This window comes from Heteronotia binoei, chromosome 8 (assembly GCF_032191835.1).
Source record: "Heteronotia binoei isolate CCM8104 ecotype False Entrance Well chromosome 8, APGP_CSIRO_Hbin_v1, whole genome shotgun sequence".
NCBI lineage: Eukaryota > Metazoa > Chordata > Lepidosauria > Squamata > Gekkonidae > Heteronotia > Heteronotia binoei.
In genome coordinates this window covers 84833990-84906078 of record NC_083230.1, presented here as the reverse complement: position 1 = coordinate 84906078, position 72089 = coordinate 84833990, and the positions used below count along the sequence as shown (strand labels likewise).

Genomic DNA, 72089 nt, shown 5'->3' with positions numbered 1-72089 from the left:
AAACACAATGGGAAAGCTCTACATGATGGGATTAAGTCCTTGACAGTAATCATCTTTAGGGTTTGTAGAGTCTTTCGGGATCAAGTGCCGTGTTCTACTGGAGAAAGTTTTCCTTCCAGACGTAAATCTCAATAGCTTCTCTGTTCAGGCGGGTATGATAATGTGAGACCGTAGAAAGGACTTCTCACATTATCATACCCGCCTGAACAGAGAAGCTATTGAGATTTACAAACACCAGCACAATTTTAACAGAAAGGAAGAAGGCATTTTCATCCACCAATCTTGGTACCCAGCTCTGCAAAACACCCTACAGACTATAAATTGCAGAAAGTCTCAGAACAACCAGGAAATTCCACAGAACAATCAGCACAGTCAACAACGATCTTCCTTATCTTCAAACCCCTTCCAACCCTCCCAGCAATTAACACAGAACAATGGTCACATTCAACAGCCAGTTTCCTTATCACTACCCTTCCAGGAAGCCCCACCAAACAATGGGCACATCCACAAACCAATTGCCCTTTCATCACACCCCCTCCAGCCTAGAAATAGCAGCTCTCCAGCAGCCCTGGCCCCACTCAATGCACAGCAGCCAAGAAGGTCTGAGCGCCTGCTCCGGCTGTAACGCCACTGAGGATGTTCGCAGCTGAGAACGAAACGTCTGGAAGGAAAACTTTCTCCAGTAGAACACGGCACTTGATCCCGAAAGACTCTACAAACCCTAATGATATTACCAGCTGTAAAAAACTGAAATCTTTAGTAATCATCTTTCTAGGTATTTTCATTGTGCCAGACACTTGCCTAGATGAACAGCAGGAACAGTCTTTCGTTGGGTATAAAAACGTGGTGGTGAGTCCATTGTTGACTGTTGGCTTCTTCATTTACATCTCCATAGGCTGGCCAAAGTATGTGAGGCTCTCGTCTTGACCTTATGGTGTTTGGCAGGATCAAAAGTTGTTGTTTTAGGACATCACAGGAACATGGCTTCTGTGTGCCGCTACTTGTATCTGTCTTCGAGTGACAGGAATGCAGTTGCGGTCTGCAGGGCTGGGCTGCTCTCTGAGGAAGCCCTATCTGGAATCCTTTTTGACAGGAGAAGCTCAAACAGTCATTTTAAATAGCAGGAGAAGGCACAGGAACTGTTTGGGGCCTGGCTGGAAAGTATTGCTGCTTGGTTCACACAGGATCTATGTCCTATTGGGTTGGCACAAATGCCCAATACTTAAAGTTCAACAAGACTGATCATTTTTGTACTATAAGTCCACAATGCCTAGAGTCCTTGTGGTTCTGACACCAAGGCCAGAGTGAACAAAGTCCATAAATGGTGGGAGAGGGGGTTCAGGGCAAACAGAGCCCTCAACCAATGGAGGGAAGGGAGACTTGGCTTTCTTTCTCTCCTGTGTGAAGCAGGAAGCAGAGAGACCAGTTGAGAGAGCTAAGCAAAAGCAATCTGTGATATGGCAGCAGCAGCCCTGGAGAAGAAAGCAGGGGAGAGTCACTTACTTGCAGGCCAGATATGAGCCCTGCAAGGACCAGTTCCATCCTGCAGGACATACGTTTTTTTTTTTCGTTTTTTTTGGGAGGTATATTTGAAGTTTTTATTCAAAGCTTTTAAATAACATATCAACAACAACAACACCCCCCATCTCGGGGTCTAAGACATAGCTTTACATGCACCATCACATTCTATATTGTTAGACAACTTTTACAGAAAAGAAAAACATTTCAAAGAGTGCAAATATATCAGATAATTGGGAATCCTTGAGTTGTGACCAGTTCAGTGTTAATAGATTGTAAAATTCACGTATTTTGCCGGCATTTTCCCGAACATAGTGTCGGCGTTGTTCACGTGCCCAAGGAAGTCAAACCACTTTTATAGAAACCAATCTCCCTCCTTATTATTGTCTATCATAGCAATAGCCGTCGTCAGTTTATCCTGTATCAAGATATCCCACACCTTTTTACACCTGGAGTGGTGGGCTATCGGGTTGTTTCCAGTATGAGGCTATAGTTATTTTGCCTGCTAGCAGGAGCAATGCAACTAGTTCCTGCTTTAAGGTTGTAAGCTTCTGATCCGGCCAGAGATTTAACAAGACTACTGCCGGTGTGCAAGGGATACTAATCCCTATTATTTTGGATATTATTTCCAGGATAGACTTCCAGAAGTTATATATCTTCGGACACTCCCACCAACAGTGAATATATGTACCTGGTAGCCCACACCCCTTCCAGCATAGAGAGTCAGCCTTCACCCTGGCCTTGAAGAGTGTCTGAGGGGTCGCGTACCACCTTGCAAATAACTTATAGTTTTGGAGTCGAAAATAGAGTGATTTGGATTTAAATAAAGGCGAAGTCCAAAGCCGATTCCATTGGTCATCACTGATTGCGACTGAACAGTCTTTTTGCCAGTTATTTTGCTGGGTGGATGGGCTTTTCCATATTTTTTGGTTTAAGAGAGTATAGATCATAGAGATAACTCCTTTTATGGAGGTGTTACCTTTACTGATTAACTTCTCTACTGGGTTCAGTGGTCTGTTGTGCATTACTATGGGTATTACTTGGTGTAGTGCATGGTGGATTTGTGCGTACTGGTACCATGGGATAGTGATCTTAAATCTATTTTCCAGTTGGGAGTGAGAGCACAGTTTTCCATTTATTGTGATGTCGGTTAGTTTGAAAATGTTATTCTCCCTCCAGACTCTGAATTGGGACTTGTCTTTACCCGGGGGGAACCAGGATTGACCAAGAAACGCCATAACCGGGGATGACGCTGGTGCTATGGTGTTCCTCCATTGGTCCCAAAGTTGTATAGTAAATTTCAGAAATGGGTTTGAAATTGTATACTCCCTTCTGTCTGCTCTCGGGGACCAGATAAACTCGTGTAGATGTAGGCTGGGTAGATTTGCCTTTTCAATTTGGACCCACGCTGGTTGGGGGTGTGGCGAGGCATATAGGACAATGACTCTCAGTTGTGCAGCCAGAAAGTACTTATCCACTAATGGGGCAGCCAGTCCTCCCAGATTATATGGTCTGGTCAATAATGATAGCGCAATTCTAGGTTTCCGGTGGTTCCATAGGAAGGCTGACCACTGTGGTTGCCATTTGGAGAGTTCCTTTTTGGGGACTGGAATAGGTAGGTTTTGAAATAAGAATAGTAGACGTGGTAGCAGGAAAGACTTAAGGAGGTCTATTTTTTCTAATAGGGAGAAGTTGAGTTTAGCCCATCCAGATAGGGAAGCGGTCATAGAGCTGGATAGGGGGCCGTAGTTGGCTTGGAATAGCTCTTTAAGTTTCAATGGGATTTGGATGCCCAGATGTCTCCATGACTTAGATACCCATTTGAAAGGTTGGGAAGATTTGATTATTACTTGGAGGTGTGCGGGGATGTTGATAGGATATATTTCTGATTTAGTGTAGTTTATAGAGAACCCAGAGTGTTTGCCAAATTCATCCAGGCTTGTTTTGAGGTGACGCAACGCGGTACAGGGGTTGGTTAGGTAGAACACCATGTCGTCTGCGAAAAGGCTTGTTTTGTATTCGAACTCATCGACTTGGATGCCTGAGATTTCTGGGGAGGTTCTGGTAAGGTGGGCGAAAGGTTCTACCGAGAGAGCAAATAATAAAGGGGATAGGGGGCAGCCCTGCCTGGTACCTCTACATAGATAAAGTTCCTCGGATCTAAAGGAGTTGGTAAGTATCTGCGTCGATGGGGCACTGTATATTGCAGATATAGCTTTGCGGAAGCTTGGGCCAAAGTTCATGAATTGTAGTAGGGTCTTTAGGTAGTCGACCTCCACTTTGTCAAAGGCCTTCTCCGCGTCTAACGAGAGAATCAGAGAGGGGACTGGGGACAGCTTTGCCCTGTGTATCAAATTTAAGGTTTTGCGGATGTTATCCGTGATGGAGCGGCCTGGCATGAAGCCAGCTTGGTCAGGGTGGATGTAATGTGTGATGATTTTTTTTAGGCGCTCCGCCAGCATAGAGGAAAAGATTTTAAAATCATGATTTAAGATTGAGATGGGTCGATAGGATGCGGGGTTGAGCTTGTCCTTGCCTTGTTTGGGAATGAGAATCGTTCGTGACTCCAACCAGCTGGAGGGGAGCTGACCATCCCTCAGGACTGTGTTACAGGTCTCAAGGAGAGGGTTTAGTAACGAAGATTTAAATAGCTTATAGAATTCCGATGGGAAGCCGTCCCTGCCAGTGGCTTTGTTGTTTTTAATTTTGGAGAGGGCCTCAGTTAACTCTGTCAGATTGAACGGCCTGTCTAGGAAGTCTGCATGCTCTGTTGAGAGGGTTGAGTTGAATTTGATTGATCTTAGGTAGTTTTCAATGTTCTGACAGTTGGGTTTCCCAGATTCATACAGCTTTTTATAATATTCAAGAAAGGCTCTTGAGATTTCCTTAGAGGATGAGTGCAGGATTCCCTTAGCATCTCGAATAGCATGGATCGAGTTAGTAGGATTTTTTTGGGCGATACGGAATTTCAGATATCTGATTGATTTGGAAGTTTTTGTTACATACCTATGCTTGAGGTATAGGGATGATTTCTGTATGGAGGAAGCCTCTAGAAGTTCTAGTTGCTTTCTAGCTTGGTCTAATCTTCTTAGGGTTTTTTTCCCTCCATAGTTTTGGTGTCTACGTTGGAGTTCTGCGATGTGTAGGTTTAAGTCTGCTATGGTTTTTTTGCGCGCTTTATTACAGGCAGCTGCTATAGATATAAGGTTGCCTCTCATAACCGCTTTAAAGGCGTCCCATATGACTGCTTGGGGGGTCCCGCAGTCGGAGTTAAGCTCGAAATATGTCTGTATTTGTTGGTCTATCTTTTGGCATGTCTGTTCGTTGGACAGTAGGAGCTTGTTTAGAGACCAATTAGGTCCCTTTCCATCAGTAGCCTGAGTTGATAATTTGCATTCCACCAGAGAGTGGTCAGAGATATTTCTGACATTATAGTCTGCGTATGTGATGCTGTTGATTAGAGACTGGGATACGAGTATAAAGTCAATTCTTGAGTAGGAGTTGTGCACTGGTGAGAAGAAAGAGTAGTCTCTAACTTTGGGGTGTAGATTACGCCACGTGTCTAGTAGGTTAAAGTTGTTGAGGATTGTGCCCAGTTTTGAGGTAGAGGTCTGGTCCCTTACTGTTCTATGATGGTTTGATTTATCTAGCAGGGAGTCAGCTACCATGTTTAGGTCTCCCCCAATTAGCACATTGCCTTCTTGGAAGTTTTGCAATTCTAAGAGTGTTTTTTCAAGTGTCCAGAGTTAGGGGCGTAGATTGAGGCTATTGTAGTAGGTGTCCCGTCTAATGTGCCTTTGATGAACAGGAATCTACCCAGTGGGTCATGTTTGGTTTGAGAGCAGACAAAGGGAGTGTTTTTAGAGATAAGAATAGCTACCCCTCTTGCTTTGGAGGTACCAGGAGCCTGGAATGTTTGAACAAACCACCATGATTTGAGGACGCTGATATGTTTCTCCTTGATGTGCGTTTCCTGCAAGCACACAATATTGAGTTTTTTCCCTTCCAGATAGTTAGAAATACGTTTGCGTTTTATGGGGTTTTGGAATCCTCTGCAATTCCAGGAGGCTATTTTAATGTGATCAGCCATGTAGCAAAACTGGACTTACCCGGGACCAGGTGTCCAGGTATCAAACAGTTAATAATCAACAACTACACTTTAACTAACTCTATACCCCCCCCCTTTGATTCTGTTGGGGTGAGGTGTATATTACTAAGTTGGAGGTTGTCTATCTATACTCACCCCCCCTTCCCTAGGGTCAAGGTCTCTGCTCCCTAAACTTGGAGGCAGTCGGGTAGGGGGTTCTCTAAAAAGGTCACTATACCACTTTTCGTGGCTAGTGCAAATAATCACCACCTCCCCCTTTTCAGGGGGGGAGTTTCTCCACTCCCTAAGCTAGGAAGCCAAGGGAGGAATACACAATGTACTCCCTTAACGTGAAACTGTTTCACTTTTGTGGGGGAGCTATAATCAAAGTTGAATAGGTTCACACAGTCTACCTTGCACCTCTATCGCCACCCCCCTTTAACTAAACATAAGAGTTCCTAACCAGGCTTCTCAAGTATTGTAGTAAGATCTGGGACCATAAGTCTTGTGGTACTGCATCCCATATGGTCTTCCAGTAGAGGATGGGCAATTAGATTTGGTAGGAATCTCCAAAGGTGCAGAGCAGACCAGTTTAATGTTTGGCATATTAGATGGTGTGTTTTCATAGAGCCAATATAGCTGCATATCATTCATCCACCCCTACTCACATTTCCCGTGGCCGTTGCTGTATTGGGCTGGTCAACTCATGGCTCCCTCCTCTCCGTTGCAAGTCAAGGGTTAGTTTGTTGGTGCCGTCAGTTCTATAGGATTGTCGCTGGCTGGGCCCCCCCGACCTCCCCAGAGCACGCGCCCGCCCCCCAGTCGCGCGCCCCCTCGCCCGCAGCACCCCCCAGGCCCACGCCCCCCACCCCCCCACGACCAGCCCCCACCGAGCACACCCGCCCCCCCACCACACCCCCCCGCACCCAGCCCACCCCCCCCGCCGCCCCGCCCCGCCCCAGCCAGCCCCCCCCCCGCCGACGCGCGCCACCCAGGCCCCTCCCCCGCCCAACTGGGAGAGAGGAGAACAAGCACCCGCAACAGCCCCCAGCCGGTTTCCGACCTGAGGCCATCCCGGGCGCCCCCCCCCTGCAAGCGGGGCCCGGACGGCGCGCGCCGGCGGCAGAAGCGACCAACCCGAGCGGGGCCACCGGGCGGGGGAGGGCATGCGGGCGCGGCACGGACGCGAGGGAGCGCAACGGGGAGGCAAGGGAACCGAGCGAGCGCGTCCAGCAGGGGGCCAGCCACGGGGAGGGGGGGAGGAAGGGAGCCAAGGAGGGAGCGGCCGCCCGGTAAGGCATCGCCGGTGGAGACGGAGGCCCCGAGTAACAAGGGGCGGAACCAGCGGGCGCGCGGGGGAGCGCCCCAACACGATCTGGCAAGCCCCGCCAACGACAAAGCGACCATGATAGCCTTTGTTTGGGCCCCGGCTCCTCAAGATCGACACCAGACGCACATACACACCCACATTCCTCATTCACTCCCCTTCCCTCCACTGACCTCCGCAGTCGCGATCCCATTCTTTCTCATCACCAATCACACATCTCTTTCACTCTACACCATTGAAGCAGGGGTAAGCTTCAATTTGGATTTCGATATAATGCCAGAGGGGGCTTTTGACCATATTTGGAGCTGTACGACCTTACATAGGCGCCGCTGGGACGTCTTTGCTGAGTGCTAAATGGGGCACTTGCGATCATGGCGCCCGGAGGGGACAGGCGACGCAGACGAGTTCCATGCAGGAGGCGATTTAAAACTATTCAGTGTCCAGTAGGTAGGTTTTCTCCGGTATCGTCTTCTTTCGCTAAGGCTTCTTCTTCTTCAGCTGGAGACAGTTTGAGGGCCAGTGAGTTCAGCATCTCTTTTCCGGTCTCGATGTTATGCGCCTTAAGTAGAGCGCCATTTTTGAAAACTGTAATGTCGGATGAGGGGCTCCATCTGAAGCGTATATTCGCGTCGTGCAGTTTTGTGATGAAGGGCTTGAGTTTCCTCCGTTTCGCCAAGGCTTCAGGGGGTAGATCCAGGAGAGCCATAACCGTTTTGCCTTTAAAGGAGAGTGCTCCGTGAAGCCTCACCTCTCTCAAGATCATGTCCCTGATTGATGGGGAGACAAAAGTCACTAGTATGTCTCGTGGCCTCCCGTGCTTTGTAGTCACCATTGCACCCAGTCTCTGGGCCTTCGCGATCGCGATTGAGTTTCCCTCCTCCCTTTTTAATGCCTTTGCCAGCCATTTATACATGAATATGGATAGTTCAGAGTCTCGTTCCTCCCCCTCTTCCATTCCTCTAAATTTGAGGTTTGCGGCTCTATGGCGATTTTCCAGTATTGCGATCCTGTTTTCAAGTTGGGACTCGTGCTTTTTGATTGCTTTGATGTCCTCTTTTAGCCCCAACGCGGCTTCAGCCGATTGCTCCGCCAGCTTGGCGGTGACTGTTAGTTCTTCCGAGAGTTCTTGCACTCGGGACTGGATGGGTTTTAAAAAGTTCTCCATAGATTCCGTGAAGAACCGATGTATGTCGGTTTTTAGGCCCTCCAGATCCCGTCTACACAAGGGGGCTTCCTCATCTCCTTGATCCGATCCCGGGGAAGGGGGGTTGCTGGTGGCCATCTTTGATGCCGATCTAGTGAGGGGGAAACTGACCTTTTCCGAAGTTTCTGCCTTAAAGAAGTCAGCAACTGATTTTTCTCCTTTGGAAGTCGATTTCTTCTTGTTTTTTGTTTGTTGTCCCATTGGGAGGGCTATAGCTTTGAAGTCTGGTGCTGCTAGAAGTCCGACATCAAGGGGGTAGCTCGGGAGCTACCTCAGAACGCGTCCGCCATGAGCCAGCGACGCTCCACCCCCCTCAGGACATACGTTTGACATCTTGAAATTAGATAATTGACTAACAAGGTCAGTTTTATCTACTATCGCTAATAGCAGCTCTACACAGTTTCAGATAGAGAGCTTTCACATCACCTGCTACCTGATCCTTTTAACTGGAGAAGCCAGGGATTGAATGTGGTGCTGTGTCACTAAGCCACAGTGCCACCCAATAGAGGGCTGACAAGCATTTAGCAAGCCATCATACATGGCTGGTGGTCTGCATTTCATTTGATGGGTTTGCAGAATGTGTTGGCCTCCGGAACTGTGTTAGAAAATGCATTTCTATCCATATGGTTTTAAATACCCACTCACAAGCTGTCTTGAATCATTTAAGAAAATTAGGAAGGGAAGAAATATTGCTAGACAATCAATTAATCATCAGTACTTAAAAGCTCTCAGGTCATTGATATGAAATGACCTTATGCACACTGTTGGCCTTTCCAACAATGATATGGAGAGTATTCACTTGAAAAACAGTTTGAGGAAGGCAAAGGTCAATTTGGGCTCACCTAAGACATTTTGGTGCCTGAGGAAGCAAATCCAAACAACGCCCTTTTAATTAATTAGTGAAGAATATAACCCACTGAGAAGACCTTCTACAAAAGCCCCAGTGAATGAATGGAAGCTATTACCCATCTCCTATTTATTTATGTGGGGCTTGCACAAGAGAGCTTCTCAACACCACAGCCACCCACCATCACAGGGCAGGGGTATCGCGTCTCACATGATGGCCTCTACTCCTGGCAGACTCTCCTCCACCACCCTCTCATAAGGAACACCTTTGGCCACAAGGACCTGAACACACTTTTGAGCAGGACTGAAGGAATCTTTCCAGCACTTCAGAGTGGACATCTCAGTCTGGACAACATGTCCCAGGGCAGACTAGGTTTGCCAAGTCCAATTCAAGAAATATCTGGGGATTTTCAGGGTGGAGCCAGAAGCAAGGTGGCACCAAGCATAATTGAACTCCAAAGGGAGTTCTGGCCATCACATTTCAAGGAACCGCACACCTTTTAAATGCCTTCACCTCAACCTGCACATAAATACCTTCTCAGCCTCGGTCCAGTTCAGCTGGCAATGGCCATCCCCTCCACCAGATGTTGCAGCTGCCATGCCACTGACACACAGGGGAATGTAGAGGCAGGCCGACCTACCGTGGGAAGATACCTATCCCCTCACTCTGCCCTGCCCCCATACTGCTACCATGGCCATGGCCATGACCCACCTGGAGGTGGCTGTGAGCAGTGGGAAATAAGCTGCTCACAGCAGGAATAGCTTGTGCCCAAGGAGGGAAAATGAAGTCAGACTGTGGCTCTGGCTTCCTGCCACCTTCATGAACGCTGTCCACTTTTCCACAGGGCCAGACCAGCTAGAGCAGCTTGGTGCCTTTTCCTGTCCTTACCTCCAATGTTTGGGGTTTGCCACATTCATTTGCCACCAGCACTTTATGTCTGGGTGGCACAACAATGGTAGGGAAGGCACCATGCTTGCTGGTACCAGGCTTACATCAGCACCGTCTGTCTTTCAGACAGCACCTGCCTTGATCAGTTTCACCTAGACGAAGCCAGCATCCAGGCCCTGTGTGAGAAGCTCAGGCCTGCCCTCCATGGCCAAGCTCCTCTTTCTCATCCCATCCCCATCTTGCAGAAAATCCTTTTCTCCTTGAGGTTCCTGGCCACTGGATCATTCAAGGGGGGGTCATTGCAAGGATGCTTGAAGTGTCACAGTTTTTGTTGGGACACACTAGCAGGGGGGCAACCACCTCCCTCAGGAGTGCTCCATAACCACCCATGGCATTGTTCCCTCAGAACCCTGGTGTCCTGGGATGCCTCCCCCCTTTTCCCTCAAGGAGACTTGGCCGACCCAGCAATCATGCCTGTGTGCTTTTGTGACTGTGGCTGGGGGCATGGCAACCTGTCCCCTTGCCTTACCCTCCTGCCTATCTGTGTCCATTTCTGTGGCTGCAGTCTTGCCAGGATGAGGTCCTGCCCCAGTTATGTCCACCAGGTCCTTGTTGCTCCCTCAACACACTCTTGTCACTCCCTCCCCCACAGGCCCCCAACAGACACTGAGACCTTAAATGAGCACAATGATTCAACTTCCTTAAAGGGATCCAGGGGCTATGGAGTGGCTGTGTTGGGATCACAACCCCTGCAACCAACAGCCCGCTTGGTCCTTTGCCCTGGGGGTGCCTCCTCAGTGGCAGCGAGGAGGGAATGACCAAGTTGTTGGATGCATCTGGGCATCTACAAGGCACAGAGTCTGCTGCAGCATGAGTGCTTGATGGTTTTGGCAGTGCGGTTGGATTGTATCCTCTCCCCATTGCATAAACACCTGCATATGGGCCACAACAAACACAGGAGCAGCTAGCAACATTCGATCATGGCAGAACAAAGGGCCATTGGCAGTCTCACAGAGGGCTTCATGCGGTGAAACAGGTGCCCCCATCTGGTGCTCTGATGCTGCAAGAAGGCCCTCTGGGTAGCGGTTTCTGCACCTCCTCACCTGCATCAGCATCCTGTCAGCACCTCTGTGTAATGGAAGAGGGACACTAGCACCTTCAGGGGATACTTCTCCTGAATGCGTAAGAGTGTGGTCATCATGTGGAATCAGTCAGCACACTGCTTGCCAGCTGCCACAGGAGTGTTGCCACCTGGATAGGTGAGCAGCCTACTGCACAGACCTCCCCTGACAGCTGCCTTGTATGAGCCCCAACACACCTAACTGCCTGGTGTGCAGTATCCATGTGCATTTGGGGGCCTGCTACTCACCCACACAGCTGCCAGGTTCAGGAGGGGGTGACACTGGGTCCAGTGTGGCTCAATTCCACCATGGTAGGCCCAGGGGAGGCATGGGGGTGGGGGACTGGGAATCTTGCTTACCTGTTCACATGTGGTGCCCAGAGCATTTTTTTTGTAGCATGAACTTCTTTGCATATTAGGCCACACACCCCTGATGTAGCCAATCCTCCAAGAGCTTTCAGGGCTCTTAGTACAGGGTCTACTGTAAGTTCTTGGAGGATTGGCTACATCAGGGGTTTATGGCCAAATATGTAGAGGAATTCCTGCTACAAAAAAAGCCCTGCCCCCAGGTGCTCGCCTGGTGGTGCTCTGTGCCCTGAAAGTGTTGTGCGGTGTCCATGTTGGAATTCAAGTTATTTACACTTCAGCCATTATAAGGTTAACAGATGTTGTTTACTGGAAAACAGGATATGATGTATTGTAGCTTATATTCAATTAGAAACTGATCTAGAAGGAAATAGTTTGACATGTAACCTCTGAATTTTGACATGTAACCTCTGAATTGATCTTGTGTGTAAGAATGCTTTTATCTTGTATGCAGGCTGAACAGCAAAGTATCCTGTCTCTGTGCTCTCTGGGAAGAAGAAAGCCAAGGACAATAGTTTGTGGAGTAGCCACGTAGCCTCAAGAATGTAGTAAGTAATGTAGAATGCATTGTTTTATTTTCTTTTATCCCAAGTACCTTTCCCTTGATGTTTTATACTAGTAAACTTTATTTCTTTTGATAGGCGTAAGTCTTGTCTCCTTTATGCATGCACATCACCTCTGATTTAAAAACAAATATCCCAACAGCCCACCACCAGGGTGCCATGTGCACTCACTCTAAGTTTGCATGGCAGGGAGCTGTCAGATAGATTCCTTGCTGTGCATCCTGCCTCTGGAATTCTGAGGTGGCTTCCTGGAACCATTTGTAGGGGGAGCTGATTATTGAGTCCTAAGAAGGTCAGTGGCTGGAGCAGGGGAGTGTGCTAACTGGGCTCTGATCGTTGGTATCCCAAGCTGCTTGGGGTCCCATGGGCATAGCTGCACCCGGGAGGGGGGGTGTTTGAGCTTGAATTCACCATGGCTGTCAATGGGCTACACCACCATTTTTTCTGGCGCAATTCTGCACCTGCTCAGGGAGGTGCTCCCAAGCTGAAAACACTTTGTAAGCTGCTTGATTGCTGCCATGCCCCTATGGAACACCCACATCTATGCCGGTGGCAGGGTTTGTGGTGTCACTCCACCAGCATACAGTTGTGGCACTCAGAGGCACTCAGAAGCACAGCACCACTAGTGCCCTGCACCAGCATAAACTGTCCTCACTCCAGCCTAACTCTAAGTTATGCTAGCATAGGGGTCTGTTGGCTCCCTATCCTGATCTCCCCACCCCCCCACCAGGAATGCTCTGCTAATTTCTGCCACTAGAATTGTCACTCATTTTTTAGACATCCAGGTGGGATCAAATCATAAATCTCAAAGATATCTCAGTGACTTCTCTACTACAGCTTTAAATACTGGAGTTTTTTTTCCAAGCTGAATGGAGAAGTTCTCCAGCCCAACAGATACCTCACCACCACAAAATCTGAGCTTATTAGGGTTGCCAATCCCCAGGTGGGAGCAGAGGATCCTCTGTTTGGAGGCCCCCCCCCCACTTCGAGGTCATTAGAAAGCGGGCGGAGGGGAATGTTTGCTGGCCACACCATTATTCCCTATGGAGACCGATTCCCATAGGCTATAATGGAGAATTGATCCTCAGGTATCTGGGGCTCTGGGGGGGCCTCTTTTTTGAGATAAAGGCATCAAATTTTCAGCATAGCATCCAGTGCCTCCCCCAAAATACCCTCCAAGTTTCAAAAAGATTGGACGAGGGGATCCAATTCTATGAGCCCTAAAAGATGGTGCCTCTATCCTTTATTATTTCCAATGGAGGGAATGCATTTAAAAGGTGTGTAGTTCCTTTAAATCTGATGACGAGAATTCCCTTTGGAGTTCAATTATGCTTGTCACAACCTTGCTCCTGGCTCCACTCCCAAAGTCCCCAGATATTCCTTGAATTAGGCTTGGCAACCCTAGAATTCATCCTCCCCTTCATAATCTTTCCCAAGTACTTTCATTCCTGCTTTCCTTTTGATTTTGTCCATCCTTCCTCAAACATCATTTCATATCCCTTTAAAAAAAGAAAAAAGTTTTATCCCCAATATTTCTTTCATTTCCTTTCCCTTATCACTGCTGTTCTTCCTCTTTTCTCTCCTCCCCCCCTCTTCCTCTTTATGTGCTCTCACTTCCTCATTCTCCTCCTCCCCCAGCTGCTACTCCAGGACAATAGAGCAGATGGCAAGCGGCTTGTTTTGTATGTTCCTCCAGAAAGTCAGTTCAGCTCTTGAATCTGCCACTGTTTCTAAAAACAGACACTATCTAATGCTAAACTGAGCATTAAGACAAGCAGAAGGAGATTTCAGCTCCCCATCACCACCTGCACAGACCAGGAAGTCTCCTCCCCTTCCCTCTGTCTTTCCTGATCAATTCTCTCTGTCCTCTTCTAAAGGCCTTGAAGACTGGGGGACAGGCCCAATCACCAGTGAAACAAGATGTGCCAGTCTCTGGCAGAATGGATGGGAAATTACACAGTGGCGAACTCTGTCCCTCAGCTACCAGATATCCAGGGGACTAGTGCTAAAACAAAATCAAATGTAACTGATTAAATCTAAATGTACAACTCAGTAAGCCTGAACCAGGGTCAAATGTTGTGGGCCAGGTTTACTTTAGATACAATGGTGTATCATTTGTATAATCCTTGTGCCACAACAAAACTCATTGTGTCACCAGAATCTAAGTGAGAACATGAAGGAGAAAAAAAATCCCAGTGTTTTGAACCTGTTAACTTGATATTTTCAAGTTTGGGAATCTCAGCTCCAAGGAATTCTCTTTTGACTGTGCCAAGCACTAAATTTGGCAGAAATATAAGTAAAGACCATTTTGTGTTCCCCATCCAAAGCATAAAGGGTGAAAATGATAGTCCCACACAGTTCTGAGACTCAGACTGGACAGTCTAGAGAAAGAGGTAAATTTGGTAACACACTCTATCAAGTACACATTGCCTCAGAAGAAGAGGCTAGGCTTGCAAGAAGACATATCACACAGGGAAGCTGTATAGGTAGAACAGGACATTCAGTACACTGAGCTCCTTTGACATGCTTTGAAATGAGGTGGGAGTCAATTTTTGGTCAAGGAAATCCATTGGAAAACAGCATTTAAAAGTGAAATGAAAGGATAGGACTGATAGGCCTTGGAGGCATGATGGGTAATGGCTCCCAGGCATCTTTGACTGCCTGATCTCCTAATCCCTCCCTGGGATGGGTTTACGTTTTCCTGTTCTGCACAGCTTGCTGTGGGATTGGCCAATCCATCTTTGTGCCTGGTGATTATGGCTCTCCTCACGGGAGCTGCTGCGGCAATAACTGAGCTAAGCTGATGGGTGTCGATACAGCATGAGGCGTACGTGCTTTATCGAGCACAGCCGCTTCTTCCCTGCTGTGAGAGGCACGACCATTGCTGAGAAAGGGAATGTAAATAATGACAGCTCCAGCACAGGCAATTGCTCCCCAGAGCAAGAGAACCACCTCATAAATCAGGCAAAGCACAGGCACGTGTGAGTAACCCAGTCCAAGAAACCAAGGACTCAAACAAGATGTGCCAAGTGAGGATGGAACCATGTTCCCATTCTCTTCTCTGTCTGGCAGGGCCTCTGGCTTCTCAATACCCTCTTTTCTTCTGTCTTTCTATGTGAGAGATAGACCTGCCTTTGCATGATAGTGATGGAAGAAGCCATTGCTGGTGGAATTTTCCATTCAGTACTAAAAGAGAAGAATAGGTCTTTAATACCCCCCTTTTCTCTTCCTTAAGGAGTTTTGGAGTGGCTTACAATCACCTTCCCTTCCTCTCCTCACAACAGGCTGAGAGAGTCCTGAGAGAACTGTGACTGGCACAAGGTCACCCAGATGGCTTGATGAGGAGGAGGAGTGAGGAATCAAACCCAGTTCTTCATATTAGAGTCTGCCACCCTTAACCACTACACTACATTGGCTCTCTAACTGTGAAGGTGTCTATTAGCTCTACTAAGCATCCAACAAAGGACTGTAAAGTATCCAACACAGTGTTTCCTCTAAACTGTGCTAGTGTGAGCTAGCTCACAGTTTTTTAGCCTCCAGCTCATACATTTTTGTTTTAGCTCAGGAAAAATGGCCGCAAAGCAAACTAGTTTATGCAGTAGCTCACAACTTTAATGCCAGTAGCTCACAAGGTAGAATTTTCGCTCACAAGACTCCACAGCTTAGAGGGAATATTGATCCAACAGTGTCTGAAACTGGCAACCTGGTCCTGCCAAACCTTGCAAGTTCTGCTTGATGCATGCAATGCTGATTTCACCATGTAGCGACCTACAGGGATACATAAGACAGCTCTTTGTAGAAAGCATACTTTTGTTCATGTCTTACATAGCAAGGAGGCAAAGATGCAAGATGTGGCTGGAAGCAATAGCTTACAGGGACCTGTGGTCCAAAACTCCATTGCCAGGAGCAAAACTAGTCAAGGAACTGTGGAAATCGAGCTAGTGGTGGAAGCTCCATCAAGACCAAACAAAAGTCCAGGGTGAAGCAAGACAGCTGGGAGAAAGTCTGTCCAGCTCAAAAGCAGAAGCAGATGTGAGCAGTATATTTTTACTACAGTACAGAAAAGTAAAGCTTGAGCCTTGAATATATTTATGGGGTCTATGACAGAAATGTACACTGTTCTCCCACAGTCCATAGAGATGTTCCAGTGCCAGCAGAAATAGGGGCAACTTGGATGGAGTCATGGAACAAGACTTTCAACTTAATTTGTCCAGAGAGAGTTCTAAATAACAAGCATCTAGCTGAAGAGGCACAAAATTATGTTTTACCACATTCAGTTTAAATATTTGACTAACTGGCTTGACCTTGTTAAATCCCGGAAAGCAATTTAAACATCAGAGATCAGCAAATCAACAGATCTCGGGTTAGTAATTAATAATACAAAATTTCAAATACTGAAATAAATTAGTTTTTTGGTGGAGGCCTCCCCCACCCCTTCTTAGGTCATGGTTCTGCTGTACAGAGAGGAAGAGAGAAGGATTGTAACAACAACTTTAAAGGGCCCTGTCTATTTATAATTATGTTCCAGTTTTGATAACATAAATTTGACTTAAAGGCACCACAGCTTAAAAGTATAGGATGGAGGACGAGGAGGAGGAGGAAGAAGAGGAGGAGGTTTTATATCCTGCCCTTCACTACCCAAAGGAGTCTTGAAGCAGCTTACAATCACCTTCCCTTCCTCTCCCCACAACAGACAGCCTGTGAGGAAGGTGGGGCTGAGAGAGTTCTGAGACAACTGTGACTAGCCCAAGATCATCCAGCTGGCTTTATGTGGAGGAGTGGGGAATCAAACCCAGTTCTCCAGATTAGAATCTGCCACTCTTTAACCACTACACCAAACTGGACAGCTGCGCTGAGAAAAAGATAGATTAGGTTGCAGCCCAGAATATCAAAGCCACACTCCAGATCAACAAGTCTGGCATGACCCCTAACCCAGCTTGTCTGTTAATCATCCATCATTGTGGATAATAGTGGAGAAGACTGCCTGGAAGCAATGTTGTGCCCAGGGAAATGGCACCTTCCCCCAGTGAGTCTACCCTCTTTGAAGCAGAACTACCTCTCATGTCTTGCAAATATCAAAGGTGGGGCTACCTGAGGCCTTCCCAGAGTGATGTAGCTGTGGCTCAGTGGAAAAGCATCTGCTTGGTATGCAGAAAGTCCTGATTTAATCCCCAGTATCTCCAGTTGAACAGGTAGTAAGTAATGTGAAAGATCTGTACCTAAAACCAGCTGCCAGTCAAAGTAGATAATACTGACCCTTCAGAGGTCTGACTCATTAGAAGATAGCTTTGTGTTCAACTGTAAAGTCTAAGGTTTTTCCTTTTTCTTGGTTTTCAAGTAGACTCGAGGAGGGGGAGAAACTGTACCATTGATTACCAAGACATTGGGGAATGATCAGCCCAGGTCACCCAGTGAGCTTCATGGCTAAATAAGGATTCAAACCTAGCTCCCTTCATCTGAGTCCAGTACGCAAACCATTAAACCATTTATGCACAGGCTCACTGGTACTTGGTTTTCCATCTGACAAGAAGACTCATTCCACATGCTTCTCCTCCAAAGAGATTTCAGATCTCCAAAGAGATTTCAGATCTCACATTTGTTTCTTTAGGATATTTTTACATAACGCCCCCCCCCCTCCTTTTCCCAGGTATCTAAGAATTCAGGGCAGGTCCTCAGTTGGTGTAGTGGTTAAGTGTGCGGACTCTTATCTGGGAGAATCGGGTATGATTCCCCACTCCTCCACCTGCACCTACTGGAATGGCTTTGGGTCAGCCATAGCTTTGAAAGGGCAGCTGCTGTGAGAGTCCTCTCAGCCCCACCCACCTCACAGGGTGTCTGTTATGGGGGAGGAAGATAAAGGAGATTGTGACTGCTCTGAGACTCTGAGATTCGGAGTGAAGGGCGGGATATAAATCCAATAGCATCTTCTTCTTCTCAGGGCTGGCCCTAGACTGTCTGGCACCCTATACAAGGCTAACTTATGGCCCCCTCTCTACACTGATAACATCACTGAGTCATCTGGGGGGCACCCAGTTTGGTGCCCCTCAGAAGGCCAGCACCCTAGGCAGTCACCTAGTTTGCCTAAGAACATAAGAGAAGCCATGTTGGATCAGGCCAATGGCCCATCCAGTCCAACACTCTGTGTCACACACATATACACACACACACACACATATATATACACACACTGTGGCTAATAGCCACTGATGGACCTCTGCTCCATATTTTTATCTAACCCTCTCTTGAAGCTGGCTATGCTTGTAGCCACCGCCACCTCCTGTGGCAGTGAATTCCTCATGTTAATCACCCTTTGGGTGAAAAAGTACTTCCTTTTATCCGTTTTAACCTGACTGCTCAGCAATTTCATCGAATGCCCACAAGTTCTTGTATTGTGAGAAAGGGAGAAAAGGACTTCTTTCTCTACTTTCTCTATCCCATGCATAATCTTGTAAACCTCTATCATGTCACCATTTCTCCAAGCTAAAGAGCCCCAAGCGTTTTAACCTTTCTTCATAGGGAAAGTGTTCCAACCCTTTAATCATTCTAGTTGCCCTTCTCTGGACTTTTTCCAATGCTATAATATCCTTTTTGAGATGCGGTGACCAGAATTGCACACAGTATTCCAAATGAGACCGCACCATCGATTTATACAGGGGCATTATGATACTGGCTGATTTGTTTTCAATTCCCTTCCTAATAATTCCCAGCATGGCGTTGGCCTTTTTTATTGCAGTCGCACACTGTCTTGACATTTTCAGTGAGTTATCTACCACGACCCCAAGATCTCTCTCTTGGTCAGTCTCTGCCAGTTCACACCCCATCAACTTATATTTGTAGCTGGGATTCTTGGCCCCAATGTGCATTACTTTGCACTTGGCCACATTGAATCTCATCTGCCATGTTGACGCCCACTCATCCAGCTTCAACAGATCCTTTTGGAGTGCTTCACAATCCTCTCTGGTTCTCACCACCCTGAACAATTTAGTGTCATCTGCAAACTTGGCCACTTCACTGCTTACTCCCAACTCCAAATCATTTATGAACAAGTTAAAGAGCATGGGACCCAGTACCGAGCCCTGTGGCACCCCAATGCTTACTGTCCTCCACTGCCTAGTTGCAGGACTAGCTCTGCAGGTCCTTGCTCTCTAGCATCATATCTGCCAGGACCAGGAACATAATAGCACTTCCCTCAAAGTTAGAATCTTGATCACGAGTTGGGCTAGCAGCAAACTATTTTGGTATATCTGCATCGAACATATTCCTTGTCCCTGCCTCTTAGGTGCTGGCAAAGATCTGCTGGTGCAACAGCACTTAATTCCTTGTTTGGCTGGAGAATTATTTCAGCTCATATATTATATTAATAGAAAGATTCATAATAGAGAGCCATGTTGTGCTCAGGATTCTATAGGCATAGAATCAGAGCTGAGAAGCCGCCTGGTCTATGGAGCTCTAACTTAAAACTAATTTGATCTTATCCATCCAGTGTTCTACATCATCTTTATAGCGGCATTTTAAGAACCTGAAAAATGTGCAATCCCTGTTTAATTTTCCTTCTTGCCAGCCAAGTAATTTTCTAGGCCCAGATTTTTCAGCTGTACCTCATACATTGCATGCAGTTTATACCCTCTTTGGAAGCCTTGCTGGAATAAAAAAAAATCATTTGTTATTGTTACTTCCTCTCTTTTGGATGATCCAGTTCCTGTTAAAGCATTCCAAAATGGCTTTGGTCTCTTTCCCCACATTTTAAAATCATATTCTGCTTATGATCTCCAATGTTCCTACATCCTGTCTGACAGAACAAAGCTAAGCCAATTTTCCCCATTTCAGCTTTCCAAGTGGTTGATCATGTTGTGGTATACTTTGCGTCCTTCATTTTAAGGGAAAGAGATACAATTATTCTATTTTCAGGGGAATTTTAAAGGAGTATATAGGATGCATTGGTCTATGTGTACGCCTTTGGGTAACAAGAACTAGCCTTCTTAAAATTCAAGAGCAACAAACAGTTGACATACAAAAGACAAGCATACTATCCAAAGACAGATCCTCTCACAGACTCTAAATTATTCCATGAAAGACTACAGTTCTGATCTGCCACCCTTCAAAAGCAAAGAAAGGCAAAAAAACCAAAACAACCCACCAGTGACTTCCTCATAATCCATTGACTCAGAAATTTTCACTTTACACCAAGGACTTCAAACACACATTGTTTCAGACTTCACTAGAGCAGGAGATTTGTTTCCCAAGGCTTTGATCAACACACCAATTCACATATCTTGGAGGGAAAGACAGCAGTATGTTGCCAGGCCTTGATCCCTATCAGAAAGATTCTGGGATGAAAGAATGGATTTCCTAAGGATAGGATGCAAGGTTTAGGGCCATTTAGGATGTCACAGAAAGGGTGGCTACAAAATCCCACTTCTTTAGAAACTGGAAGCAAATGCCAAGTTTCAGACTTTTATCAAGCTTTTTTACACAGCCAATATCCCTTTTTTCCAGTTTTCAAAAAGGCAGTTTAATGCCACAAGCAGAAACCCCTGCCCATCTGTAGCCTCTTCCCAACAATGCTAACAGGATATAATCCACCAAGATGTTCTCTTGCATATACTTAATCACTTTGTGTGTTAAACCAAATGTCGCACATTATCAGTTACTACAAGCCTCATTGGAATGAACAGGAGCTGTGCCAGAGCATCACTGGCCCAACTCTTATTCTTACCAATGCAACTAGCACAGCAGAACTTAATGGTACCCCCAAATTCATCACCTGCAGTGGCTGCCTCACCTTGCCTGATGGCAGGACCATTTTGGCAAGGAAGCAATGCTCATGTGGAAAATACACAACATGAGCACTTTGTTCATTTTGTTTGAATTTCAAGCTCCACTACACATTGCGGATCTGGGGCAGGTGATGATACTTAGAATCCGAAGCAATGTTTTTATACTGGCTTTATGCTGCTAAAACCTTCCAAATTAACTTCACCTGACAAAATACTATGGCATCTGTGCATCTCCAGGGCAAGGGTGTTACACAGCTGTGGGGCAACTACAAAGATTCACCTTACAATCCAGCACACTGAAGCCATTTTTAAAAGCTAGCTATTCCTGGCTGATCCTATAAGCCAGGCATGTCCAGCTTCGAACAGGTCGTGATCTATTTTTTCCGGACAAAAGTGTTGGTGATCTACCACCATGAAAATTAAGTTTCAAATTAGTTTCAAAGTAGATTTGAACCTAACAAAGTTGGGTTTCACCGCGCCCCCCCCCCCCCCCCCAATTTACAACGCACCTTCTGTCATTTACTGGTAAGCAAAATAAGCAAAATAAGCAAAAACAAAACAGAGAGACGAAGATCCAGAAAGAACTGCAAACAGTTTTTCTTAAATTTTTATTGTTATAACTTTCTTTAACTGTCTTAATAATTTTCTTTAACTTTTATTGAGTAATTCATGTTAAATGTAGGTCAAGTATTGATCCAGGCAGATCTTGCGTAATCTTTAAAACTTTGCTCTTGCTAATTAGTTAGATGTCTGAGCCTGCATTTCATCCACCAGCTTTTTGAAGTTGGGTGACTATTGCGTGAGGGCCAGTCTCAAGGAATCCTGGAGATGTTCATCCGTCATGTTGGAATGCTGTGTACTCTGTCATTTTCAGATGGGAAACGCAGATTCACACAAATAAGTTGAACCAAAACAGGAGTGTACAGCTTCACTGTATCTTCTCAAGCTGGGAAATTTGTCTCTAGGCACTAGCTTCCAAAATGATTCTTGCTCAGCACGGGTCTTGAGAAAAATGTCATTTTTAAGGGTTACTATTTCATTTTCAAGAGATGCCTTGTTCAATGAGCAATTTTAACTGATAGCAGCTGCAGTTTCCTTAACGTCCATATCTGCTTTGAATGGATATGACAATTTTCAATTCTTTGGAAGTCACAGAATCTTTTTTCGAATTCCTGGATAACAGAGCAGATTTCTCTCACATACTTCTCGTTCTGAAAAACAAAATTTAGATATTGTCCCAGATGGTCCTGTGTATTAGGAAAATGATCAAAAGTGTTGTTTGAAAGGTCAGTCATCATTAGCTCAAATTTGCTCTTGTAGGATGAAATTGTACTCATCATCTTGCCAATGCATTTGTTTTTACCTTGTAGTTCAAGGTTCATATCATTTAGTTCGCCTGTAAAGTCAGCAAGAAATGCCAGATCACATAACCACTCCTCATCTTCCAACTCTGCTTTGTCTAGGGTGGCCACCCGGGAAAGTCCCGTTTTTTGCCGCAAATTCCCGCCTCCCGGGCTGGCTATACCGGGACCATTAGAGATCCCGGTTTAGCCAGCCAGAGGAGCCGGCGGGCCGCGTGGGCGGGGAAGGTGGCGAGTGAGGGAGCGTCCCTGCGCGTGCGCACAGCGATTGGCGGCGGTGTGGCGGGATCTGCGCATGCACGGGGCCAGGAGCGTGGGCGGCGTAGGGCCCGCCACACCGCCGCCAATCGCCGTGCGCACGTGCAGGGACGCTCCCTCCCTCACTCACTCGCCGCCTTCCCGGCCCGCCGGCTCCTCTCGCTGGCGTAGGGCCCCGGCGGCGGAGGGGGAGGCGGCGGAGAGGCCGGCGCTGGAGGCCTGCGGAGGGAGGCGGCGGCAGCAGCGGTGGCCGGAGCGGCGGCGGCATGGCGGGAGGCCCCGGGTCGGTGGGCTCGGCCGCCTCCTCCTCAGCCGCCGCCAGCCCCGCCAGCAGCACCAGCCGCCGCTGCGCCTCCTAGCCAGCCCGCCCGTCCGGAGGGGAGGCCACGCCCTGGGAGAAGGTAAGCCGGCGCCCGGCAGGCAGGGAGGGAGGGAGGGGGCCGAAAGCGGGGGGGGCGGCTGGCGGGAGGGGACGGCCGGCCTTCCTTCCTTCCTTCCCTCCCTCCTCCCTTCCTTCCCTCCTTCCTTCCTTCCTTCCTCCCTCCCTCCTTCCCTCCCTCCTTCCCTCCCTCCCTCCTCCTTCCTTCCTTTCTTCCTTCCTTCCCTCCCTCCCTCCTTCCTTCCTCCCTTTCTTCCTTCCTCCCTCCTTCCCTCCTTCCTTCCTTCCTTCCTTCCCTCCCTCCCTCCTTCCTTCCCTCCTTCCCTCCCTCCCTCCTCCCTTCCTTCCCTCCCTCCCTCCTTCCTTCCTTCCTTCCTTTCTTCCTTCCTCCCTTTTTCCCTCCTTCCTTCCTTCCTTCCTTCCTTCCTTCCTTCCTTCCTTCCTTCCTTCCTTCCTTCCCTCCCTCCCTCCCTCCCTCCTTCCTTCCCTCCCTCCCTCCCTCCCTCCTCCCTTCCTTCCCTCCCTCCTTCCTTCCTCCCTTTCTTCCTTCCTCCCTCCTTCTCTCCTTCTCTCCTTCCTTCCTTCCTTCCTTCCTTCCTTCCTTCCTTCCTTCCGTGGCTCTCAAATATCCGATGTTCATGTCTTGCAGCTCTCAAACATCTGACCTTTATTCTGTGTTGCTCTTTTGTTAAGCAACTCTGGCCACCCCTGGAGTATTTTTTTTAAATTTTTATTTATTCGAGATTTATATCCCGCCCTGAGCCACTTGTGGGAAGGGCGGGATATAAATCTCGAATAAATAAAATAAAAAAAATTGATCAAACATGAAAATTAAACAATTTTAAGTATAAAAACAATTAAATATTTAAGCAATTAAAACCTTAAAAACCAATAACATTTCAATTACATATAAACAGATGGCTGGCCAAGTTACATCAAGTTTTCATCCTAGCTAAGCGTATGCTAGCCGGAAGAGGGTCGTCTTACAGGCCCTGCGGAACTGAACAAGGTCCCGCAGGGCCCTCACCTCCTCCGGCAGCTGATTCCACCATGTGGGGGCCATAACGGAGAAAGCCCTTTCTCTGGTGGATTTCAAGCGGGCTTCTTTTGGCCCGGGGATAGTGAGGAGATTTTGTGTTCCTGACCTCAGTGCTCTCTGGGGAACATGTGGGGAGAGACGGTCCTTCAGGTAGGCAGGTCCCAGGCCATATAGGGCTTTAAAGGTAATAACCAGCACCTTGTACTGGACTCGGTATATCACTGGAAGCCAGTGCAGAGTCCGAAGACCCGGCCGAATGTGTAGACAATACTGACTTTGGTGGACCCAAGCACTGATTCAGTGTAAGGGAGCTTTGTGTTTGTGTCTTCTGGTGCAATTTTGTTCTCAAATCCTGTATTTACTTCATCAGTATATGGGATAAGGCACTTTCTCAACTGTGCTGCATAATGCAGCCTATTTATTTTGTCCTGTTTGCTCTGTTGGCTCTATCTGCGCCACCTTCATCACTTTCGGGGTGTGGATCCCCCAGTGGGGTGGGCTCCCGACTCCCTCCACTGGCTGTTTCTGATAGCCCTGCGCCCCCTCTTTCATTTGATATGTGTCCCATGCGGGTGCCACCCTCCTGCCGGGAGATGCCGCAAAATGAGCCCCCTTGAGGCTTATGGCGGCAGGGCTCGAGGGAAGCGAGCTAGACTGCTGTTCTTTTGAGGGGTTATAGAGTGTTTCGAGCCCGTCCCTGTGGCATCGGTCCCATCATTGTGGGGCCCAGGGGGCCGGCGCAGCGGCCCGCTGAAGCAGCCTGTCGGTCACTTCCGGGTTCCTGTCCTGCATCTCGACCTGTGTTATTAGACGACTAGAGAGACAGTGTTATTAGACGACTAGAGAGACGGTGGAGGGATACTCGGGACGAAGCGACGAGAACATCCTACAGAACGCTTATGAGGTCTTATGAGATGGCAGTCAAGGCTGCAAAGAAAGAATACTTCGCAGCCAAGATTGCATCTGCAAAATCGCGCCCAGCACAATTGTTTAGGGTAATTGGAGATCTCATAACATTGCCACAAGGCAAACCAAACATTAGAGAATCAGAGATAGGCTGTGAGGCATTTGCGAAATATTTTGCAGATAAAATCTCGTCGCTCCGCCAAGACCTGCCTATCACATTAGATACAGTAAGTGAAACTGAGGCTCCGCGCCTGTCTTCAGATTTAGTACTGGACCACTTCGACCCACTCAGCCTGGAGGAAGTTGATGGAATTCTCTCTGTTGCTCGCCCAACAACATGTGATTTGGACCCTTGCCCCTCTTGGCTGATTAAATCTTGCCAGAGGGAGCTTAGATATCCTTTACGGGACATCATAAATAGATCCCTCCTAGAGGGGCATTTTCCAACGTCTCTAAAAGAGGCCTTGGTCCGCCCCCTCTTGAAAAAATCTACAGCAGACCCGGCCGAATTGGCAAACTACCGACCGGTGTCCAATTTACCATTTTTAGGTAAAATTATCGAGAGGGCAGTGGCGTTGCAGCTACAGAGATTTCTAGATGACGCTTCTGTCCTAGACCCGTGCCAGTCTGGCTTCCGACCGGGCCACGGGACGGAGACGGTCCTGGTCGCCTTGGTGGATGACCTCCAGCGGCAACTGGACCGAGGCGGTGCGGCAATACTGATGTTACTAGACCTGTCGGCTGCATTTGATACAGTTGACCATCAGTTGCTGATCCACCGCCTCGCCAACATAGGGGTTGAGGGGCTGGCCCTACAATGGCTTTCCTCCTTCCTCATGGGTCGGGGACAGAGGGTGGCGATTGGGGGTGAGCGATCCCAGAGGCGCACACTTGATTGTGGGGTGCCCCAGGGAGCAGTTCTCTCCCCGATGTTATTCAACATCTATATGCGCCCCCTCGCCCAGATTGCCCGGAGATTTGGGCTGGGTTGCCATCAATATGCAGATGACACCCAGCTCTATCTACTAATGGACGGACGGAGGGCCTCTGCCCCGGGGAACCTGGATCAGGCTTCGCGGGCTGTTGCAACGTGGCTTAGACTGAGTGGGCTGAAGTTAAATCCAGCGAAGACAGAGGTTCTCCATGTGGGTCGTGGCACTCTGGGAAAGGAAATATCCCTCCCGGCCTTTGACGGGGCACCACTGAAGACGGCGCGGCGGGTAAAGAGCCTAGGTGTTTTACTGGAGCCTTCATTATCAATGGAGGCCCAGATAACAGCCACTGCCAAGTCAGCATTCTTCCACCTGAGGCGGGCGAGGCAGTTGGCCCCTTTCCTAGAGCGTCGGGACCTAGCAATGGTGATCCATGTGACGGTCACCTCAAGACTGGACTACTGTAACGCTCTCTACATGGGGCTGCCTCTGTACCGGACCCGGGAGCTGCAGCTAGTGCAGAATGCGGCGGCCAGGCTGTTACTTGGTCTCCCAAGATGGGAGCATATACGGCCAGGGCTGCGTGGACTGCACTGGCTGCCGATCGTATACCGGATCCAGTACAAAGTGCTGGTCATAACCTTTAAAGCCCTATATGGCCAAGGACCAACCTACCTGAGGGACCGTCTCTCCCCATATGAGCCCCAGAGAGCACTGAGGTCAATGGGAAAAAACAGACTGAATATCCCTGGGCCAAAAGAAGTTAAACTTCAAAGCACCTGCACTCGGGCCTTTTCCGCTGCGGCCCCACAACTCTGGAACCAGCTCCCAGAGGAGATGCGGGCCCTGTGGAACTTAGACCAGTTCCGCAGGGCCTGCAAGACCGTCCTCTTTAAACAAGCATTCACCAATGACTAAATTAATGTTTACCGCCAGATTAATAATGTTTACCGCCAGTATCAGATCTAGGAATGTTTTAATCATTGATTGGTTTTAATGTGAATTTAATATGAATTTATTGTTTTATTATTGTGTTGTTCACCTTAAATGTTGTTAGCCGCCCTGAGCCTGCTTCGGCGGGGGAGGGCGGGATACAAATAAAATTTTACATTACATTACATTACATTTGTCACAAAAGAATGGAAAGAGCTGAATATTTCCTGACCAGTAGTTGTCCCTTTTAAAGAAATCATTCCAAGTAGTTCTTCTTTAACACTGAAGTCTTCAAAAACCATCCGGATAAAGACTAGTAACTGGGCTATGTCTCTTATGTCTGCAGATTCATCCAGTTGGAGTGAGAAAACAACACAAACTGAAACATCCTCCAACAATTGTTCAGTTGCATCTCCACACATCTTTTCTATTCTCCGCATGATGGTGTTTCTTGACAATTGTATATCTTGAACAGCAGCTATGATCTCTTTTTTATTCTTAAATCCTTCAAAAAGATTGTCTGCTGTTTCAAGAAAACAATCTTTTACAAATTCTCCTTCATTGAAAGGTTTGCATTTCTTTGTGATCAGGTTGCTGACCTTGAAGGATGCCATGGTTGCATTGACCGAATGTGACCCTGGCTTCGCCATCAACTGTTGCTGTGCAGCCAATTTAGCTTTAAGTTCTTTGAGCTTCAGTTTATGAATTTCACTTTTGGGTGGAAAATTATTATCAAACTTATTGCTATGCAGAGCCTTATAATGACACTCCAGAGTACCCTTTTTGGGCAAGGATACAGTGGCATTACAAAGTAGACAACACTTGTCTTTCACCATGATGAAGAAGTAGTCCATTTCCCATTCATCATGAAAATGGTAGGTTTTGCTCTTCTTTGGAACACTCAACATTGTTATACTGGGGTGGCTGGGGTGCTAAGTTAACACTGGCTGAATCAGGTCCAAAACTGTCACTGTCCCAAAGTATTAAAGATCAACAGGAACAGAAGACCTCTGGATGATGATGATGATGATATTGGATTTATATCCCGCCCTCCACTCTGCACCTCTGCCAGAGCTATGGCTGACCCAAGGCCATGCTAGCAGGTGCAAGTGGAGGAGTGGGAATCAAACCCGATTCTCCCAGATAAGAGTCCACACACTTAACCACTACACCAAACTGGCTTTCGAATAAATGTATAAACTAATAAATGTATAAATACAAATACAAAATGTATAAACACAATGCAAATATAAATATATAAGCATATTAAAATACATGTATGTGTGCCAAAACCACATGTGCAGTTCTAAAAGTAAAAATAAGAATTCATCATACTCGCACCAATAATCAAATACCACCACACCAAACAATCATCAAAAAAACCCAAACACCTGTGCAACAAACCATGAGACCAAGTGGGGCTAGTGATCTACCTGTTGGACATATCTGCTACAAACTGTACTGCAAGCTGGGATGACAGTCAAGCCATAAAGGGTTTTGTAGGCCAAGCTACCATTCAGTTTCAGAGACTAAAGCCAACTGCCCTCTCAGGGGTAAAAAGACAGACAAAAGGCACAGACTTTACTTCTTACGTTTCAGGCTAATGAGAGTTTCTTAAGCTTTTCTCAATGATTTAAATCTTTATGTTGAGAGGCTTTTGTTCCAGTGTTTTCCCCAAACACTTCAGCACACTTTCTTTGAGTATTCTTGAACCCTATTGGTTTCCAGAAGTTTGGTACACTCTTTCCCATAGTCAAACCCCTCTTGAAACACTGGTACATGTCTTGAGTTTTTAGCTGACTTTTAAGGTTTCTACAGGCAGTTTCTAACCACACCAGACCAGGGATCTCTGCACTCTTCAGACCTAACTCCCTTTTTGACTGGGTAGGGGAATTTTCCTCTCACTAGAAGATCAATCACCTTTCTTTGTAGGGTTGCCAGCCTCCAGGTGGGGCCTGGAGATCTCCTGCTTTTACAATTGATCTCCAGCCAGCAGAGATCAGCTCCCATGGAGAAGATGACTGCTTTGAAGAGTGGACTTATGGCACTGTACCATGCTGATGCCTGGGCCTTTTTCTGTAGCAGGAATTCCTTTGCATATTACGGCTGTTAGTACAGGGCTTACTGTAAGCTCCAGGAGGACTGGTTACACAGGGGTGTGTGGCCTAATATGCAAATAATTTCCTGCTACAAAAAAAGCTCTGCTGAGGCTCCTCCCCTCCCCTCCCTTCCCCAGACCCCACCCTCTCCCAGCTCCAGCTCCAAAGACTAGTCTCTAGGTATTTTCCAACACAGACCTGGCAGCCATATTTCTTTGGCCTGAATGGGTATCTTTGCCTACTTCCCAAACTTCCTTGACAACTTTCCCCCAGTTCGCCCATCTGTGTTAAACTGCTCTCAGTCAGGACTGAATTCCAAAACTGTCAGTACTTGACTCTTCTCAGCTAGGGCTGAAATCAACTCAATCAAGGCAGAAATCTGACTGACTGTTTCCCCATATAGATCTCAAATCTTTCTCTGCTCAGCTGATGCTAACCAATCAAATTGCTTGGAGCAGCCTCACACTCAAGGCTCTCTGTTTCTGTGAAGAATTAACCCTTCACAGTCTTTTCTTCTGTTTGTACAGCACTTTGATGCTTTTTAAAAGTGCAGTCTGTCACACATAGCTTCTATTAGCATTTTTTAAAACATAATATGAGAATCCACTCATGGCTCTCTCCTCATCTTGTCTGTTCCCAGCCTTAATCACTTCTTGCACATAACCCAGAAATATAGATGCTCTTGAGGAATGATCACATGCTGCCTGAAGCCCTCATTTTATGGCACTCTGAGGTAAAACAGTATCATCTAGATATTTTTTTTAAAGTATTGTTTCTAAGAGTGACAGCTCTTCAGGGAAGATGAAACATAAACTCTTATCTACAAAGCACCTGTTCCATTAAGGACATACTCTGTGTCATTTGAAATACAATGAAAACTTATATTGGGAGTGGTTCTATTGTACTTTGGAGGGTAAATTTCAATGCAAAGACTGATAATTGAGGCCCATTTCTCAAGTTACTTTTACAAGATATAGATGTTTACTCCCACCCATATACACACCATTATCATGTTGTTACCCCAAGAAGCATAACACCCCTCTGTGCCTAATGGATCCAGGAGTTATATACAAAATGTGATTTGAAGAGGATGCCTGATGAAAGAGAGGGGCTGTACCCCTCACCTCATTTTTCTGCCCCTTCCCCCAAGCTGCTTTTGGTCCTACTTTGCACAGGGAATCAAATCAGCTGGTTGGTTTCGAATGGGGAAATGGGCAAGGAAAGGATTTAATATTCTCTTTGTACCCTTACCTATTGAATTCAATTCATTTATTTGCAGAGCTTGTTTTGTATCATGAACACCTTTGCATATTTGGCCACATACCCCTGATGTAGCCAATCCTCCAAGAGCTTACAGGGCTCTTAGTACAGGTCCTACTGTAAGCTCCAGGATTGGCTACATCAGGGGTATGTGGCCTAATATGCAAAGGAGTTCCTGATACAAAAAAAGCCCTGTTTATTTGCATATTTTAGCCCAAGGAAATGAAAATCAGGGAGCATCACAGAGGACCAAGGGACCAGATCACAGAGTCCTTCAGCAGCTGCAGAGGGATGGGACGATGCCTCAGGCTGCTGTAATCTTAACCATATAAGCACCCACATGTGGAAGAAATGCAGACTCAGGACCTGCATGTGATACATCCATCACATGCAGGCTGGGCAAAGATTATCAGTCTGTCACATTTTTTTTCCACCCTTCCCACAAGGATCTCAGAGCAGCACATGTGGTTCTCTCCTGCTCTGTTGGTGATGACCTCTTACTTGCTTCTGTTCCCTTGTGAACTGAACATTACCAAGGACATTTGGGTTTTGTGTGTCTGGAAGGAAAGTTACTTGCTCTGGTTGGTTATGAAGAGCATCTGCACCTTCTCCTTTTGTTCCAGTGAGTAGTGAAGTGGCCAAGTTTGCAGATGACACTAAATTGTTCAGGATGGGGAGAACCAGAGAGGATTGTGAGGAACTCCAAAGGGATCTGTTGAGGCTGGGTGAGTGGGCGTCAACGTGGCAGATGCGGTTCAATGTGGCCAAGTGCAAAATAATGCACATTGGGGCAAAGAATCCCAGCTACAAATACAAGTCGATGGGGTGTGAACTGGCAGAGACTGACTAAGAGAGAGATCTTGGGGTCGTGGTAGATAACTCACTGAAAATGTCAAGACAGTGTGCGACTGCAATAAAAAGGCCAACGCCATGCTGGGAATTATTAGGAAGGGAATTGAAAACAAATCAGCCAGTATCATAATGCCCCTGTATAAATCGATGGTGCAGTCTCATTTGGAGTACTGTGTGCAGTTCTGGTCGCCGCACCTCAAAAAGGATATTATAGCATTGGAGAAAGTCCAGAAAAGGGCAACTAGAATGATTAAAGGGCTGAAACACTTTCCCTATGAAGAAAGGTTGAAACATTTGGGGCTCTTTAGCTTGGAGAAACGTCGACTGCGGGTGAAATTGCTGAGCAGACAGGTTAAAACGGATAAAAGGAAGTACTTCTTCACCCAAAGGGTGATTAACATGTGGAATTCACTGCCACAGGAGGTGGTGGCGGCCACAAGCATAGCCACCTTCAAGAGAGGGTTAGATAAAAATATGGAGCAGAGGTCCATCAGTGGCTATTAGCCACAGTGTGTATGTGTGTGTGTATATATATATATAATTTTTGGGGGGCTACTGTGTGACACAGAGTGTTGGACTGGATGGGCCATTGGGGCTACTGTGTGACATGTGTATGTGTGTGTGTATATATATATATAATTTTTTGGGGGCTACTGTGTGACACAGAGTGTTGGACTGGATGGGCCATTTTGGGGCTACTGTGTGACACAGAGTGTTGGACTGGATGGGCCATTGGCCTGATCTAACATGGCTTCTCTTATGTTCTTATGTTCCTCTGTGCACGAATCTGCCTCCTATTGAGAGGCCCATGGTGTATCTAGAACAATATTGTCTACTCTAACTGGCAGCAGTTACCCAGATTCTCAAGCAGAAGTCTTTCCCATCACCTGCTCTTGGCTTCTTTTAACTGGAGATGTGAAGGAATGAATTTAGGACCTTCTGCCTGCCAAGCTGATGCTCTACCATTGAGCTATAGGCCCTTCCAAATTAGGAATGCTGTGGCACAGGATGACATTTTGCCAAAATCTCCAGGCAACTGGTCTTGCAACTATTGTACCACTCTCTGTTGTCAATTCTATGGCTCAGTTGCAGATGACCCACTGACATGAAGGAACCTGCACCATTGTACACAATTAATGTTAAAACAGTTCAGGGATTTGGGTCTGTGCTGGAACTTTTTAGTGGGCACTGGAATCCCCAGGTCTACAGGATATTGCAGGTATACCACCACCATCACTCTCTTCCCCTTTTTTTAATCTCTTCACAAACACCTAATTTAAACATAATTCTGACAGAAGTCCTTATTGGTGTAAGTGTGCCTGCTCCCCACATCTCTTTCAATCTGGGCACTCAGCCACTATGCATGCTACATGAGAACATCAGAGATCTGTTGCACTGACCTGCTAACACTGCATACAGCATTGCCCTGCATGCATTAACCACCCGATTTAAACAAGATGTCAGAGTTGTGCAGAGTTGTTTGGGGAAATTATTTTGTCCCACCAGTGTCATGGCCTAAGAGTCCTGAAGGATAGAAATCCTCCCATGGTGAAGTGATAAATGCTCTCAAAAGACAAGGGATATGGCTTCAGACAGGGAAGGCAAGCTCATGGCAACCATTCTCTTCACCAGTTGGGTGGAGGGCACTAGCAGACAAAGATGACTTTGGACAATGACCAAGCACCATCTTTTCTTCTTAGAAACAAGATCCAAGACCAAAAAGAAGTTAATTTAGCTAACACAGGACAATAGGGAGAGGGGAAACAAGAGAAGGCCTTACCAACTGGAGATTAAGGAAATCTGTGCATCACCAAGTGTCCAAAAGAAGGAAATAAAACAAGAACCCCTGCTCCCAGAGACAGAAGAACACATCTGATTCTATTTATCTGTATCACAGCAACAGATAATCTGTTTTCCTTCCATCCACAAACTGTTAAGTAGCCACCCAACAAGTTACATCGAACAAAGTGGCAGATTGAGGGGATACAATCCTTGAATGTACTCCTCCAGATTTCAGGTGAGGTGAGGAGTTGCAGTTTTTTAATCAGCTCGCACATGATAAATCCCCACATGCAGAAAATTAGTCTACTTGGGAAGAAAAGTCTAATACAGCCCTCTTCCTGATGTTCTCTTCATGCAAAGAGGGTTAAAAAAACCTTTGGGGAACACACACAAATGATTTCTACATTAAGTTCTGCATTCTATCGGTCGTCTCCCAGGCTGGATTTCAGAAATAAGACCACAGGTGGCATTTAAAAACCACATGTTATCAATCCATCAATCTTCTTGCCACTGAACATGGCTCCTCCTCTCTTGCCATAGCTCTTTTCTAGTCATCAGTAAAGTCCTTGTTCGAGGTCAGCATGTAGCCTCATGATCTCTTTTGGACAGAGAGCTGGGTGAGCCCTGAGCTCCTCAGGCCTTCCATCAAGTCATGGTGATCATTTCTGACCAGATGTCACTGAGTGATTGGCTGTGGGCACCAGGAAGTGTCTGGATAGAGGATGCAGTGAAGTGATTGGAACCTAGAAGAGAAACAGCAACGGCGATGGGAAAGAGAGCTCTTGCTGCAGAGGGGAGGGAAAGGGCTGTGTAGAAGGAACACAGACTCCCTAATGGCCCATCCAACACCAGATGCTCTCTCACACTGCACTGCAGTGGAATGTCGAGATGGATGGTTCCAAACCTCGAATCCTGCATAGATTTAACAGCTAAAGTACACCCTGCCCAGCCCCTTGGGTCTGAACAACCTTGAATCATTTGGCTGAAGTTCCAGATTTTGCAATACAGGCTTAGATTAAAAGGATGGATAAAAGATAACGAGTAGGAGAAATGAAGCCAGCACTACAGCTCTGGACATACAGGTTTCCTAATTGCAGGCCTTGATGCTTCATTTGAATTTATCTCAGCATAAAACTCTGCCAGGTTCCATCCATCTCTCCTTTTCATCCACCCCTTCAGCCTCTCCTTCATCCACCCCTAAATGATCTGCTATCAAAGGACATACCTGGAAGGGTCATCATGATGGGAGAATGGGCCAGCAAGGCTGATAACATTGAGCTTCTTCTGAAAAATGCCATAGCTAAGTGTGACCTGCAAATGCAAGGAGAAAGACAGAAATGAGGAGCAACGATGTCCCGAGAGTCATCTGCTCCCTCATGCATCACCGTCAGAGACATTGCTGCTTCTGAGTAATATTTATCTTGTATCTACTCAAGACTTCCCATTATGGTTTAGTCTGAAGAACACTCCTGTATGCCTTTGTGCTAAGTCTCAGAAGAGACACAGGACAAGGGAACATCCATAGCCTAAGCTCTGTTATGCCCAGGTCTCTAAACTACTTGAATTGCAAAACAATTTAGGCATATTCCACACCCCCAGGCACTGTCTCTTCTTCTTTTTCTAAACAATTACCCCACAAGCTCAAAATCTGAGCTACACACAGCAGAATCACATGGTGCAGCACTTGGTGGAGTGCAGCACTTCAAACTGCAGGTGGGCGGAACACTTGCATTTTTCATCTGTTCCCAATTTTTTTTTTAAAAAAAAAACCCTTTTCTTCATCTAGAAATCTAGCCTGTCAAGGATAACTATTGCTGCCCAACATTTTCCCTTGCTGTTTTTTTGTGCTTTTCAAATGTGCCAGAAGATATTTCACTGAAGGAACATTCCCACATATGCATTCCACCCCCTATGTTCTGAAATGGTACAGTCCAAAAAGAGCTGCACCATGTGGTTTTGATGGTTGTGTAGCTCCGCTCTTGGGAGATGGGTGGGCAGTTTGTTGGCATTCCTGTTCCAGAGAGGAGGAAGAGGAAGGGATGGAGGGTCTCTCCTTGCGCTTTTGACTGGCAGGAGTTTTATTGGCTAGTTAATTGCCTTTTCATCCCCTTGCCTGTTCTTGCAGAGAGAAGTGTCTGGGGAAGCATTTGTCAGGAAAACCTCATCTAAATAATGCATGATTGATTCAATCAGTGTCACAGTTACTGAGGAGAAGATGTGAATGACTGCCTGCACCACTCTTCGACCCTCCTCTCTCTCTCTCTCTCTCTCTCTCACTCATATATAGCCACTTATTGATAGTGCTGCAAAGGTACTAAGAAGATACTTGAAGACAGATCCGGGTGGGTAGCCATGTTGGTCTGAAGCAACAGAATAAAGTTTGAGTCCAGTGACACCTTTAAGGTCAACAAAGTTCCATGCAAGGTATGAGCTTTCGTGGGCACACACACGTCTTCAATGATAATGATATCAGGAGATACTTGATCACCCATAATGGAAGAGGGATAGAACGTTGCAAAAATTTGCACAACTTGGGACCAGGGTACCTGGGGAGAGGCTTGTGTTGTTTATCTGCTGCTAATAAGGTGCAGTAGCAACTGGGCTTCCATGCAGCAAGTTTCCCTGTAGGTTTTTTTTTAAATCTGCAATTTTACAGCATTATATAAACAGACCATTATACACATGCATCAGGTTCTCTGAACACAGTTTTGAGTCCAGTGGCACCTTTAAGACCAACAAAGTTTAATTTGGGGTATAAGCGTTTGTGTACATGATACCCACCTGAGCCCAGGTTCTCTGAGTTCTCAGCTTTCATTTTTTTTTTTGTCTCTAGCCCATTTCTGTTGCAGAGGTGTGCTTTCTTCCACATGTTGCTGCAAGGACTACAGACATACTTTTTAAAAATGAAAAACAGGAATTCAGAGAACCTAATGCATATCTGGGCATGAATATATTTTGATATAACAGTATTAAATTGCAGATTTTGTTAAGAAAAAGAGAAAGTCCTTATGCAGTAGGGAAAGAGAATGCCTACCACAGGAAATATGGCTGCTATGTGGGTGGGACCAGGAATATCTGAACATTTCTACCCATATGGCATCTATCCAGGCTTTGCTGAGACTTTTCCCAAAACTCTGGAGCAAAGCAGATTTGAGAAAGACTGGAAAAAAAACAGAGAAATCCCAGGAGGTACATGAGTGCACTATGATGCTATAGGGAAATGTGTGTTGGGGTGGGGGGAATGACCCAGTTCCCAACAGCAAACAACTCAGGGCAAATAAACCTGTGCAGAAATACCCAGACTCATCTGGAAGATTACCTTCAGGGTACATGACACAGCACATTAGGAAGATGCTGCATCACTGTGGAAAAAATACAATCCCAAGAGAAGGTCACTGAAGTCTGAACCAGAAATTACTGAACAACAGTGTTTCTGCTGACAAAACTCAAATGTTTAGAAAAAAATCTAAATCACTCTGAAGTTTCATATCATTTTGGTACCTGCTCGGCTAGCTGGTCTTTCTGCATTAGTTGCAGGCTCTCCAGGTGAGAATGGAAGAGGTTACTAGCAACCAGGCGGCCTCCTAACTTGCACTCAATGATGTATCCCATAGTACAGTCATCTGGAAGTCGGATGAGTTCTGATGTGATCAAGAAGTTTCTGCCACTAAAAAAAACAAAACAAAACAAGAGGCCAAGATACATTGAGTATCTGGAGAACACAAAAGCTACTTTGTGGCTCAGAGAACAACAGGGCCATAGTTTAGTAGCAGAACACATGTTTTGCTTACAGAAAGTCTCAGGTTCAATCCCTAACATCCCCAGTTAAAGCTGAAAAAATCTTTGTAATCCTGAAGAGCCACTGCCACTCAGAGAAGACTCAAAACAGACAAACAGCCTCAGCTTCATTACTTCACTAGGATTCTCATTTGACCAAATGTGTTGTACGGGCACCTCCATACACATACTGGTTCTCGAATGTCTAGGTTTGTATGTCAAAACTGTGTCTGCTCGATTATTCTGGTTGCTGAGGTACCGTGGGAATGTTGACCTAAGCTGAAGGGATATAACAACCTGAGCGAACAAGCATGTTTGTGGAATATCAAACAACTGTACTAGGAGATACACTGGCCATTCCATTTTAATGCCCCAAATCTTTGAAACCTGAAAAAGCAAAGGCCTTGGCAGCCTAGTGGAATTTTGCTGGATAACGAAATCACAGGAGGCAGGCACACCTGCTCCTGAAAGATAAGCTGAGTATGAACATCCTCTCAGTCCATCTTTGGTAGATAAGGTGGAGTTTGGAACAGCCTCTAAATATCTACCTTATTACTGTCTGGACCTGAACCAAAGAGATCAAGGGTCACATTCATTTGAGAACAGGTTTTTAAAACTGTTCTGAAACCAATTAAGCTGGCATCCCATGTAGCACTGGCCAAATGAATGTCTTAACTCCATTACTACATCAAATCCATAATGCTGCTTTTGGCTACAATCTCTTTTACCTGGGTTCTTGGTAAAGTTACCATCGCACAGCCCCAAAAACTTCCCTATGGAGCTAATTCCCCCAGGGAGAAGAGGCACCAAAGCTTCTCTCACCCATTCCCTGTCAGATCCTGCACCATCCAGCCTCCCCCTCTTGGGCAACACACCTGAGGTGTGGCTTGTGGCAGCAGGCAGACAACAGGGCTAGGAGAAGAAAGGGTAGGAGCAGCCATAGCTGATTTTTCCCCATTGCACTGAATTTAAGACTACACAACTTGTTATGTATGCTATATTCATTTTGAATTCAGCCCAAAATTGAAAGAACCTGTATTGACTTACTAGACTCAGGGTCAGCAAGGTATAGTGGCTAAAGTGTCATACTGGGATCTTGGAGACCCCAGTTCAAATCCCCAAGTTACCATGGAAGTTTGCTTGGAGACCTTCAACCAGTCACTCTCTTTCAGCCTAACTTGTCTCACAGGGTTGTTATCGTTGTGAGGATAAAACAGAGGAGAGGAAAATAATGTGAGCTTTTTTTGGGGTCCCCTTTTTTTGGAGAGAGCATAAGTATCTCAATAATAACAGCAGGATGTGCACTGAAACAATTCCCCATACTGCCTTGAAGCACCTGTTCTGCCTTCATGTCAGCATCTGAATTGATATTTTGTAAAGAGAAGACAAAGTGTGTTAAGCTGCTCAACTTAAAAGCTTTAAGTTTTAAAAAGCTTTGTTGCCACTTTGTGTTTCTGGCTTACTTCATGTGCAATGAGAAAATTAATGAGATCATTCAATTGAATAGTTCAAAAGAGAGAGAGGAAGCTGTTGTTTTATTGCTATTATTTCTGCAAGAACAAGGTATATAGATGTATTAAAGTTAGGAGAAATTTTTAATTGTCCAACTTAGAAAAAATAAAAGTGGTGACTGCTATTTAAAAAGATACTTGGTGATTTAATTTTAAATATTCTCTCCTAATAGGAAAATGGACAGCTTCTTAAATAAAAAGGTTTTGCAGGTAAAACAAGACTTCACCTTGGGATGGGCTTAAGGCCTTAATTATGTACATTGTTTCCTTGGGATATTCCAAAGCCTTTATAAGCTGGGGGAAAGAGAAGGGTGGTTTTAGGAGGCAACTTGAGTGAGGTGTTACGGCCTAGTTAGAATAAATTACAAGAGGCACATTTTTTTGACTGCTGTGAATTTCTATGAAACTAAAGCTTTTGAAAACTTATTGTTGTGTGGAGATAGTGTTATCCATCAACTTGAGACTACACTTTTATTTCCCTTTCTACAAGACTCATTCACATATTGATGACTGTTGTTACACAAGGAATTTTATTCCAAACAACGGATGTTAAAAGTCTGCCTCAGGTTTACGCATATTGTGCACCTGATAGTAATACAAAGATGACTTGGTCCTCCCACTCAATTTCAATCTTGGAGATTAAATACTTCAAAATGACTGTGTTAAGAATAATATATGGCTAGATTTCTTTTTTTGATAATACACTAAACTCCACGCTGAGGCTGGATCAAAGACTTATCTCAGATGCAGGGAAGGCACTGGTGACAGGGCACTTTATTACGCTTTCATCTTATTTAAATTTTAAAAAATCAGGAAGCAGAAGATATTTTGAGAGAAATAAGAGACCTAAAAAAATTGCATAAACAGACAATTTAAGAAAGAGAGAAGAAACTCACTCCTTCAAGACCGCAATATATCATTATACATTTTCATAATACGGGGAAAACCTTGAATTTCTTGAAATGAAAGAGAATTTGAGAATGCAAATAGGTGCCCAACTACTAATGAAAATGAGCAAAGGGATAAAAGGGAAAAGGATCAATCCAACCCCATTAAAGGCAGAGAGAGGTTCTGTATCAACCTTCTTCTATCATTAAAATGGCTTTTTTGTTATTTGTACTTATTTGTACTCATCAGATAAAATATCTGAATCTTTAAGCAAACATGATATTCCAAATGCACAAGAGGTAGTTGAAAGTTTGTATTACTTGGGAAGAAGACAGACAAGATATTACCAAACATCATAAAATCTCCTAAGAGGACAAAAGTCTCAAAGAGTATACAACTGAAGAGCATTATGAACAATTCAGAATATTTTGCTAGACCTTTCACATTGACAATTATGCACAGTATGATTAAGGGGAAGTACAATTGTTCTTCAGAAAAACAAAACAAAAATAGTTCAGCAAAATCTGAATATTATCTCTTATTTAGCAGAAACACTACTAAATCAGGCTTTTAAGATAACAGTGGTTTTGGTTACAATATTAAATAAAATGACAGATAATTACATTAGACCAGACCAAATAGAATTTGTAGCTGACCAAAAACATAATATGAATATAAGGAAGCTTATATATATTTATAAAGCAGACAGGTTAGATGTTACCTGGAGGTGGAAGGGGGAAGAATGGAGAAAAGGTGTTTGATTATTTGGAGTGGCTGTTTATGTTGAAAATCCCAGGGAAATTTATGCACACACATGAAGCAACCTTATGCTGAACCAAGTCTATCAAATTTAGTGTCATTTTCTACTCAAGACTGGCAGTGACTATCCAGGATCTCATCTATTACTTAATCCTTTTAAACTGGCAATGACAGGGGTTGAACCTGGGATCTTCTGCGTGCCAAGCAGATGCTCTCCCACTGAACCATGGGCCCTCCCCCAAACTCACATAGCCATATACAGTGCAGTGCTAAGGGAGAAAGCCTCATTGAATATACTTGAGTAGGAGTTAAGCAAGACCTGTTTATGATTTCTCTTGTAGTCTAGAAGAAAAACTAATTCCAATTATGTTTCAGCAAAAATGAACATCACTATGAATGTGTTCTTCCCGGAAACAGTTCCTATGGGCAGTGGAACAAGACACTGCATTCATGTCACTGAAGGAATTTTTGTCTATCACAGTTAGGCAAATGGGTGATATTGTACCATGACCCTTTACTGATAGCACTGTTTCAAACTGTCCCTTCCTTAATTGGTTTATTTTCCTTACTTTATTACACTTTTCCTTCACTGAGTACATCTGAGAAAGTCTTGAACCTTTAACCTCTCCTATCATCCATCAAATGATCCAAGTGGTACAGGTCCCCACACAGAAAATCTCACCTGTTGTATTATACTAGGCCTAGGATTGCCAGACTTCAGATGGGGTCAGGTGCACTCCTGGAATTACAACTGATCTCCAGATTACAGACAAAATGGAAAAAATGGCAACTTTGAAAAATTTGTCATTCTTTAAGAACCACACTTGGTGTAGTGGTTAAGTGCACAAACTCTTATCTGGGAGAACTGGGTTTGATTCCCTACTCCTCCACTTGCAGCTGCTGGAATGGCCTTGGGTCAGTTATAGCTCTCACAAGAGTTGTCCCTGAAAGGGCAGCTTCTGGAAGAGCTCTCTCAGACCCACCTACTTTACAGGGTGTCTGTTGTGGGGGAAGAAGGTAAAGGAGACTATAAACCGCTCTGAGACTCTGATTCAGAGAGAAGGGTGGGGTATAAATCTGCAGTCATCATCATCTTCTTTTACTGGACTTCCGTTTTGTGCTCATCAGAGGCATTACATTTAAATATCAGGGTTGGATCCAACCAGTGATAAAGGGTTGAGAGGGTAACCTTGGACCATGAAAAAAGGCTTTGCTGAGGATCATGGGAGCTGCAAGGATAAAAGGCACAAAAGATGGGCTGTAGTGGGTAAGGGATTACGTGTGAATGGAAAAGCTGGCTGGATCCAACTGCAGATATATATAAAGAAGTCTCTATGCTGACAGTGTGGTATCAGAGAAATGTTTAAATTTGCTGACAATAACTCTTTCTGTTTTTATTATGCATTTGTTTATAAGATTCTATCAGAGGAAGTTCAAAATTCTAGTACTGAATCCAGATAGATGCATGAATGATGAACTGTCCTTGGTTACCAGAATTATGTGGGAAACTAATTACAATAAATATTGGAGAGTATCTATTTCTGATTTTCTGAATTTGCTATTTGAGGATAACTGTGTTACTAAAGTCCAAAGCCATGTTTTTGTGGGATAATTTAAACATCTGATGATTTGCAAGAATCTATTCTACTTATATTTGGGGGCTCTTTTTATTCCAATGAAACTAAACCAAAAATATGGCAATAATATAATACTAAATTAATTTGTGCTGGAAAGAAAACTAGAAGTGAAATTGGTATCTTTATGACAAAGAAAGGGGGACAAGCTGTACCAAATGTTTTATTTCCTTTTATCATATTAAGCAACAGATAATTTGGCTCCAATAGCAATATATTGCTAAAATTCCCTTCCTTTATGTATCATAGCACCATAAAATAGGTGATAACTTAAAGAAAACAGACCATCCATTTGCATTACCTGACCTTTATAGTCATCATCTGAGGCTCTGCTTTGGGTATCCCATGCCCCCCACCTTCTGAAATTTAGGTAGGTAGCAACCCGGGATAGGGCCTTCTCAGTCACATCACCAAAACCCTGGTACTCTCTCCCCAGGGAGACTTGGCTGTCCCCTTCTATTGCTGTTTTCCACAAGCAGGTTAAGTTATTATTATTCATCTGGCATTCCCTCAGTGATTGCTCCTTCCTGTCATGGTTTTAATTGTTGCTTGAATGCATGAAGCGGCCTTATACTGAATCAGACCATCAGTCTATCAAGGTCAGTATTGTATTATGAACACTTTTTTGTTCTATTGGATGTGTATTTTAATATGGGTTTACTTATTTGATTATGTGTTGTTGTTTGTTCTAGAGCAGGGGTGTCAAACTAATTTGTTATGAGGGACAGATCTGACATAAATGAGACCTTGTCAGGCTGAGCCATGTTGGGCTGGGCCATATGTGAACCTATTAAGATTAGGTAGCAGAGATATAAACTTTTTAAAGGACACAGGCAAACACAATTAAAGGTTGTTTTTTTAAAAAGTAAAACATGCTTAAAACATTAGCACTTGTTGATCTTAAAGGTGCTTTACTTGTATTTCTCCCATGGGATCCAGGGAACTGTCAAAAGAAGCTCTGGCTCTTTCCCTCCTTCCCCATGGGACCAGGAGGCAGAGGAGCCTCAACCAATTGAGAAAATAGAGGTTTTGCAGGCCTTGCAAAGCAAGCTGAGATGCAGAAGGAAGCAAGAGCGAGGGAGAAGAAAACATACAAGAGCCAGTTGGTCGGGGACCTGATAGGAGCCCTCCAGGGGCCTGATTCGGCCCCCAGGCTGCATGTTTGGCACCCTTGTTCTTAGGGCTGCCAAGCCCCTGGGCAGGGTGAGGGTTCCCCTGCCCTGGAGGCTCCCAACCCACCAGCCCACGTTGGGCCAGCAGGGGGAACCTCCCCCAATATCGCCAGCACAATGACATCACGAAGAAGTGGCGTCATCGCGCCAGCAATGCCATGCACTGGCCGCTGTAGGCGTTTCCGGGAAAAAACTACGGTTTTCCCAGACGCTCTAGCAATTTGGGAGGGAAAACTATATGGTACAATAGGTACCATAGTTTTTACCTCCCAAATTGCTAGAGCATCCGGGAAAACCATAGAGTTTCCCCAGAAACACCTGCAGCAGCCAGCACATGGTGTCGCTGGTGTGATGACATCACTTCTGGGTGACGTCATCATGTCACATGCACACTGAGCGTGCAAAAAAAGTCCCTTGTCAGAGGCCATGGGGGACTTGGCAACCCTACCTGTTCTAGAGATTTTTTAAAAGATGTTTCTTTTACTGCAAATGTTTTTAATCTGTTAATCACTTTAGTGATCCCAATGAGAGCAGAAAGGCATGGTATAAATTTTGTAAATTAACAGAAATATGGATGGATTTATAAATACAAACCAAACCCAGATATCTCATTGCTAGCATCTGTTCAGTATCACCTGGAGACCCTGATCTCAAAAACCTACACACTAAATTGGGTCTTTTTGATGGGTCCTGATAAGAGATACTGTAGAACCTTTGCTTTTTTGGTCTAATATAAGTTGACTGCATGATTTGGGCCTCTATCTTGCTAGTGAATGTTACAGGCTGTCCCCAAATCATTTTGTGTCTGACTAGCATGTTAAGTCTCTGAAATATGACATGGACCCTCTGACAATCACCATGTAATTTAATGCACCATGTATTACTCAGAGTACTGTGTCAACTGCAGAAAGGAAGCCTCTGTATGTATTCATTTGTAAAATTTATTAATTGCCTTTCTTTTAAAAAGAAACAAAACCACTCATGGTAATTTACAGCTCAATAAAATCAAGTAACTTAAACAATAAAACCACAAAACAACCCAGAATATAGCGCTACAAAAGTTAGGATCATTTCAAGGGCACAGAAGAATTAAAAGGAAATTAGCTTTGTGACTAAAGATTAGCAATGAGCTGGCCTGGCAGATATTTCTAAGGAACTGGTTCCAAACTTATGGTGCTAGCACAAAGTTCCTTAAGGCCAGCTGCCCTAGATTGTGCTTCATGTAAAGAAGAAAATCAGCAGCCTGAACAGATCTGACTAGCCTTGGCTTGTCAAATCTCGGAAGCAAAGTGGAGCTGGCATTGGTTAGTACCTGGATGGGAGACCACCATGGAAGTCCATGGTTGCTATTCCAGAGAAAGACAAAAGCAAACCACCTCTGAATGTTTCTTGCCTTGAAAACCCCAGTGATTCTGTGGTTGCCATGAGTTGATTAGGATCACAGAGCAAGGTCTCTTTGGCACATCATAAAGAGTGGGAAGAAATTCCTATGCTATGCCCCTTGAGAAAGCTACTCAACCTCACCCCTTTGCACTCTCACACAGATACACACACAACCATGGATGTGTATACCCCATGCTTACCTTCAATCCTCTACAGTGTGCACAAAAGATAGATGACTTTCCTAAAATATAGTGAGTGCACACATATGATTTAATGCAGGAGTGTCAAACTCATTAGTTAGGAGGGCCAGATCGGACAAAAATAGGGCTCTGTGGGGTCCAGCCTTGTGTGTTATAATATGTAATGTGAGATAGTGGATATATAAACTTTATAAAGGATACAGACAAACAGTGGCGTAGGGAGGGGGGGCGGGGAGGGCGGGTCGCCCCAGGTCTGGGGGGTCTGGGGGGCCCCCCGCATTGCCAAGGGGGGTCCCAAACAATGGCCTCGACCCTCCTCCTGCTTCCTTCCTCCCTGGCTCGCCTCCGGCCTCCCCGCACAGAGACCCGCCGGGCTCCCTCCGCCAGGGCGGCTCCTCCCCGCTCGAGGCCCTCCCCCCCCCCGGCGGAGAGGAGAGCGAGGCAGGAGGCGCGGAGCTAGGAGCAGCCTGGCCGGCTCGGCCGAGGGAAGAGGGAGGCGCAGCGCTCAGGTAGGCGCCACGTGGCCCGGCGGGCGGGGGGTGGCTGCGCACTCTCCTCTGGCGGACTGGGAGCCCTCCCGCCTTTCCTCCCGCCCTCCCCGCCGGGAGAGGACCGCCCGCCGCCTGGCTGCGGAGGAGGAGGGGGGGCGGCCGCCGCGGCGCTGGTGCCTTCATTCTGGGGAGCCGAAGAAGAGCACGCGGAAGCTTCGCCTCGGCCCTGCAGCTCAGCGGCTGGCCTTCTTCCAAGCGGCCCTTGTTCTGGGGCTTCAGGGCGACCCACCGCAATCTGCCGGAAGAAGTGTGCTTGTGCAGGCACACACAGAAGGACCCGGACTTGGTTCTGTTGCAGGCACGCTGCGTTCAATCATAGCGCTGGAAGGGACCTCCAGGGTCATCTAGTCCAACCCCCTGCACAAGGCAGGAAACTCGCAACCCCCCCCCCCCCAAATTCACAGGATCTGCATTGCTGTCAGATTGCTTTTTGCTTGTAGAACCCAATATCTCTTCCTGTCTTTTGCATCTCTCTTGCAGTCTGGATGGCCTTAACTGGTTCTTTTTAAAAAAAGAAAAGTCCACTGCTGAGACATCTGTACTTCACTTAATACATGTCTAAGTTTCACATTTCCTCTAGTTATGTTTTTTCTCCCATTTGCCCACACTCGGTAGTAATCTCTGTGTTTCATATACAAGCTAACTTTTTAGCACATCACAGTTGATAATAAAAATAATAACAGGAGGGAGTCTGCTGCTAGGTACTTTCATCCAGAGCATGCTGCAGTTCATTGCTATTTACTCTGTGCATGAATGAATGTGGGAGCCCACAGCCACCTGCCCCAGGGAACCTCTGATTGGTTGCTCTGGACTCTGGCCTGAAAAAACAGAAATTCTCTTGCAGCTGTCTTGGCAGATCCTCTGCTGCTGAGCCACAGCCCCTCGTTCTTCCATGCTTGGCTAGCAAGGGCAGGCATTTCTCAGTTCTGAAGTCTCATCTTCTGTGTACCATTAGCAATGTGTGGCCCCCGTCTGCAGATGCCTAAACCCACGGATCAGGGCCACTGTCAGGAATAGGTATAGCAGGGGGATGGCAGGGGTATTAGATTTGCTGGCATGTTTATTCTTGCTCATTAACTGCAGACTTCTATGCTGATGTATTTGTATCCATATGATGTACTAACTCCACACTGCAGATGTATTCACAAAAACTAACACCCATTGTATTTCTTATGTGTTTCTTAAACTACCAGCAGTGTTGTGAGTGTAGCGGGATGTTCCCAGCTTGCAGATGGAAAGAAGCGCAGGGTTAGCCTGGAGAGGAGACGGCTGAGAGGTGATATGATCACCATCTTCAAGTACTTGAAGGGCTGTCATATAGAGGATGGTACAGAATTGTTTTCTGTGGACCAGAACCAAAGGGTTGAAATTAAATCAAAAGAGTTTCCGGCTTAACATTAGGAAGAACTTCCTAACTGATAGAGCGGTTCCTCAGTGGAACAGGCTTTCTCAGGAGGTGGTGGGCTCTCCTTCCTTGGAGGTTTTTAAACAGAGGCTAGATGGCCATCTGACAGCAATGAAGATCCTGTGAATTTAGGGAGAAGTGTTTCCTGCATTGTGCAGGGGGTTGGCCATAGAGGTCCCTTCCAACTCTATGGTTCTATGATTCTATGATATGGGCCAACTGAAATGCTAAGGGCATGTGGAATGTAACCTTGGCAGGAAGGACCATTGGGGCCTGAGAAAGAACTGTATATTAATTCAAAGAACTTTGGTGAGCGCAGGAAACTGGGGAACTGCTATTCTGTGAGGTATAATTACTGGGGGACTGCCCATCCACTTTAGTCCAAATTGAGCCAGTGCTGACTAGGGCTCCAGTTCCAGGTTGGTGGGAAATCCTTGGAGATGTTGTGGTGGAGTATGAGGATGACATAGGAGTTAGAGCTTCAGGGTGGGGTATGCCAGACCCTGGTTCCTGTTGCAGAAGCTGACTGGGTGATTTCAGACTAGTGACAGACTTCCAGACTAACCTGCCTCACAGGGTTTTTGTTCAGATCAAAGGGGACAGAGGAGAATGATGTAAGCTGCTTTGGTTCCCCCCCCCCTTTGGTGAAAGACTGTGCTTTTCCTATGTAGAGGCTGCAGGGAGGGGGAAGGCAATGGAAAGCTAAAGTCAGAGATGCAGATAAACAGATCTGGGTTTGATCTGGTTTGGGTTGCCAACTCCAGGTTAGGAAATTCCTGGAGATTTAAGGGGTGCAGCCTGGAGAGGGTGGGGCTTGAGGAGAGTTGGGACCTCAGACAGGTACAATGCCTTTTCCTCCTGGGACCAATCTCCAGGTGAGGGCTGGAGATCACTCAGAATTACAACTACCATCCAGATGGCAGAGATCAGCTCTCCTTGAGGTGTGTGGGGGGGGGGGAGAAGTGAATGCCTTCACTTGGGTGGGAAGACAGCAAGGGGAGACTCACCCAGAGCATCTTTCTAGAGCTCGTTGTATTTGATTTTCACAACGGGCCTTATTCCTAGTAGAATCATAGAGTTGGAAGGGACCTCCAGGATCATCTAGTCTAACCCCCTGCACAATGCAGAAAAATCACAAGTACCTCCCCCCTGAGTTCACAGAATCAGCATTTCTGTCTGATGGCCATCTAGCCTCTGTTTAAAAACATCCAAGGAGTCCATTCAAGTGAATTTCCCCCCTCCTGAGGAAGCCTTTTCCACTGAGGAACCACTACGTCAGGAAGTTCTTCCCAATGTTTAGCAGAAAACTCATTTGATTTAATTTCAGTCTGTTGGTTCTGGTCCGACCTTCTGGGGCAACAGAAAACAATTCTGCACCATCCTATATATGACAGCCCTTCAAGTATTTGAAGATGGTGATCATGTCACCTCTCAGTTGTCTCCTCTTCAGGCTCAGCTCCCTGACACTGATTGTGGGGGTGGACTTGGAGGACCCAACGGGTGGGAAAAAGAAGAAGAGAAAAAGAGATTGGATTTATACCCCACCTTTCACTACCTGAAGGAGGCTTAGGGGCCTTTTCTGGTAAGCTTGCTTAATATAGAAGTCCCACAAGTTCAGGGCACAAGGGGAACAGCTGGGCCAGCAGGCTGCTTGTGGCATTTCTCCCTGTCACATGGTGTGGTGGGGTAATCAGGTTATCAGTCGCATGACCTAGATCGCACCAGCAGTGCCATCTTGGGGGGGGGGGGTGCCGCCCCCAAAGTGACACCACTTCCTGTTTCCCCCCCCCACAAGTGGTGGCCATTTTGGGGAAGTTACATCACTTCCTGTTTCCAGCAGGGCTCCCTCGCAAGTGGTGGCCATCTTGCGGAAGTGACATCACCGGAAGTGACATCATATCCTGTTTCTGGCGGCGTGCACACACATAGGGGGGCCCACATAAATCTTGGGCCCCAGGCCCCCAAAGCCCTAGCTACGCCCCTGCAGACAAACACAATTAAAGATATTATAAAACTTCAAATACAAACATGCGTAAAACTTTTGCAATATTTTGTTTAAAATGGAAAGGTAGGGAATAGTGGGATTTGGCAATGCAATTTTTAAAATAAAACATCAAGAAAAAGCACAAGGATCACAGAGAAAATTAAAAATATAAAATGCTTTGAGCCTGGGAAAACAACGAAATGGCATTGCAAGCTTCTCTTCCCGCCCCCCCCCCCCGCCCCCGGGTATGCTCAGATTGGCAATGACTCTCCAGTGTAATATCCCCCTTTGGCTGTGGGTTCCCAGGTTAGATACTCACTAGATCGGGTCCATTCAGCAAAGACATGCTGGCTCAAAGCATCGACCCTTTATTTGCAAGAACACAACTCCAGGAAGCATGAGCGTCAGTTGGCTATAGGAATGCTGAAAGTGAAACTGATCTCTACTTTATCGAAACACGTTGCAGCACAGACAAAGTTATAAGGAAAACGTGGAATTGATTTTCCATTAAGGCCCCTGGGCTCTATCTGTCTGGGCACAGAGACCTTAATGGAAAATCCATTCCATGTTTTTCTTGCAGCTTTGCTCTCCGCTGCAGCTGCTAAAGACAAGGCAGAAAGAGAAGGGAACTTCGTCAGCCTTAGAGATTCAAAGAGTGAGGACAGGAGGGGAGAGAAAAAAGCCCTATGGGCTTTAGAACTGATTGATGGCTGCCACTGATAACTGCTTTCATGTGGTCAGAGTCAGTAACCAAATGGTTACTTTGTGAGCTACTGGTATTAAAGTAACAGAGTCAGTAACCAGTTGGATTCAGTAGTAATGTCCACTGAAGTAAAAATTTCCATCAGGGCTTTCTCACCTTCCACAGCCCCCTGAAGCCAAAATGCTGTTTAGGGGAGAGAAGGCTCTTCAGAAAAGCATGAGGAGCAAATGTGGTGGGCAGTCTGCAGTGGACAGGAAGAATCAATAAATGTTGTCCCCTCACATTTGCCAGAAATCTACTGCTAGATCCAACCCAATGTTTGAACCAGCACCCACCTATGAGTGCAATACTTGACAAATGGAAAACAGAGTCAGACATAACACATTAGTGCAAGTGCACAAATCCTGTTCCCCAACAACATGGCAGTGATTCTGGGCAGTAATTACAGAACTTTATGAACATGTGAAATCATCCCTTAGGCACACTCATGAATGGTCTCACAGAGACCTGAGAAGGTCCAATATCCACTCTGTACTCACCTTGCCCAAGGGGCCATCTTGGTGGCCAGTTTTCGGCTGATGCAGAATCCAGCACCCCCAGTGGCAAACCAAAAATACACCGACTTCTGAAGGGAAGGGAGGAAAGGCACAGGGTAAGTACACTGGCCATGAACTGCACAAAAGAACAGCCCATGTCACTACACAAAGCGCTCTAATTATTGAACTGACAGCCAGAAAGGGCGGGAGGGATAAACTGTATTAATTATTTACTTCCAAATACTTCCTGCTTCAGAAATAAATCTTCTGTTCATTCTCTAGCAATCACATGCTTATGCCCAACTATGATTGCAAGAAGAAGGGCTCTTACAAAATGCATAGAAGGAAGAATTCCAGTGGGTATAGCTTCTCCTGTCACAGCAACACAGTAATGGAAAACTGCTACACTTGGTGGAAATTTCTCTTCTATGCAACTGCCCTGTTAGGCATCCTGAGGCACAAACTGCCTCAGCCCAACTGCCACAGAACTGCTCCCTTCTACGATGGAACTGTTAAGGAACCAATCATTATATTTTTCATCAGGGGCTAAATGAAATATCAAAGATCTGATGGCTGTAATGAATTAAAAGATTTTTTTTTAAAAAAGTCTGTTCTTATCCTCAAGGGACAATATAAAATATCGATATTCCTCAGCATCCATCATTCTGCATGTTAGCACACATCTATATGGCAGTGTAATGTGGTATAATGAGAAGGTCCACCACTTTGGGACCCATTTCCTTAGAAATCTGACTTTTGCCCCCCAAGTTTAATCTGGCACTTCTCTCCCCCTTTTCTTCAGGGAAATCAGAACTGTGATAATCCAAAATAACAATATTCTTGTGACCTCTTTAAAACATCAATTTATTTAATGACCTAAGCCAGAACCTCCCCAAACTCTCCCCATCAGATGCATGAAGTGGGAGATTAATATCCAGTAATACCAGCTACACAGCAAAATTTGACATGGACTGAATAGGCAGCTACCTGTCATCATCACACATTACCAATTTAAGATCAAAATAGCACCTGATATTGTTTTATGTCTTTATATATTCTTGTATTTTTATGTTTATATTGATTACGGGCATTTATTTGATGTTTTTATGAGAATGTGAGCAGCCCTGAGCCTGCTTCGGCAGGGAGGGCAGGATATAAGTCGAATAAATAAATAAATAAATATAAATAAATAATAGCCGGAGGGCTACAAACAGTGTAGGGCACTATTACTAAGGGAGGCCAAAAGGCCAAGGATAAGGCCTTTTAAGGATAAGGTATGTTATGTTACATTTAAAAACAGAAGTTGAAACAAGATCCAGTCAAAAAGAAATGATATATTCCCAATTCTTGATGAACTGGTAAAGATCAATCTGAATGTACATAAACCTCTGAGGAGGAACAAATAATTTTTGTATTATGCTAATCATCCAAAGCCCCTATTTAGTCCAAGCTCAATAATATCAAACCAGTAATAAATCAGACATCCTAAACAACTGCATGCAGCATTTTCAGCCAGCTGGCCTGCAGCTTGATCCAGGTACAGACATGAGGACTTACTGTCTGGTTGTTAGGCAAGATTTCTGAGGCACGAATGGGCCTGTTCAAGCTGGGCTTCCCAATATAAACATCTTGGTCTGGAGAGTAAGAGGACAAAAGTTTCAGCAGAGCTTGTGGATTCAGATAGTTGTCGTCATCAAGGTGGCAAAACCAACTGAAAGAGGAGAAGAAAAGATACACAAAAAGTTGATGAATGAGGAGGGTATCACTGTAGTTCAACTTTCTGTTGTTGAGCAGTCTTTAGCCACCAGTCTATGAATGAGGCAGGGGTGTGCAATTTAGGCAAGGCTCTGCACACCATGAGTAATTAATAGGACTGCCAGCTCTTGGCTGAGAAATAACTGGGCATTTTGGGGGTGGAGCCTGGGGGAGGGAAGGGATCTCAGGGTATAATGTCATACAGTGCACCCTCCAAAGGAGCCATTTGCTCCAGGGGAACTGATCTCTTTTGCCTGGAGAACAGCTGTAATTCAAGGAGATCTCCAGGCATTACCTAGAGGTTGGCAACCCTATTCAGCATTTGCTGCCAGGGGTTGTGGTGATAGCTGTTAACTTAGATGGGTTGAAAGGAAAATTAAATAAATTCTATCATTGATTCTATCCTCCATGAAGTTATCTATTCCCCTTTCAAACTGTCCACTCCATCAGTGGCTATTAGCCTAAATAACACAGTTACTTAGATAACACAGCCTAAATAACACAGTTACATTAGGAACTGTGATCTCTATTACTATAGTTTGCTGAAACTAGGGTCCTATTATGCAATTTATGTGTCATGTTAATACTTATGCTTTGCTTCAGTTCTGTTTTTAGATTTCTGATTGGTTGTACAACCCCAATCCTATTGCATTGCTTATTGAATGTCCCATCCTGTTGATTGTATTGACTCACTCTGTGTAATCCTCCTTGAGTCCAAGTGAGAAATGAAGCAAAATTATTATCTTTAATTAGCCACAGGGTTTGATCAAATGGAAAGTTTGGTCTGATGTTGTCCCTTCCTATGTTCCCTTTAAACTGTGGAATCTTGTAAGCAAAAATTCTACTTTGTGAGCTACTGAACATATATATGAAGCTGCCTTATACTGAATCAGACCCTCGGTCCATCAAAGTCAGTATTGTCTTCTCAGACTGGCAGTGGCTCTCCAGGGTCTCAAGCTGAGGTTTTTCACACCTATTTGCCTGAACCATTTTTTGGAGATGCCAGGGAATGAACCTGGGACCTTCTGCTTCCCAAGCAGATGCTCTACCACTGAGCCACCGTCCCTCCCATTAAAGTAGGGTTGCCAAGTCCAATTAAAGAAAAATCTGGGGACTTTGCGGGTGGAGCCAGAAGACATTGTGGGTGGAGCCAGGAACAAGGGTGTGACAAGCATAATTGAACTCCAAGGGAGTTCTGGCCATCACATTTAAAGGGACAGCACACCTTTTTCAATGCCTTTCTTCCATAGGAAATAATTAAGGATAGGGACACCATCTTTTGGGGCTCATAGAATTGGACTCTCTGGTCCAATCGTTTTGAAACTTGGGGGGTATTTTGGGGAGAGGCACTAGATGCTATACTAAAAGATTGGTGCCTCTACCTCAAAAAATAGCCCCCCCAGAGCCCCCAATACCCACGGATCAATTCCCTATTATTCCCTATGGGAATCGTTCACTTGCTGTGAAAACGAAAGCAAAAGAAAAGGAGGGGCCGTTCTCCATGGAAACTATTACTGACCCTTTCCAATGAAGCCCTTCCTGTTTCCTGTTTCCTGCGCACTCTTAAAGGCACACATTTTACAAACGGATCAGGAGCTCTACAACTACATGATGCCTACACGCATGTTCTCCCCCCGTCCGCTTCCGGATTTTTGGAGAGCGGGGGAGGAGGCTGCAAATTCGGGGGGTCCTCCGCCAGGGCGGGGTGGGTGGGAAGCCTACATTAAAGGCATTAAAGTTGTGAGCTACTGCATAAATTAATTTGCTCTGGGGCCATTTCTCCTGAGTTGAGACAAAAATGTGTGAGTTGAATGCTAAAAAAACTGAGCTAGCTCAGACTAACCCAGCTTAAAGAGAACACTGGTCCGTTCTCCCTACTGGATTTAATATACGTGTCTAGACATTAACATCTGTCCTCCATTCCATTCCCCAGTTGTCAGTCCCCTGTCCTTACCCCGGACATCCTTGATCCCTTAAAAAGTCTAGTATTTACAGATCAAATTGTCCCACTGTGCATTTCCAGCCATCAAATCATCCCGTTGCATGCTCTAGACAGTGGGAGGTCTGCAGCTTCTGCTCCCTGGGTACCATTTTTTCATCGGTTAGCCATATGCGCATAACTGCATATTCATCCATGGTAAATAAGAGGTTCTGCACATGCACAAAGTAGAGGGTTTTTTTTTTTTTTTTTAAAGAAGGGTGGTATGTCTGGTGGCTCCCTCTCCAGAACAAATAGTTCCAGAGGGATTACAGGCATGGCCAGACTGCTGTCTGATTGCAGCCACATTAACCAAAAGGAATTCTTCTGCTCAGAAGTAGTACACCTCTGAATGCCAGTTGTTCCAGAGGGCAGAAGCAGGTTGGAAGTTTTGACCCTGCTGTGGGCCTTCTGGGACATATTATCAGTCATTATGGGAAACAGGATGCCAGAATAAATGACCTTTGGCCTGATCTGGTTGGGGTTCCTATGACCCCCAACAAACTGCAGGTGTGAATGTTTGCATTTCTTGAATGGAAGGCCTTGTGGCCTGACTTAGTAGCTCCCCCTTCTAACATTCAAATAACAGTTTGTCTCTTTAACAGTGTAGTCCAACGAAGAGTTACTCCAGACTAAGCCTATTCATTTCAATGGGCTTAGAACAGAGTAACTCTCCTTAGGATTGCACTGTAAAATACCTCACTCAGGGGTAATGTGTCCATGGAAAGCTGGTTATTGAGCAGAATGCCACAGACCATGTTCATGTAGCAACAAATATTCTCAAGGTCCATTTAAGCTTTCATGAAAACTTCACCCCCTTGTCACATCTTCCATCTTCAATAATTTCACTCACCTCAGGCCACTAGCCAAAAAAGCATCAAACTCGGCAGCCATTTTGCAAGATAGTGCTGGGTGGCTGTGTTCTGAAGAGCAGTTGGTGAACACCACATGATCATCTAATGGAGAAAGAAGACAGATTCATATAAGCAACCCACATGGATCAAAGGCCTTTTTAACACAAAGTCAGTTTACTGTCTCAGCCAAACAAGGAGAGAGAGAAGTTTAAAGGTCTCCTCAATGAGGGACCATGGCTCAGAGGTAGAATATACACTTGGCATGCAGGAAGTCCCAAGGCTCAATCCCTGGCAGGCCTGTAGCCACAAAGGGGCCTGCAGGGGCACTGCCCCTGACTTTCAGGCCTGGCTCCCTGACTTCCCACACTATTATTTATAGCTTTAAAAAAAAACCTGTGGAGCAATGATATATGGCACAATGAAAGAGATTACAGAGTCACTTGGGAAAGGAGGCGGGAATATCAGCTGCCTTGATAAGGCACGTCCGCTAATTCTAAAGAGTTGCCATGTTGGCAAGGTGGATGAAAGCTAAGAAAGCAGCTGTTTTCAGCAGTTCACAAAGAGCCAACATTCTATAGCAAAATGTCAGGTTGGGATCTGGGTGGCCTCAGTTTGAATCCCTGCTCTGCCATAGAGTTTGCTGCATGACCTTGAACTAATCACTGTCTCTCAGCCTAACTTACCTCACAGGGTTGTTGCAGTGAGGATAAAATGGAGGAAAAGAGAAACATGTTTTAAGCCACTTTGGGGAGAAAAGTGGGATATAAACAAAAAGATACTGGATGAGCCAGAAATATAAAGGGGGGATCCGTTGTGACTCTTTTTGTTTCTGTGGTATTCACAAATCGGGGAGAACTGAGAGCTCAGACTTATATTCCAATGTACAATTTTTTAAAAAATGAAGAATGTTGAAAATTCAATAAAAACATTGGTAACAAAAAGAGATGGGGGAGTGCTTGCTCAGCAAAGAACTTTGTAAAAGAATCATTCCTATAATGGTATGTGTGGGTGGGAAGTCATGTTGCTGGTCATCCTTCACCTCCCAGCACTACTCAAGGGCTGCTGATGACACTCACAGTGTCACCTTGTGTACAGTAATCACATTAGTGCCAGCTATTTTTTAAAAAATCTCATTTTCTCTTCAACAAGAGACTGAGGTTCAGAGCACTGTAGAAAATGAGATATGGCCTCAACAGAAGCACCACTGGGAAGGGAAAACTCCCACAACAAATGAGTAACAGGGAGCAGGTTGGGGAAGCTTTCACAAAACTAGGCTCAATAATGTTTCTTGAACCACTAACGTTAACACTACACCGGGAGAGGAGAGGCTATGTATTGCGCATGCACTTTCCCTGGGGGGGTAGGATTCCCAGAGGGAATTGCTTCATGGTCAGGAACTCCATTGCCTCCAAACTCGAAAACCTTCCAACAGGTCACTCAGATCGCATCATGTCCATGCGCCTCCCACTTCAAAACAAGCAGCATGCAACACTCTTCAGTGTGTATGCCCCAACCCTTCAAGCAGATCCTGCAGAAAAGAACAAGTTCTATGCTGATCTACGCAACCTCGTACGGAAAACCCCTACAGAGGACAAGGTGATCATCCTTGGCGACTTCAATGCCAGAGTAGGTAAAGACTCGGAAGCCTGGAAAGGAGTACTTGGCAAACACGGCATTGGCAACTGCAATGACAACGGGCGCCTCCTGCTAGAATTCTGCATGGAGCACCAGCTCACCATCACCAACACTATCTTCCAGCAGAAGAACAGTCTGAAGACAACCTGGATGCACCCACGGTCCAAGCATTGGCACCTTATCGACTACATTCTGGTGCGCCAGAGAGACCTTCGAGATGTCTTACACACCCGAGTAATGCCCAGCGCAGAATGTCATACGGATCATCGTCTTGTACGCTGCAATCTCCGTCTTCACTTTAAACCCACACCCAGGAGAGGAGGTATCCCTCGGAGGAAGTTTCAGGTTGGCAGCCTCCAGTCAGCCGAAGTTAAAGCTGCCTTCCAGGCAAAACTCCAGTCAAGAATTGAGGACCTCAGTTGCCCCACAGACCCTTCTCCAGAAGCACTCTGGGAACACCTAAAGACTACCGTCCTGCAGATCTCTGAAGAAGTCCTCGGGTTCTCCACAAGGAAGAACAAGGACTGGTTTGATGAGAACAATCAAGAGATCCAAGAATTACTGGCAAAAAAGAGATCTGCCTACCAAGCACATCTTGCTCAGCCCTCCTGTCCTGGGAAAAAAGCAACCTTTCGCGCTGCATGTAGCAACCTCCAGCGCAAGCTTCGAGACATTCAGAACGAGTGGTGGACCAAGCTTGCAGAGAGAACCCAGCTGTGTGCAGACACTGGTGATTTAAGAGGGTTCTACGAAGCCCTGAAGGCAGTATATGGTCCATCATATCAGGCTCAGAGTCCCTTGCATAGTGCAGACGGCCAAGTGCTCCTCACAGACAAGGCATCCATACTGAACCGGTGGTCAGAGTATTTTCAGGTTCTCTTCAGTGCCAACCGCGTAGTTCAAGATTCAGCAATCCACCTCACCCCACTTCAACCGGTGAAAACAGAGTTGGATGAGATCCCCACCCTAGAAGAGACTGTTAAAGCCATCAAGCAACTGAAAAGTGGCAAGGCAGCAGGAGTTGATGGAATTCCACCAGAGATCTGGAAGCATGGGGGCACAGTACTACATAGCTCACTTCACAAAGTACTTGTCACCTGCTGGGAACAAGGCAAATTACCACAGGACTTTCGCGATGCAATCATCATCACCCTATACAAGAACAAAGGGGAAAAGTCAGACTGCTCCAACTACCGGGGGATAACCCTGCTCTCCATCGCAGGCAAAATCCTTGCCAGAATACTCCTGAACAGACCCACCATTGCAGAAGAACTCCTCCCAGAGAGCCAGTGCGGCTTCAGAGCTAACAGGAGCACCACCGACATGGTATTTGTTCTCAGGCAGCTCCAAGAGAAATGCAGGGAACAGAACAAGGGTCTGTATGTGACTTTTGTCGACCTTACCAAAGCTTTCGATACCGTTAGCAGGAAAGGCCTGTGGCAAATCTTGGAACGTTTAGGATGTCCCCCAAGGTTCCTCAGCATGATCATCCAGCTACACGAAGACCAGCGAGGCCAAGTCAGACACTGCAACGACCTCTCGGAGCCCTTCCCAATAGGCACAGGTGTAAAGCAAGGCTGCGTTCTCGCGCCAACTCTCTTTACGATCTTCTTTAGCATGATGCTTCAAAGAGCCGCAGTAGATCTAGATGAGGACGATGGTGTCTACATCCGCTATCGCACCGATGGCAGCCTGTTCAACCTGAGGCGACTAAAGGCACACTCCAAGACAATGGAAAAACTCATCTAAGAGCTACTGTTTGCTGATGATGCTGCACTCGTCTCCCACTCGGTATCAGCTCTGCAGCATATGACGTCCTGCTTTGCAGAGGCTGCCAAGCTATTCGGCCTAGAAGTTAGTCTGAAGAAGACAGAAGTTCTCCACCAGCCTGCACCCCAGGAAGATTATCACCCTCCCTGCATCACTGTGGGTGAATCAGTTCTGAAGACAGTCCAGCAGTTCAGCTACCTGGGGTGCATCATCTCCTCAGATGCCAAGATCGACAAGGAGATTGACAACAGGCTGGCAAAGGCAAACCGTGCATTTGGCCGACTGCACAAAAGAGTGTGGAGCAACAAGCATCTGAAAAAAAGGCACAAAGATCAATGTTTACAAAGCGGTTGTGATGACAACCCTCATCTATGGCTCCGAATCGTGGGTTTTATACCGTCATCACCTGCGACTCCTTGAGCGCTTTCATCAGCGCTGCCTTCGCACCATCCTCAACATCCACTGGAGTGACTTTGTGACCAACACTGAAGTCCTCAAGCGGGCAGAGGTTACCAGCATCGAGGCACTGCTGTTGAAGACGCAGCTGCGCTGGGCAGGGCATATTTCTAGGATGGAAAACCACCGCCTTCCCAAGATTGCCCTGTATGGCGAACTCTCCACCGGCCATCGAAATAGAGGGGCACCAAAGAAGAGGTACAAGGACTCCTTGAAGAAATCCCTTAGCACCTGTCACATCAACCATCACCAGTGGTCTGACCTAGCCTCAGATCGCAAAGCATGGAGGCACACCATCCACCAGGCTGTCTCTTCCTTTGAGAACACACGCATAGCTGGTCTTGAGGACAAAAGGAGATTGAGGAAGAATCGCACTGCTACAGGACCAACCCTAAATCAGACTTTTCCCTGCAGCCGCTGTGGCCGGACCTGCCTGTCCCACATTGGTCTTGTCAGCCACCAGCGAGCTTGCAGCAAACGTGGACTATTGCACCCTTCTTAAATCTTCGTTCGCGAAGCCAAGCCGAGAGAGAGAGAGAGAGAGAGAGAGAGAGAGAGAGAGAGAGAGAACATTAACATTAAGCAAATACTGGTAGATTTACTGGTATGATTGATACTGCCCTTGCTAATTATTAGGAAACAGAAGAAGTCAGGCAGCTAGTATAATGGTGGAATGTCTGGAGCATCAGAGTAGGATCTGGGACACCCAGGTTCAAATCCCCATTTGAGCCAGTCATACACTCTCAGCCTAACCTACCTCATAGGGTTGGTGTAAGGGTAATGTGAAGCAGAAAAAAATGATGGGTCTCTATTGGAGTCTGATGGATCTCCATTGGGAGAAGGAGGAGGAGAAAAGAATGATAGGTCTTCATTGGAGAGAAAGGTGGGGTATAAATGATTTTAAAACTTTAGTGTCCCCTTCTCTGTCTCATCTGCAAAGGTTTTGCCGGGCATTGTTTGCATGCATCCATCAGTCATCACAACCTTAAAGGCGGTTTACTTGCTGTTTTCCCCCAATGGGATGAAATGATGCGTTCAGTGTCCAGTATTGCATGCACAGAAAGGCAGGCTTGGTCTCAAACCCACTCTGTTGGGCACATTAAAGAGGGTTGCTTATCAAGCATATAAGGCTGTTATCTGAGGATTCCAGGGATGCAGCCTATGGAAGTCAGGTAGCAGATGTGGTACAATGCTAGAAGCTCAGTTACCCAGTTTTCCTTGCAGTTCATCATCTTCTTCATCCGTGAAGACATATGTCTGAGAAAAAGAAGAGAGGAGGTTACTCAAAGACCTACATTTTGTCCTGCTGTTTGCACAATACTCTCAGCTATGAGTACACATTATCTGTATTTATGACTGAGGCAATGGCTGTGAAGTGAGTTGAGCACTCCAAACATGTTCCATACAAAATGGAGTTCTAATGCTTATCTCTATCTTTTCCCCAGCATGGATATGTGTGGCTTGGGGAAGAGGGAAATGATGCAAGGGAAACTAAACCCACTGGCCTTCCCCTTCAGATTGCAGCTTCAGTGACTACCCAGCCTGTTTTCGAGAGTCTCTTTGAAAGATGCTGTGAAATTGGGTTGTAACAGTTCAGGGACATTTCTTTGTAAGTGCAATATAAATAATTATTGGTAGTAAGTATCTGGTTCAGTTTGTTAGCAGTGAGATGAACTCTTTCATACAGATTCAGACATTAGCCCATGATTTCTAAACCCTGGTCCTCCATTTTACATTAGTAATTGATCCACTTTGTAAATTTAATCTGCCCTGAAATAGCGGTAACAGTGTCATTTATTTATTTGCCTGTGTCATTTACAATCTGCCTTTCTTGCCAAGACTCAAGTTGGATTGCAATGAAATTAACCAATGCAGTAAGATATGGTTGCCAACCTCCAGGTGGTTCCTGGAGATCTTCCAGTATTATAGTTGATCTCTAGATGATCAAGATCAGTTCCCCTGGAGAAAATGGTTGCTTTGGAGGGTGGACTCTAGCATTATGCCCTGATGAGGTCTTGCTCCTCACCAAACACCACCCTTCCCAGGTTCTACCCTGAAAATCTCCAGGTACTGCCCAACCCAGAACTCGCAACCCTAAGTTAGAACGTGTTGGGGTTTGCAGGTTGCTTACATTTCAGTCATTATGGAGTTAACTGTTGTTCGTTACTAGGATGTTACATTATCTGACCTATAGCCTGTAGAAATAGTGTTTTAGTCAAATCCTGGGGTGTTACTTAGTAAAACGAGTTGACCTGTAACCACTTCATTGGCTGTCAATAGATTGATTGACATTTTCATCTTGCATGCATGTATTCACAAGTTTTATAGCTGATCTTCCACTGTTTGTTTTCTGAGCAAGAAGGAGAGGAGTGGCCATGACTTCTGTTTCCGGCAATCTATCCATTAGGATGCAAGTTTATAAGCTAGGATGTATTCTTTATTTCTTTTATCAAAAGTTCCCTTCCATATTGTTTTTCAGTAAGCTTATATGTTTCTTTATAACCTTAAGAGCAGCATCTGGCTCTTGTCTTTGCTCACAGCCTTTATTTAAAGGCAGAAATCCCAACAGAACAGTCAGTCAGTCATTCTTTGTTACAGTCATTTGACCAATCATATAACACATTTGAAAATGGGCTTTCAGGATCAATGTTTACAAAGCAGTTGTGATGACAACCCTCATCTACGGCTCCGAATCGTGGGTTTTATACCGTCATCACCTGCGACTCCTTGAGCGCTTTCATCAGCGCTGCCTTCGCACCATCCTCAACATCCACTGGAGTGACTTTGTGACCAACACTGAAGTCCTCAAGAGGGCGGAGGTTACCAGCATCGAGGCACTGCTGTTGAAGACGCAGCTGCGCTGGGCAGGGCATATTTCTAGGATGGAAAACCACCGCCTTCCCAAGATTGCCCTGTATGGCGAACTCTCCACCGGCCATCGTAATAGAGGGGCACCAAAGAAGAGGTACAAGGACTCCTTGAAGAAATCCCTTAGCACCTGTCACATCAACCATCACCAGTGGTCTGACCTAGCCTCAGATCGCAAAGCATGGAGGCACACCATCCACCAGGCTGTCTCTTCCTTTGAGAACGCACGCATAGCTGGTCTTGAGGACAAAAGGAGATTGAGGAAGAATCGCACTGCTACAGGACCAACCCTAAATCAGACTTTTCCCTGCAGCCGCTGTGGCCGGACCTGCCTGTCCCACATTGGTCTTGTCAGCCACCAGCGAGCCTGCAGCAAACGTGGACTATTGCACCCTTCTTAAATCTTCGTTCGCGAAGCCAAGCCGAGAGAGAGAGAGATAACACATTTGCACATAAAAAGTTAAAGGCAGTATAATCATAGAGCCTACAAAATTAGAGAACATTGCACTGAAAGCACATTATGCTTGCAGAGAGTGAAGAAGGCATTCCAAGAAGAGTTTGCGGCATGCAGAGTGCTGATCCTTCTTGGTAACCAACACACAAACTCCTTGGGGGTTTCTTTTTTGGGCGCCTTGACAATTAAATAGGTTTGAAACTGGTTTAAATGAGGAGTGTAGATACGGGTGACTTACAGAGCAGACGCTTGATAAATCAATATCGCTTGAGGAGCCATTCTGCTAATTTAATGCTGTTCTTTCCCAACTCACGTTGATATTCCTGGCACCAGCCTGAGGGCTGAAGAATTTGGTCTGATCCTCTGCCTTGAAATAACTCAGAACCATGACTACTGAACAGAAAGCTTGCCCCCAAGAATTCTGCTTAGCCATTGGTAAGATATCAAATGGCAGAGGAAACAGAAGCTCTGCAAGTGGAAGAAAACCAGAGTTCAGAAAAGAACATCTGTTTATGTGCAAAAGGCCTATAAGCTCCCCCCCACCCCGCTGCTTCCCAGCCCTCCTTCTCTTCCCCCCAGTCCCTCTTGACAACATTATGTGGCATGTTCTCCCATCCCAAGGGCAAAGTGGGGATCACGTCCAGCAAAGAATAGCTCCTCTCAAGCAGAAAATGGGCTTTCAGGACGCCAAAGGGACTGAAAGGCAGAGACACAAGCCTTAAACAATCTCCCCACCAGCTGCCTGCAGCCTGGTTAAACACTGCACTTCTATACTGAAAGAAGGGCAAAGTCGTTCAGACAATTGCCAAGATGTATGGGCTGCCCCTGGACCCAGGCCAAAGTGAGGCCCTCTTGCAATTCCATCCTGGAAGTGATTGTATGTCCCTTCTTTCCAGAAGAATGAAGGAACAGAGGGGTGAAACGGGAGACCAAAAAAAGCCAACAAAGGGAATGAAAAAAGACATGTGCAGGGTAATAAGGATATGGTGAATTAAATCAGAGACTGAAAAGGCACATTTTTAAATCTTATGTTAATCAGAACCATTTCCCTCTGAAAAGACATTCAGTTAGTGCAGATCTCCTTGCAAACTGTCTTCGCAGGTGGGTCTTACAGATGGTTTTCCTCAATTTAGAGTTGCCAGCTCCAAGCTTGGAACTTCCTGGAGATTTGGGGGGGGGGGGGTGGAATGGAGCCTGGGGAGAGTGGGGCTTGGAGAGGGACCTCAGCAGGGTACAATGCCATAGACACTCTACTCTCTGAAGTTTACCAGGAAAACTGTAACTTAGAGATATCCAGGCCCCACCTGGCAACCTTACTTCAACATTGTCTCACCTTCTAAGTTGAGAAATGTCTTGATAGCCAGAAACATAAACCTTTCTGACTTCCAACTCACTTAGGTTAAAAAGAAACAACTCTCACAGTTTTGCTTCTTTTAGGGATCTCAGAGTTAGGGTTGCCAGTTCCAGGTTGGGAAATATCAGGAGATTTTGGGGGCAGTTCCTGGGGAGGGTGAGGAGAGGAGAGGCTTCAATGAGGAATAATCCCATAGAGTCTAAATTCCAAAACGGCCATTTTCTCCAGGTGAACTGATCTCTGTTGCCTGGAGATTAGTTGTAATAACAAGAGAGGGAGGCTAGTTCAAGGGCTGCTGCACTGAATGGGCAGCTTTCTCCCTCCAGTTGCGACTTCAGTGCTTCCCCAGACCCAGATGACTGTCTGATGGACTGGACAGCTCCCTCCGGTTGGCTCCAGAGTTTCCCAAGAGCTGGACTTCAAGAGCTTGTAGAGCCTCCCACGGGAAAAAGCCTTACAAAAAAAGGTAATCCAGTTTTTGCATTGTTTTTGCAATGCTTGGAGGTTTAGAGGTAACTTGCTAACAAAACCCACCACCATGCAAGAATCTGCACTAAGACCAGTTCCCCCCCCCCCCCCCCCATTGCAGCAGATGCTGGGGTGAATTTGGTTCATGGGAGGACTTTTGAGACAAGCAGCAGGAAGAAGGAGAAGAGAGAGACAGATCCACTCTGACAGCTCCTTCTGTGAGTTTTTGTGCAGGATTCAACCCATGGATCCAGCCCACAGGTATATCTGTCAAAAATAATTTGCACAACCCAGCCTCCATCAACCGTTGATTGATTTCAACAAGAGTTATTGAAGCATGAGATTAAGTCTTTCGAGCAAATCAATGGGATTCCTAAATGCTCAGCACTGCCTGGATCATGTCCGTTATTAGAGGCTTCTCTAAGGGCTGCGTCACTTGTGATCATTTCTTGCTGTATAGAGATCATCTTCTAGCCGAGACCAGCTGGGGTTCATCATCACATGGGAAGTGTAGGATATGTGGTCATAAGCACATGCAGTCAATGCAAATGGAACCAAGAGGGACTCCCTCTTCAGTCACCACAATCAAACCTGTTAGGTAGCTTTTCTAAATACAGAAAACCAGTGAGACTATCTTATCCTGATTTAATTATAGCGTGCACTTAATAAGGACTGGAAATGGTGGGGACTGGACCTAACTTTCAATCCAAGGCATCAGCCAGCACACAAGGAAACTGCTGAAGATTCCCTGACCTCTTCTGCTCCCTGTCCCCTCCCTCCTTTTTGTCACCACTGGCTCTCTCTTCTATCCTGTAATCTCAAAACCAGCCCCTCACAGTGTCTAAATGTAACTTCCTTTGACCAAGACCTCTCTTTTACTTTTGTTAATGTATGAAGTAAGCATGTATCCTGGTATGATAATTTGTTTTAAATGAAAGGAACAGAAAAAGGCATTTTGGTGGACACATAGAGACTTTATGGACCGAGTCTATCACAAGTTTATCCTGTCCTTTCTTCTAGGAACTCAGGGTGGCACTCAAGTTTTCCCTTTTTTCCTTATCAGGGTTGCCAGACTCCTGGTGGCAGCCTGAGATCTCCTGAGATTACAACTAATCTCCAGCTGACAGAGATCAACTCACTTGGAGAAAATGGCCACTTTGGAAGGTGGGCTCTATGGCATTGTACCCCTCTGAAGTCCCTCCCCTCCCTTGCCTGCCTCAGGATCTATTTTCCTCCCCTCCCAAAAAAAAATTCAGGTACTTCCCAGCCTGGAGCTAGTAACCATGATCCTCATCCTTCTATGAGATAGCCTAGGCTTGGAAAGAATGGCTGGCAAGGTCACCCAATCAACTCCTGTGCTGTGTGAGGATTTGAACCCAAGTCTTCCCAGTCCTGATCTGGCAATCTAACTGCTACACCACCCTTTATCCTTCATGTGTTTGTCATTTTGAGATGCACACAATGGAAAACATAACCTGTGAAGAGGCCCATAAAGGATAAGAGGCTTGGAAAGCCAGAGTTCCTGCCTCTTCTTCTTCCAAGAGCTCATAAACAACCATCTGGGGTCATTGCAGCTGGCACTTATTTCCAGTCAAGGTTCTGGCTCAGTCACTGCAGATACCGGTTGTCCATCCAGGCAGCCTCTCACTCACACTGCCCATTTCTGACTGGTCAAACTTCCCATTTTGTCTTAAAACAACCAATCCACAACCAATCATACATTGCAACCAAAGTGCCTCCCCCCCCCCCCAGTACATTATAAAGACGCTCCTGAGCAGCACAGAAGAAGAACTGCAAACAATCAAGCACTCTAAGTGCTTAAAACAGGGCACATTTTCTCTAGGTACCATCAACAGACCAATCAGTAAGGACCAGACAGCTACAGCTTAGCATCAAAGGAAAGATATTGCCATGCTTTCCACGGTATCTCCTCCCCCCCAACATTGATCTGTTTCTACAACAACAAATCTATGTGGATAATTACTTGTTTTAAGATTGATCGAGGGACCGTATGTGGTATGTCATCAGCACAAGGAGCACATGGAAGGGAGTTGGTGGGCTCAGGTACACTGGACCCTCTGCCCATTCAGTCTTCTGGACAGAGCTGGCAAGCAGGCAAGAATAGGCTTTGCTGTGCAATTGGTGTCTGCCATGTGGACCAGCTGGGGATCTGGATGCAGAGGAAGGAGAAGAGCTGGATTTATACCCTGCCCTTCTCTTGGAGTCTCAGAGCAGCTTACATTCTCTTTCCCTTCCTCTCTCCACACCCTGTGAGGCAGGTGGGGCTGCAAAAGCTCTGGGACAACTGCTCTTGAGAGAACAGCCCTTAGAGAACTGTGGCTGACCCATGGCCACCCAGCAGCTGCAGGTGGAAGAGTGGGGAATCAAACACAGTTCTCCAGGTTAGAGTCCACCACTCTTAACCACTACACCAAACTGGTCTGTGTGCTGGTTAATTCTGGGTTCAGATGAATGCATGCAAGTTGGAAGCAAGGCCAGGGGGCATAATCCCAACCCCTCTCCCATGTTCACTGTCCACAATATATACCACCTGTCAAAGGCTCTGGATTTTAGTGTTCCGGAGTAAAATAAAAAGTTGGACAACATGGATCACCACCATCACTTGTAATTAGTGGTGAAAGGGCTGGTTCCCCCCCCCCCTTTAATTACATGTTAATCCCTCACTCCCTTCAAGGACCCTAGGGCAGCATACATGGCTTTCCTCATCTCCATTTTATCCTCAACAGCACTGTCAATAGGCAGGTTAGGCTGGAAGAACGACTGGCCTGTTCCATGGCTGAGCCAGGGTTTGACTTGAGGGTGTTCCCCACTCATAATCCAGTGGTCTAACTCTAAACCAGTGTTTCCCATCCTGTGGGCTGGGCCACTGAAGTGGATTAGAGCTTCTGACAGTGGGTCATGAGCCAGCCAGCCCTCCCTAATAACCACCTCTGTCCTTTCCATTGCTCTCTTGTATTCTGGAAACCAAGAGCTGACCCTGGAAGCAGTTGCTACATTTTAATCAGAATTTAACTTAATATTGTTGCTTTAATCTTTTTTACTTAGGAATTTTACTTTGGAACTATTTTATGATATGTTGTGAGTCACCCTGAGCCCACTTGCAAAGTAGAGCGAGATACAAATCCCACAATAAAATAAAATTACAATAAATATATTAGTTGGTATATTTTCTTTTGCATGTACATGCCGAGAAAGTAAAACATGTCCTTAGAGTTATTAGAATGAGTTTCTTCAAACCTATGGAGAGATTAGAGGGAGTGAAGGAAAAGGAGAGGGTGATCAGAGACTGGAATGTAACTTCCATGTACCAAGGCTGTGTTATGTCAGAATGCCACTTGCTTCAGGTTCACCGTGTGGGCAGCTGCACCCTTTGAGTGATGTTTGTCAGTTTCTCAAAAACATCTGGTTGGCCACTGTAGATAATGGAAAGTGAACTAGATGGATGCCAAGGTCATAATTTGCCTAAGGTGTCAAGATACCTTGGGCCAGGCCTGGATGGGTCACCATACCAGCTAAATTTGGACTTGTGGGTCACCATACCAAAAGGGCTGGGGACCATCAAACTAAACATGACATGGAAGCGGCAACTGTGAGCTTACACAAGAGGCCTCTGTTTAAGAACAGGGAATGTCAATGACCTTATTCCTATTCCATAGACAGTGGCAGCAAAAGCGCAATCTGCCTCCCAAAGTGGCCCCTTAGTGTAGTCAGGCTCTACCATGGCACCTCCTAGAAGTGAGTCTTCACAGTTTTGAGCCAGCCAGTATTAGGCACTGCCAGGGTACTGTGTACAAAAGTTAACCTTACAATGTGGAACATGGAAACATTTTGCCTTAAAGAGAAAACTGCAGGCAAACTTTTTAGCCACACCTTGATTGAAAACTGGGAAAGGCAGAACACACACATGAACACATAAAGCTGCCTTATACTGAATCAGACCCTCCATCTATCAAAGTCAGTATTGTCTACTCAGACTGGCAGCGGCTCTCCAGGGTCTCAGGCTGAGGTCCTTCACACAGGACCGGATCTACATGTTTTTTGAGGGGGGGGGGGCAGAATTAAAAAATGGTGCCCCCTTATGGGCCATTTTATCTTATGGTCCCATAGAATACAATGGACTCCATACCCAATTTGGCGCTGCCCCCTCCATCGGCACCCGGGGCAAGCACCCCCCTCTGCCCCTCCCTAGATCCGGCCCTGCCTTCACATTACCTACAACCTGATCCTTATTGGAGATACCAGGGATTGAACCTGGGACCTTCTGCATGCCAAGCAGATGCTCTACCACTGAGCTACAGCCCCTCCTGTTGGCTGGGCCAAGTAAAATTGCTTCAGCAATGGATTAGGTCTTCTACCCATCCATTAGCCACCTCTGTTCCTTTCAAAGTGTACAAATCTGAGAAGCAAACACACAGATAGCTCCCTGTACTTTGCAGCCCCCACTGTGGCTCTTTAAACTTTCACCAGTGGAATCTCATAAGTTTCTCTTCCTAGAAGAGGAATGCATTGTGAGGCTTCACTCTAGAACCTGTCAGAGATTTCAAACATCTCCTGCTGTGAGTTGCCAAGAGGCCTCATTCTTAAAGCATAGGACAAACCAGAATGGTGTATATTAAAGGGAAAAAATAAGTGGTTGGGCAGTTCTCTTGCCTCTTTTCTTCCCCCTACTCCACCCCACCCCACGCATCTTCCCAAGAAAGCCTTCCATATTCTTAATTCACTGGTATTAAGGTTTCTGATGCCAACACTGAACGCATGAAGCTGCTTTAAGCCACAGTTCACCTTCCCATCTGTGGACTATGACATCGGTGCCAAGCCAGGGCTCCCAGTCAAGCGAATGCCACATTGGTAGGATAGGCTGGATATAGATGGCATACAGTTTGGTGATTTCCTATTCATTTTAGAGGTCTACCCACCTCCTCCACGCAGAAATACTTTTTTTTAAAAGGTATCTTTCAGACTTCCTTCTACACAGAAATTACATTCTTTCAAACTCCCTTGGCCTCTTACATCAGTGGTCCCTACAGACTTCCCTGTCATCCTTGTACCAACCTGTTCCTTGACCCGAGATATCCAGGTAAGTAGCAGTAATCCCATTCTGGACTGGTGAAACTTCTTTGTTGTCTTTACAGCAATGAAGAGTTCTCCAAGCACCAGGCCTTTCCCAGTTGTTGAATGTGGTATGTGATCCTTGAGTTTTTCATCTTTGCCAACGTGGTCCATTATATCCACCAACATCATTTCTGGTTGTTTTGAGGCACCAGCTGTCCCTTCTCCAGATCTTTGGTCACTGACTTCCACTGGAATGCCATAAGGCCTTATAGAGAGGAGCACCATGCTTACAAGGAGGAGGGCAACTCCTGAAATGGCACGGATGAGACGCCACTGCCGGTACATGCGTCCCCTCTTCCACTCCGACAGCAACACGGCTTTAAGGCTCCTTCTTATTTCAGTGCCTGCTGTGCAGATCCTGTTCTAGTACATGTCGCTTCTTCCAGAGGGGAACAACAGACAGGCAGAGGCCTGGCGAAAAAGTACTCACGGAATGCAAGAGGTGGGGACCTGAGTGGGACTTGAGGACTTGCATAAAACACAGATTTCCCAAGAGGCCTGTCTCAGTCCCACCCCACCCACACCTAAGGGTATGGGGAAGCCTCCAGGGTAGACACACAGGAGCTAGGAGGACCTGATTTTCCAGATATCAGAGGGCAAGTAACAGACAGACACTTGTAGGTAGCGGTTAAATGGATCTTGCAGTCTGAGCCTCAACTACCCCATCTGAGGTCATAGACAGTGAGCTTCAATTGGCTGGACAGAGATACACAGCAAAAGTGCTTCAGGCAGAAAATGACGGGGTTCCATGGGGCTGCTGTCACCAAGAAATTGCCTCCCTGTTCCAGGCAGATCACCTAATGCAAAACACAACTCCTGCTTTAAAGCAGCACCCAGGCTTAAGGCTATAGCAGGAACAGAGGGAAGCCAGGGCTGAACAGAGACCCGCTTGCCTTCATCCCCACCATCTGTCTGCTGGCCCCTTGCTTGTTTCTGCTCTCGCTGCAGACACCAGACTCCACCCAGCCCCTTTTATGGGTATGGGGCTGGGCCAGTCCCTTCTGTCTTCAGGGAAATTTTCCACCTAACAGGCATCTGCCAGTTCTCTCAGCTGCTTCCCTCCGGCCAGCTTTGATGCTTTTGTCAGTCAGCAAAAAGCACCCAGTTCAATTTCTCTTAAGTAGCACAGATATAGCAAACATTGATTTCAAGGGAGGATTGTTCATAAATAAGGGTGCTTAATTGAAAACCATCGAGAGCAAATTAGTTTTCCTGAGCATCCAATTACCACAATTGTGTGCAGGCAATTAAGAAAACAGAGGGGTTAGGTTTTCCCAACTCTTGCAGTAGCATGCAGAGTTAAACTGAGCTGGTGTCTGTAAAAAGAGTCCGCATATGGTAGTTTATTGGGAATAATGTCTGTTTCCCATACATGGCAGGAACCCTGGGTAGGAGGCAGCCATGAGTAGATGATGCTCAGCTAGATCTCATGCTACTAGCAGATCCCAGGAAGGCTGTGGAAGATTAACAGGTGAATAGAGGTAGTTTTGGAAAGGATGAGGGCTAACAAGCATAAGCTAAACTCAATTCTAATGAAATGGAGATGCTACAAGGCAGGGGAGACCTTACTCAGGAAATGAATCAGGGGTGGAATTCTACGAGTTCATTTGTGTATTAGGCCACACACCCTGATGTAGCCAATCCTTCAAGAGCTTACAAAAAAGAGCCTTGTAAGCTCTTGGATAATTGGCTACATCGGGTGTGTGGCCCAATATGCAAAGGAGCTCCTGCTAGAATTCCACCCCTGAAATGAATTATCTCCTGTTCTGAATGGGGTTGTGCTCTCCCTAAAGGAACAGGTTCATAGCTCGGGGATGCTCCTGGACCTGGATATACAAGTTGTAGCAGTGGCCAGGGGTGCTTTCCATCACCTTCAGCTCATAAACACACTACAGCCCTTCCCAGGCAGGAAAGACCTTGTCACTGTGGTACTGGTATGTTGTGTCTCTGTGCCTTTACTATTATCCCTTTGCAGTATCTCTAGAGATTTGGATATTTGAGCCCAGTTCTCCCAGGAACCCTAGCAGATGTGCAACTTGGGCAACAAAAGGCAACCCTAGCTGGTGAGCACTGGTGCAGCTTAATGGCTTACAGCTTTCAGTCTGATCTAACAGGAATTCCCTGGTTCAAGGTGTGCTTTGGCCAGGAACTGTCTAGGTGGCCTCAGACTTTCTCCTGCCTTATTTGCAGTATGGGGATAATAATGCTGACCTAACTCACAGAGTTGTATGAAGGATTATCACAATACATTGCATATAATGCCCTTTGCACATTTGGAAGGGCAATACAAATGTTATATCTTCTTGTTATCTGCTGCAAAGATAGTACAATGACAGATTCCCCTACCCCCCAAAATAGAAAATGCCTGGAATAAATACAGGCTGCTGAAGCATCAATGACAGTGTCCTCTGTGATGCTGCAAAGGATTGAGGGGTGCAGCTGTTGGATAACACTGTGCTCCTTGCTTGCCTTAAAATAGATTTCCTCCACTGAAATCACTTGCCTTGCTAATGCATTTGAGATAGACCCGCAACATGCAACTTCATTTACTCCTCCTTGTGTGACTGCGTGATGTCAAGAAAAGTCAACATGGTAGTGCATTGGGAGGAATGCCAGATTGGACTCCACAGCACAAGTGTACCCCAAACAGACAGCTCTTGACTCCCTCTCATGGCAGAAGGAGAGCTCCCCAATTTGCCCTGTGAAGGACTTCCAACAAGAAGCTGAACCTGCTCAGGAGTCTTTGCTTCAGGCTACTGGATCAGGGGGGTTTTTTAACAGCTCCCTGAGATGTGCTGGATGGGGTTGTGTTTTGAAATAGCGTTATGGGAACATTCTATCGACAGAGTTTTCTGGTGCTGTAATGTTCTGCAATAAGGAACAATCCTTTGAAAACTGAGACATTGAGATTGGTGAGGGAAGACAGTGAGAATGCTAGCTAAACTGTGTTTAGCAGTGCTCACAAACAGGCATATTTCCTCTTTCACATCAGCATCCCTTGCAGACCAGCTACTGCAAACTGATCTCCTCCCCCCCCCACCACCCCACTTTTGAGAAGTGAAACCAGCTCTCTCTTCCCCTTCCTCCCCTGTACAGATCTTCCCATAAGGAACACAGTCATTCCTTCCAAATAGACTGCACAGCTCCAAGCTTTGTGTGCATCTCTCCCCCCCACCTAAACTTTGTTGCATGCTTTGATGAGCAGTGACCTAATTAAAAACATTGCCTTTTAGAATATCACCAATCGCATCTGAAGGGGGAAAACATGAATTTTGTCTTTTGACCCAGATTTTGAGACTCTCTCTTCTCAGCTTGAAATTCCCTTTCCGCTTCCCCAGCTGCGATAGTACCCAACCGTGCAATCTTGCCCATCCATCAAATTTGGTCATAGCTACTCCATGACTTATCCCTTGTTGGTGCTCTGTCTGAGCTCACAGCCTCCAGGGATTTTGCTTTGGCCTTATCCTCAGGACAGCTGACTGCTCTGTTAAGTCCCTTCCTACTCAAACCAAAAAGCAGCCTCTGGAAAAGAAAAGGAACTGAACAACCCCACTCCACTGTGCCTCCATTCTTAAACTGCTACATGAAGGAAACCAACCTAGCAGGGGATTTCTAAGCAACAAGTGGACATACGGGCAATGTGCAAAGAACTCTCATGAGCTATACGGTAGCACCACTAATTTGTTATTTAGTCCTCCTATTTTTCTCCCAAATGGTGACCCAATGCAGCTTACAACAGAGCTCTTTCCTTCTCCAATTCATCCTCACAACCACCACCCTGTGAGGTAGGGTTGGGCTGAGAGACAGAGCAATTGGCCCAAGGCTGCTCAATGAGCTTTCATGGCACAGTAGAGACTTGAACCTAGTCTTTCAAATCCTAGTCCAACCACTACCTCACCTCAGAGTGAGGGAGCCTTTTGCATGTGATAATATAAACACTGCTGGTAAACTGGGCGAGCATTTTGCCCCTCTCTTCAATAATAACCTTTTCAACTTCAACATCTGTCCCAAGGACAGTTCACCACTCACTATGTTCCTCCTGAAATTCACCTCCTGTCTTAGGTCAGCAGTCAACAGCTGGTTAACAGTGAGTACACCATGCCACCACCCTGACTCTTCTGTTGAAAAACTCATTGTTCCTTTTATAAAGCAAGTTTCTAGCCCTTATTGTTGCAAACAGATATCCAGGAGCTGTCTGCTGAAATCTCAGAAAGGTGGCTGAATAAGCTTTTCAGCAGTTGCAGTAGATGCTTCAGATCCTTGTACATTTTTTTGCCTACGATATAACTAGTTCCAAGAGAAAGAGAGAAAGATTAATTATGCAAAAGAGTAAAAGTGGCAGCATAAATTATGCAAAACAACA

At 45.9% G+C, this 72089-nt stretch overlaps 1 protein-coding gene and 1 non-coding gene across 2 annotated transcripts; both read right to left on the bottom strand.

The window, feature by feature from the left end:
• Window positions 1–32592: 32592 nt before the first annotated feature.
• MFNG (MFNG O-fucosylpeptide 3-beta-N-acetylglucosaminyltransferase) lies at window positions 32593–68672 on the bottom strand. Its single transcript, XM_060244590.1, has 8 exons — window positions 67667–68672; window positions 58658–58706; window positions 53588–53690; window positions 50559–50712; window positions 49005–49090; window positions 36000–36165; window positions 33724–33809; window positions 32593–33241 (listed from the first exon to the last, which is right to left on the bottom strand). Exons 1-8 carry the CDS (start codon window positions 68009–68011, stop codon window positions 33175–33177), a joined length of 1056 nt encoding a protein of 351 aa, XP_060100573.1. The 5' UTR covers window positions 68012–68672; the 3' UTR covers window positions 32593–33174.
• On the bottom strand, window positions 66845–66916 carry TRNAA-GGC (transfer RNA alanine (anticodon GGC)). The gene has a single exon. It is a non-coding gene; the product is annotated as a tRNA-Ala (tRNA).
• Window positions 68673–72089: the final 3417 nt, after the last annotated feature.

What these genes read in the sequence shown, in the direction of transcription:
- MFNG (XM_060244590.1), bottom strand. Translation starts at nt 68,011, where the DNA reads ATGTACCGGCAGTGGCGTCTCATCCGTGCCATTTCAGGAGTTGCCCTC. An exon ending in TTTTTGGCTAGTGGCCTGAG is followed by an intron (nt 50,713 to 53,587) that starts GTGAGTGAAATT and finishes CTCCTCTTTCAG; the next exon opens with TTGGTTTTGCCACCTTGATG. An exon ending in CATCATGATGACCCTTCCAG is followed by an intron (nt 33,242 to 33,723) that starts GTATGTCCTTTG and finishes TTTCTCTTCTAG; the next exon opens with GTTCCAATCACTTCACTGCA.